The 60,211-nt window shown below is 45.1% G+C and overlaps 2 long non-coding RNA genes across 2 annotated transcripts; both read left to right on the plus strand.

Annotated features, from left to right (window-relative positions):
* Positions 1-651: 651 nt before the first annotated feature.
* LOC132657728 (uncharacterized) lies at positions 652-28,878 on the plus strand. Its single transcript, XR_009596277.1, has 3 exons — positions 652-815; positions 11,783-11,840; positions 28,706-28,878. It is a non-coding gene; the product is annotated as an uncharacterized LOC132657728 (long non-coding RNA).
* A 2,854-nt stretch (positions 28,879-31,732) lies between these two features.
* LOC132657727 (uncharacterized) lies at positions 31,733-36,803 on the plus strand. The gene is made up of 2 exons (XR_009596276.1): positions 31,733-31,947; positions 33,638-36,803. It is a non-coding gene; the product is annotated as an uncharacterized LOC132657727 (long non-coding RNA).
* Positions 36,804-60,211: the final 23,408 nt, after the last annotated feature.

Raw genomic sequence — 60,211 nt, forward strand, 5'->3', positions numbered from 1 at the left:
CAACTTCAGTAATCAAAGAGAACCTTAAGAAAACAGCATTGCAAAGGGAAGAGGGAAATCATGAATTTGAACTGAGTCCACTCAACAAAACTTTTTATTATCAAGATTTACAAACATATGGCAGCTAAAGGAATTTGCACGGTGAGCACCTGTGTCCAACTCTCAATTAACACGTGGCGGCACTCGCTCTGTGGTAGCTCTGTTCTCTTTCCACCCCTCTCCCCATCTGAGAATTAGTTTTTTAATTAGATGATTGCCAAATTGCCCTGGGGACTCTCTGTAGGGAAAGTGTAGAGCAGAGTCTGAGTGCCTCCTTTCCAAGTTCATCAGCCCTTTGTAGATAGAAGCCCTTTGTACTTGGATTTATAAGAAGAAACACATACTTGGTCTTTGCCCCATTTCTGGCTCAGAGATCCTGAGACCCTTGGGATTTCCTAAGTGATGCAAACTATAAAGATGTCTTGATAGCCAGAACAAACCACACCTGAGGTTACCTTAATGAGGTGATTTTTGGAAATCAGCCAAGGATAGGGCTGGTTGCCATGGGAAAGGCCCTGTGATTGGAGGGTTGGAAATCTCGGTCCCACCCCCTACACTTCCAGGGGGCGGGAGGGGCTGGAGGTTGACTCTGGTGCCAGGGGCCAGTGGTTTAATGAACCACGCCTCAGTAACGAAGCCGCCATAAAAACACAAAATGCAGGGGCTCAGAAGGCATCCAGGCTGGTGAAAACAGTCACATCAGGGAGAGTGGTGAGCCTGCACCTCTTTCCCCACCCTGCCCCGTGCAGCTCTTTCATCCAAATGTCATCTAGCTGGTAAGTAAAATATTTTCCTGAGTTCACTCCAGCAAATTAATCAAACCCAAAGAGAGGGTCGTGGAAACTTCTGAATTATAGCTGCTAGGGCAGGAGCACAGGTGATTGGAGCTGACACAGAGCCCTGAGCCCGAGGCGTGAGTTGCTATCTCTGAGTAGATGGTGTCAGAGGCGACTTGAACTGCAGGACCGCCAGCTGCTCTCGGGGGATTGCTGGGTGTGGAAGAACGAACCCACATGTGGGAGTGGGCTCTGAATCTTACCCCACCGCCCCTCAACCAACACATGTCTCTGTTCATGGCCCCTGAAATCTGTCCCCAACCCAACCTGCATCTCAGCCTGGTAACCTTCTATTCAACCTTTAAGACCCAATTTAACTGTTTCCTTTTAAGGGAAAAAAAAAAACATGCTAGCCTCAGTTCTCTCAAGGAGAGATCTTTTGTGATCTGCAGCGTTTAAACATGCCTTTAATATGCATCAGTGTCCTCAGACTCCTTGCCATGTGTCTGGCGCCTGGCACAAGTCCTGGCGTGTTGCAGGTATGAACTCCCTAAAATAAAGTAAGTAGCCCCACTTGTAAGTGTGCAACCCTTCTTAGAAGTGTCATGTCAGATATAAGTTCAAGCTGCCTTGTGACACCTGTCGTCACTCCCGTTAGTGGACTAGCCTAAGAGCTCACATACAGGTTGGCAAAGGTGCACACCGTGGCCCTCCTTCTATATAAGGGATAATTCTGTTGCAGCTAAAAGCATGAAACAATATACTGTCTAAGCAGGTGCTTTCTAAAGAGTGGATTAAAATAGCTGCTATTCAAAACAAACCAAAAAAAATGTTCCATGATTAAGCTGGGAAAACACTGAAGTAAGCAACGTGCACAGATTTCTCCAGTATTTTTGAAACTTTGAGAATGCTGACATCCAACGTGAATTTCCAAAATGTGACTGAGAAGAAAGGCTTCCAGAAGAGAGCCCTGGAACGGCCAGTTCCACAGGGACAAACCCTGGAAGACCCTCCTCTCTCAACTCGGTTAACCTGCTTTGCCTTGCACCCCCACATCCTGCCATTCAGGCTTAACACTGAGTTTCTCAAACTGTGCTAAACGTGGGTGTGACGGAGTTACCCTGGGCTTTGCTGTCTTTCAGTCTGGACGTAGCCCGTTGTGTAACTTAACTGCGGAATCTGGTGTAACACCACCATCCAGCTGGCGACCAAGGGGAGAGGAAGGTTCCAGGCAACCACAAAGTCACTAGGGTGTGTCTTTGTCACAGAGGAACCCAGCCCTCAAGAAGAATCTGTGTTATCAGCATACAAAGCCTTAAGGGAGTCAGCACTTGCCATGGGAATCCCGGGGGAAATGCCCAGCACCCAAAATCGGCAGAAAGATTCATTGCGTGTTTCTTCTTCTTGTCAGTTTCATTTCATAACCAGCATAGTAAAATTCGGCTACATACTACCCATCTGTTTTTGAAAGTGTGCAGTAGGTTTTACATTTTCTTGCAACCATTTAAGTAAAAATAAAATTTTAATGAAAATATCAGTTCAGTTCAGTTCAGTCGCTCAATCGTTTCCAACTCTTTCCGACCCCATGAATCGCAGCACGCCAGGCCTCCCTGTCTATCACCATCTCCCGGAGTTCACTCAGACTCACGTCCATCGAGTCCATGCTGCCATCCAGCCATCTCATCCTCTGTCGTCCCCTTCTTCTCCTGCCCCCAATCCCTCCCAGCATCAGTCTTTTCCAATGAGTCAACTCTTCGCATGAGGTGGCCAAAGTACTGGAGCTTCAGCTTTACCATCATTCCTTCCAAAGAAATCCCAGGGTTGATCTCCTTGCAGTCCAAGGGACTCTCAAGAGTCTTCTCCAACACCGCAGTTCAAAAGCATCAATTCTTTGGCACTCATCCTTCTTCACATTCCAACTCTCACATCCGTACATGACCACAGGAAAAGCCATAGCCTTGACTAGACGGACCTTAGTCGGCAAAGTAATGTCTCCGCTTTTGAATATACTATCTAGGTTGGTCATAACTTTTCTTCCAAGGAGTAAGCGTCTTTTAATTTCATGGCTGCAGTCACCATCTGCAGTGATTTTGGAGCCCAAAAAAATAAAGTCTGATACTGTTTCCACTGTTTCCCCATCTATTTCCCATGAAGTGATGGGACCGGATGCCGTGATCTTCATTTTCTGAATGAGCTTTAAGCCAACTTTTTCACTCTCCTCTTTCACTTTCATCAAGAGGCTTTTTAGCTCCTCTTCACTTTCTGCCATAAGGGTGGTGTCATCTGCATATCTGAGGTTATTGATATTTCTCCCGGCAATCTTGATTCCAGCTTGTGTTTCTTCCAGTCCAGCATTTCTCATGATATACTCTGCAGGGTGACAATATACAGCCTTGATGTACTCCTTTTCCCATTTGGAACCAGTCTGTTGTTCTATGCCCAGTTCTAACTGTTGCTTCCTGACCTGCTTACAGAGTTCTCAAGAGGCAGGTCAGGTGGTCTGTATTCCCATCTCTTTCAGAATTTTCCACAGTTTCTTGTGATCCACACAGTCAAAGGCTTTGGCATAGTCAATAAAGCAGAAATAGATGTTTTTCTGGAACTCTCTTGCTTTTTCCATGATCCAGCGGATGTTGGCAATTTGATCTCTGGTTCCTCTGCCTTTTCTAAAACCAGCTTGAACATCAGGGAGTTCACGGTTCACGTATTGCTGAAGCCTGGCTTGGAGAATTTTGAGCATTACTTTACTAGCATGTGAGATGAGTGCAATTGTGCAGTAGTTTGAGCATTCTTTTGCATTGCCTTTCTTTGGATTAGAATGAAAACTGACCTTTTCCAGTCGTGTGGCCACTGCTGAGTTTTCCAAATTTGCTGGCATACTGAGTGCAGCACTTTCACAGTATCATCTTCCAGGATTTGAAACAGCTCAACTGGTATTCCATCACCTCCACTAGCTTTGTTCATAGTGATGCTCTCTAAGGCCCACTTGACTTCACATTCCAAGATGTCTGGCTCTAGATGAGTGATCACATCATCACGATTATCTTGGTCATGAAGATCTTTTTTGTACAGTTCTTCCGTGTATTCTTGCCACCTCTTCTTAATATCTTCTGCTTCTGTTAGGTCCATACCATTTCTGTCCTTTATCGAGCCCATCTTTGCATGAAATGTTCCCTTGGTATCTCTCATTTTCTTGAAGAGATCTCTAGTCTTTCCCATTCTGTTGTTTTCCTCTATTTCTTTGCACTGATTGCTGAAGAAGGCTTTCTTATCTCTTCTTGCTATTCTTTGGAACTCTGCATTCAGATGCTTATATCTTTCCTGTTCTCCTTTGCTTTTCACCTCTCTTCTTTTCACAGCTATTTGTAAGGCCTCCCCAGACAGCCATTTTGCTTTTTTTGCGTTTCTCTTCCATGGGGATGGTCTTGATCCCTGTCTCCTGTACAGTGTCACAAACCTCATTCCATAGTTCATCAGGCACTCTATCTATCAGATCTAGGCTCTTAAATCTATTTCTCACTTTCACTGTATAATCATAAGGGATTTGATTTAGGTCATACCTGAATGGTCTAGTGGTTTTCCCTATTTTCTTCCATTTAAGTCTGAATTTGGCAATAAGGAGTTCATGATCTGAGCCACAGTCAGCTCCTGGTCTTGTTTTTGTTGACTGTATAGAGCTTCTCCATCTTTGGCTGCAAAGAATATAATCAATCTGATTTTGGTGTTGACCATCTGTTGACGTCCATGTGTAGTCTTCTCTTATGTTGTTGGAAGAAGGCGTTTGCTATGACCAGTGCATCTTCTTGGCAAAACTCTATTAGTCTTTGCCCTGCTTCATTCCGCATTCCAAGGCCAAATTTGCCTGTTACTCCAGGTGTTTCTTGACTTCCTACTTTTGCATTCCAGTCCCCTATAATGAAAAGGACATCTTTTTGGGTGTTAGTTCTAAAAGGTCTTGTAGGTCTTCATAGAACCATTCAACTTCAGTTTCTTCAGTGTTACTGGTTGGGGCATAGACTTGGATAACTGTGATATTGAATGGTTTGCCTTGGAGACGAACAGAGATCATTCTGTCATTTTTGAGATTGCATCCAAGTACTGCATTTCAGACTCTCTTGTTGACCATGATGGCTACTCCATTTCTTCTGAGGGTGGGTCATGGTGGAGAGATCTGACAGAATGTGGTCCACTGGAGAAGAGAATGGCAAGCCACTTCAATATTCTTGCCTTTAGAACCCCATGAACAGTATGAAAAGGCAAAATGAGAGGATACCGAAAGAGGAACTCCCCAGGTGCCCAATATGCTACTGGAGATCAGTGGAGAAATAACTCCAGAAAGAATGAAGGGATGGAGCCAAAGCAAAAACAATACCCAGTTGTGGATGTGACTGGTGATAGAAGCAAGATCCGATGCTGTAAAGAGCAGTATTGCATAGGAACCTGGAATGTCAGGTCCATGAATCAAGGCAAATTGGAAGTGGTCAAACAAGAGATGGCAAGGGTGAATGCCGACATTCTAGGAATCAGCAAACTAAAATGGACTGGAATGGGTGAATTTAACTCAGATGACCAGAGACATCTAGGACAATATTAAATGCCCCAACATTCGAATCATAGGAGTCCCAGAAGAAGAAGACAAAATTAAAGGGCATGAGAAAATACTTAAGATGATAGTTGACTTCCCTAAAATGGGGAAGGAAATAACCACCCAAGTCCAAGAAAACCAGAGAGTCCCAAACAGGATAAACCCAAGGCAAAACACCCAAGACATATATTAATCAAATTATCAAAGATCAAACAGAAAGAACAAATATTAAAAGCAGCAAGGGAAAAGCAACAAATAACACACAAGGGGAACCCCATAGGGATAACAGCCGATCTTTCGATAGAAACTCTTCAGGCCAGGAGTGAATGGCAGGACATACTTAAAGTGATGAAAGAGAAAAACCTACAGCCCAGATTACTGTACCCAGCAAGGATCTCATTCAAATACGAAGGAGAAATCAAAAGCTTTACAGATAAGCAAAAGTTGAGAGAATTCCGCATCACCAAACCAGCTCTTCAACAGATGCTAAAGAATCTTCTCTAGACAGGAAACACAGAAAAGGTGCATAAACTTGAACCCAAAACAACAAAGCAAACGGCAACAGGAGCATACTGATCAATAATTACCTTAAATGTAAATGGGCTGAATGCCCCAACCAAAAGACAAAGGTTGGCTGAATGGATAGAAGAACAAGACCCCTCTATATGCTGTCTACACGAGACCTGCTTCAAACCAAGGGATGCATACAGAGTGAAAGTGAAGGGCTGGAAAAAGACATGTCATGCAAATGGAGACCAAAAGAAAGCAGGAGTAGCAATACTCAGATAAAATAGACTTTGAAATAAAGGCCATGAAAAGAGACAAAGAAGGACACTACATAATGATCAAAGGATCAATCCGAGAAGAAGCTATAATATTTATAAATATATATACACCCAACATAGGAGCACCACAATAAGTAAGGCAAATGCTAACAAGTATGAAAGGGGAAATTAACAATAACACAATAATAGTGGGAGACTTTAATACCCATTCACACCTATGGATAGATCAAACAAACAGAAAATTAGTGAGGAAACACAAACTTTAGGTGATACAATGGACCAGTTAGACCTAATTGATATCTATAGGACATTTCACCCCAAAGCAATGAATTTCACCTTTTTCTCAAGTGCACTCAGAACATTCTCCAGGGTAGATCACATCCTGGGCCATAAATCCAGCCTTGGTAAATTCAAAAAACTGAAATCATTTCAAGCATCTTTTCTGATCTCAATGCAGTAAGATTAGATGTCAACTACAGGGAAAAAAAAAAACTATTAAAATACAAACATATGGAGGCTAAACAACACGCTTCTGAATAACCAACAAATCACAGAAGAAATGAAAAAAGAAATCAAAATATTCATAGAAATGAATGAAAATGAAAACACAACAACTCAAAACCTATGGGATTCAGTAAAAGCAGTTCTAAGAGGAAGGTTCATAGCAATACAAGTTTACCTCAAGAAACAAGAAAAAAATCAAATAACCTAATTTTACAGCTAAAGCAACTAGAAAAAGAAGAAATGAAGAACCCTAAGGTTAGTAGAAGGAAAGAAATCATAAAAATTAGGGCAGAAAAAATGAAAAAGAAAGGAGATTATAGCAAAAATCAACAAAACTAAAAGCTGGTTCTTTGAGAAGATAAAATAGACAAGCCATTAGCCAGACTCATCAAGAATAAAAAAAGAAGAATCAAATCAACAAAATTAGAAATGAAAGTGGAAAAATCACAACAGACTACAGCAGAATACAAAGGATCGTAAGATCCTACTATTAGTAACTGTATGACAATAAAATGGACAACTTGGAAGAAATCGACAAATTCTTAGAAAAGTATAAGCTTCCAAAACTGAACCAGCAAGAAATAGAAAATCTTAACAGACCCATCACAAGTATGGAAATCGAAACTGTAAAAAAAAATCTTCCAACAAACAAAAGCCCATGACAGATGAGTTCACAGATGAATTCTACCAAAAATTTAGAAGAGTTAACACCTATCCTACTCAAACTCTTCCAGAAAATTGCAGAGGAAGGTAAACTGCCAAACTCATTCTATGAGGCCACCATCACCCTAATACCAAAACCAGACAAAGATGCCACAAAAAATAAAATTATAGGCCAACATCACTGATGAACATAGATGCAAAAATCCACAACAAAATTCTAGCAAACAGGATCCAACAAAATATTAAAAAGATCACACATCATGACCAAGTGGGCTTTATCCTAGGGATGCAAGGATTCTTCAATACTCACAAATCAATGTGATACACCACATTAACAAATTGAAAGATAAAAACCATATGATTATCTCAATAGATGCAGAGAAAGCCTTTGACAAAATTCAACATCCATTTATGATTAAAAAAACCCTCCAGAAAGCAGGCATAGAAGGAACATACCTCAACATAATAAAAGCTATATATGACAAACCCACAGCAAACATTATCCTCAATGGTGAAAAATTGAAAGCATTTCCCCTAAAGTCAGGAACAAGACAAGGGTGCCCACTCTCACCACTACTATTCAACATACTTTTGGAAGTTTTAGCCACAGCAGAGAAGAAAAAAATAAAAGGAATCCAGATTGGAAAAGAAGAAGTAAAATTCTCACTGTTTGCAGATGACATGATCCTCTACATAGAAAACCCTAAAGACTCCACCAGAAAATTACTAGAGCTCATCAATGAATATAGTAAGGTTGCAGGATATAAAATTAACACAGAGAAATTCCTTGCATTCCTATACACTAACAATGAGAAAACAGAGAAATTAAGGAAACAATTCCATTCACCATTGCAATGAAAAGAATAAAATACTTAGGAATAAATCTACCTAAAGAAACAAAAGACCTATATATAGAAAACTATAAAACACTGATGAAAGAAATCAAAGATGACACAAATAGATAGAGAAATATACCATGTTCATGGATCAGAAGAATCAATATAGTGAAAATGAGTATACTACTCAAAGCAATCTATAAATGTAATGCAATCCCTATCAAGCTACCAATGGTATTTTTCAAAGAACTAGAACAAATAATTTCACAATTTGTATGGAAATACAAAAAACCTTGAATAGCCGAAGCAATCTTGAGAAAGAAGAATGGAACTGCAGGAATCAATCTGCCTGACTTCAAACTATACTACAAAGCTATAGTCATCAAGACAGTATGGTACTGGCACAAAGACAGAAATATAGATCAATGGAACAAAATAGAAAGCCCAGAGATAAATCCATGCACCTATGGACACCTTATCTTTGACAAAGGAAGCAAGAATATACAATGGAGAAAAAACAATCTCTTTAACAAGTAGTACTGGGAAAACTGGTCAGCCACCAGTTAGTTTGAATGGTGCTTGCAAGGATTGCAAAGCAAAAATAAACAAATGGGACCTAATTAAACTTAAAAGCTTCTGCACAATGAAGGAAACTAAACAGGGTGAAAAGACAGCCTTCAGAATGGGAGAAAATAATAGCAAATGAAGCAACTGACAAAGAATCTCAAAAATATATAAGCAGCTCATGCAGCTCAACACCAGAAAAATAAACAACCCAATCAAAAAATGGGCCAAAAAACTAAACAGACATTTCTCCAAAGAAGACATACAGATGGCTAACAAACATGTGAAAAGATGGTCAATATCACTCATCAGAGAAATGCAAATCAAAACCACAATGAGGTACCATCTCATGCAGGTCAGAATGGCTGCTATCAAAAAGTCTACAAACAATAAATGCTAGAGAGGGTGTGGAGAAGAGGGAACACTCTTACACTGTCGGTGGGAATGCAAACTAGTACAGCCACTGTGGAGAACAGTGTGGAGATTCCTTTAAAAACTGGAAATAGAACTGCCATAATTGCCGGGGTCCAGCCCCCACAGGATCCAGGGGAACCTGAAGGAAAAACGGCATCGGCGATTGGTTTAGAGAGAGAGATAAGGAAAGAATATTGTAGATAAGAAGATAGAGGAGAGAAAGAGGCTGGTATTCCTTGGTTTACATAGAAAGCCAATAAAACTTTGAGACAAGAAGTTTGCCCTGTTCACGGAGGCCACAGGTGCCTTCCCGGTCTCCCGAGGGAGTGAAGACACAGAACGTCTTCCTGTTCAGGGCTTAGAAACCCAGGCAGATAAGTGAACACAGGGAGCCTCTATGCTCCAAGGGATCAGCCTGAAAAAAAAAAAAAAAGTAAGAGAGGAAAAAAAGAGAAAAAAGAAAAACACGGGGTGACCAAGCTTCTTCAAGCAAGGCCCCATAGGTTTATTTTTAAAAGGTACTTTTATACCTTGTCTTACATAGAGGGAAATAAAAGATGCAAAGTCATACAGAGTCAGCCCAAACATTACATCTGTTTTGTCTTTATCGAGACCAGGATGTTTTTGCAAACCTTTCCCATAAACAATATTGTGTACATTATCTTCTGGCCTTGGAGGCCTGTGAACATTTTATGACCCTCTTTTGATAAAGGCTTCTCAACCAGAAAACTTATTTTCCCTTGAAATGTTTTTTCTTATATTTCTAATCAATGTCAGCCTCAAAAAGTATTAAACAGAATTATATTCTCACGAAGCAAAGGTGCAGTGAGTTACAAGAAAGAACCAATTAGCTCAAAAGTCTGATGTGGTTAATTTCAAGGCTACACTTGTTTTTCTTACTTTCCAACTATGTTAACTAATGCACTCCCAGGTGCACAGTGGATAAGAGATGTGGGAACTTAGCAACAAGCATTGGCCCAATAACGAAATCCTACATTAGCACTACTCTAATAACTTTTAACTCTTTGAAAGGCTCTATGTTTTAGGCTTTCCATGCCTCTCACAGTTGGGAGGATGTAAATAATCATATGCGTAGCTGCAAGAGTCTAGATATACCTGCCAAGCAAGCTAAAATGCTAACCGAGGGGGTTTGATTTGAAATATTTCTCTCATGTCCAGGAGACTTATTAGCTATAGCCCTAAGTTGATTTTCTCCAGAGAAAGGTGGTCAGGAATAGCCCCCTGTTAATGTCAGAGGAGTTGGTGAAAGTCATGAAATAGTAAAACAGACAGATTCTGGTTTTGGGGTAGATGCTCCAGAAAGCCTAAGGAGCCCGTTGAGTTCTGAAGCCTTGCTTAACAGTTCTCTTCCACATGACTTTTGTCATGGGTGGGATCTCTCGTGGTGGCTCCCAGCACCATAATCCCACTGCTGGGCACATACACTGAGGAAACCAGAGTGAAAGAGACGCGTGTACCCCAATGTTCATCACAGCACTGTTTACAATAGCTAGGACATGGAAGCAACTTAGATGTCCATCAGCAGATGAATGGATAAGAAAGGTGTGGTACATATACACAGTGGAATATTACTCAGCTATTAAAAAATAATGTATTTGAATCAGTTCTAATGAGGTGGATGAAACTGGAGCCTACTATACAGAATGAAGTAAGCCAGAAAGAAAAGCACCAATAGAGTATATTAACACATATATAAGGAATTTAGAAAGATGGTAACAATGACCCTATATGCAAGACAGCAAAAGAGACACAGATATAAAGAACAGTCTTTTGGACTCTGTGGGAAAGGGCAAGGGTGGGATGATTTGAGAGAATAGCATTGAAACATGTTTATTAGCATCTGTGAAATAGATCACCAATGCAGGTTTGATGCATGAGACAGGGCACTCAGGGCTGGTGCACTGGGATGACCCTGAGGGATGGGATGAGGAGGGAGGTGTGGGAGGGGGGGTTCAGGATGGGGAACACAGGTACACCCATGGCTGATTCATGTCAATGTATGGCAAAAACCACTACAATAATAACTAATAACTGTAAAGTTATTAGCCTCCAATCAAAATAAATTAATTATTTTTTTTTAAGCCCTAGAACTGGTAATGGGGAGAAGAGTTGCCTGAATAGAATCAGGTGCTATTTCACACAAAGGATGAACCAAATATTCAGTTCAGGATGATGTTCCAAATTTCCAGGTCCTTCCCACTATTTGCCCACCTTTCTCTCTGAACCATCACCTTCTCCAGCCAACCCAGGTCGCTTCCCCTATTGCTTGATAAGCCCAGAGCCCCTTTTCTGATGCAAGCATGGAGCCCAGAGTGTTTCTCTTCTTGTTCACAATTCAGTTTAAAGTTCAACTTGAGCCCTCTAGTCAGTTCATGGCTCTAAAAAAATTGGAGGACATTTAGTTAATACCCACTGAACACTAGAAACTATGCCAGGGCCTCCACCATGGACACTCCAGGCGGCCTGCTCATTAGGATCATCTGGAACGCTTTTGCACCGGGCAATGCTGGGGCCTGGCCTGCAGAATTCTGATTTTATTGCTCTGGGCAGATTGCCCAGGGCATCAGTGACCCTCCATCACTTTCCCTCCTCCAGGTGTGCACAGCAGCGTTAAGAATCCCCGCACTGAGAGATGAGACGCTTCATCCTACAGGTAAGAAGGTGTCGTCTTGGGGGGCTAAACAGGGAGTGACAGATGTGCGATTTAGAAAGAAGGCTGGGGAAGGTGACAGGGCCCTGGGTTTGGAATGAAGTCCAACTCCCCTGCAGGACTGGCCTCATAACTGGCGGGACCCAGTGCTAAATGAAATGTGGGTCCTTTGTTCAAAATCTATTAATAATTTCTAAGGGGGAGGGGGCCTCCTAAGCACAAAGCCCTGTTCAAGGTTATAGGAACTGGCCCAGGCTCATCACTGAAGACCATGGGGAAGCCACTTGACCACCTTCAAGCTCCTGACTCTCTGTGCTGTGCACATCCCAGTAAGATCATGGACGGGCAGTGCTGGGGAGTGGGGCATCATGTACCCATTTGGCAGGTGAAGGGAAGGACAGAGAATAGAGGAAGGGATGCAGGCTGAACAGCCAGTGTGAATGGAGACCCAGCTCCATTCACAAATTGAAAGATGAGCCTGGTGTCCAGCCCCCGCCTTAGAGCCGCCACAGGCACCTAGCTGTGGCCAGCAGAGGGCAGCCTTGCACAGCTAAGACCCCAGGAGTTGGGGCAAGTTCCAAAGTTGGAGAGAACGATTTGCAGAAATGTAGGGCCAGGAGCCTGCGTGGCTTAAAGCAGATAGGGCCCTAAGAAATAAGGCCTGGCAGTGACCTTCAGCATGAGACCAGGGCAATAAACAGATTAAAGGCAAACATACGTGACCCACATGCAATAAAGAGGCAGCATGAAGTAACCGCTTTCCTAGGATCTATAACCCAGTTCCCCTTGGCCTCCATCCCTGGGATGAGAACTTCAGGGTCCTGCCTGCCTGGTTTTCTCAAGACTGGAAAGAGGATGCACCTGATGGGCACTTCCTCACAGGGTGTTTCATTTGATCTTCACAGTGCCCTAGAGGCGTGTTTATATAGTCACTTGTTTCTAAGCAGAAGAGTAAATGACGCCCGGAGCTAGTTCTAGGCTGTGCTGACTTCCTTTTCACCCCAGGGCCTTTGCACGTGCTGGTTCTTTCCCTGAAATTCTGTCCCTCCGCTCCACTCTTTTCCTGACTGTTACCCACACCGACTTACATCTCAGCTCAGCATCACTCCTCAGGGAGACCTTTTCAAATCTTGCCGATCTTGCCTTGTTTATCACTTTCATCATAGTGACCCATCCTTCCTTTCAGAGCTCCTCTCATGGTGTGTAGGTATATCTGTGGTTATCTGATTAGCATCTTTCTCTCTCTAGTCTGTATGCACCAGGATTGCAGGAACTCACAGGATTTTGCTCACAACTGACTTTCCAACGTCTTGGCCGTTGCCTGGCCCAAGCCTATGAATATATGTATTCACTGGATAAGTGAATAAACTTGCCCAACATCAGATGGCTATTACGAGCCAGATTGCCTGACCCTGCAGTCAGCCCACATTCTCACTTTATCTTGTTGCTAAATATGAGAAAATATCTGTCACAAATAGGATAAAGAAAATCTTTTTTTTTTCTTTTTCTATGATAAAACTTCCCACTGCATTGTGTTTTCTTGAACCCATACAAAAAACATGAGTTTTCCCCTCAGAGACAAACCCTAGTTTCTATGCCTTTTCTGCCTCCAAAACATTAATAAATAAAATGTTATAATAAATAGATGAACCGGGCAAAACTGTTGAAAGTCGGAAGTGGGGAGGAGCAGGGGTAGTACTCCAGAGGCACAGAAGGTGCTACAGGTCGTCTGGACCCCATGACCCCTCTAAAGAGGGGGAATGGAGGCACAGTGAGGTTAAGCGACCTGCCCCAAACCACAGAGCTAGTTCTTCCATCGTGAATCTCCTGCTCCCAGATGTGTGCCTTCCCAGCTTCTGTGTTTCTGCAGCCAGATTGCAGCAGATGCCTTTTTGGTCATTTAAGAAGACGCTTGCTTTGTTAAGCCCTCCACGGCTGTGCCGCCTCCTGCTTTCCTGCCGCAGGTGGAGGACTTAATGAGCGTCTAGCATCTTAGTTGGTACTTCACCATCCCATAATAGGCAGGGGCAGAGCATCTTCTTTCCCACACTAGGACATGCAGCCAAGCACACATTTTTGCAGAAGCTTGCCACTAGTCTCCTGAAGGTTACTGCTAGCCACGAGAAGCAGTTGTCACCATTTATGATTTTAGTGGTTTTCTAGATATGAGGAGATGCAAGAATTTGGCTCATCGGACGCGACTGAAGTGACTTAGCAGCAGCAGCAACCTTCTCTCAAAAATTTCTAGCCATCTGAAGGCCTGTTCTACCGATTTTTCCCAGAGCACAGAGTGCCCCATACCCAGTCTCCACCCTGAACTCCTTTCAGGGGTTGTTGAGGGTCAGTGAGCACCGCAGCTTCTGACTTCATCTTTGTAGAGGCAGATGGGAAGTGCCCATCTATAGCTGAGAGTGTCTACCAAATACCAGGGCTTCCCTCATAGCTCAGTCGGTAAATCATCTGCCTGCAACGCAGGAGACCCAGGTTTGATTCCTGGGTCGGGAAGATTCCCTGAAGAAGGAAATGGCAACCCACCTCAGTATTCTTGTCTGGGAAATCCCATGGACAGATGAGCCTGGCAGGCTACAGTCCGTGGGATCCCAAGAGTCGAACACGACTTAGCAACTAAATCACCGCCACCAAATACCTCGTTGCACCAGATTTGTGAATGGTTGCAGTAAGCTGAGAATGTCGCTGCACTTGACAGTAAGTTGCAGCTTTTGTTTATTCACTTGCCCAAAGTTTCCAGGTGTGCGGGATGCCTGCTGAGAACTCATGGCTGGCTGATGACTGTGGCACTGATGGTGAAGTCATTTTCTAAGGAAGCCCTCAGTGGTTGACTGTCAGGCCCCTAATGCTTGGTCAGACAGATGGAGTCGGGGGTTTTCTCACATAGCAAGAAGGGAGGGGGTCAATTTCCTCTTTTGTAGGTTTGGCTGGAGACAGTCACGTCTATTCCTGAGCCAAACACTGGTGAAGCAAATGAGATGGGCTTTATTTATTTAGTGAAACGCTCTGTGCCAGGCATCATCATAAGCGTTAACTCAGTCCTCTTACGGCCCTGTGAGGAGGGTCTAATCATTACAGACGAGGAAACTCAGGTCCAGAGAAGTGAGCTTACTTGGTCAACCCTGCATAGCTTTTAAGTGGAAAAGTTGAGGTTTTAGCCCAAGCCAGCTGACTCCAGAATTTCCATCCATGCTCTCCTACCCCTCAGTGCTCTTGGGTGGTACAAACCCATCTTGGAGCCTTCGGTGGGAGCAGTTCTCCTGAGGGGTGTCTGCTTTGAGATTGGGGTAGACGTGGAACAGACTCAGCACGCCTTTGGGAAGGAAGGCTGGGACGAATGCCCAGGGGGTCCCAGCAGCGGCCTCTGCCCTCCCCGTCCACCGCTTCTTCTCTCTTTCCTGCCTCCCTCCCCGGGGCCATGCTTGCATAAAGGGGGCTGCTAAACCCAGTGATTACTCCTCTCCCGTGTCTGTGACCCTCGTCATCCTTCTGCCCTTTCCCCTCACTTTCGGCTTCTCGCTCTTTGAGTCATGTTATGAAATGACTTTCACAATGTCAGCCACAAATAGATTATGAGAAGAAAATCTTTTGTTTAAACAGAAATTCTAATTTTCCAAAAGGTGGTGAATAAACACTCTGGAATGCATTAGAGATCAGCAAATCTTGTTTGCGCAAAATCATGCTTCAATTTCCTTTTATAAGCAGAAAATAGCAGCTCTAACGACCTTGCCAGAAGCCTCTTTGAGTCAAAGGATTGGCCTCCCCATTTCAATTTGCGTTGCTCAGAAGAGGCTGAGCCTTCCCTTGAGCTGGGTGGGCTGTCAGCTTGCCCCAGGGGCACTGAGTGGCTCTCTCCTCCCTTCCTGCTGTGTGCGCCCAAGCCCTTCAAATGAACGCGCTGTCAAGGGTGAATCATGAAGCACTTTAATCAAGCAGAGACACCCACAGCCTGGGTGCAGGAGCACAGAGCCCCAGGCTTGGGAGAGCTCTGGGTGGCTGTGTAGCTGTAGTTTTTGCTGCTATCAGAAGCAGAATGTTCTTTTCGACACCTCTCACTGGTGGCGCCAGTGACTACTTACACCATAGGCCAGGGAGGGTCTTCAGCGACTCCTCAGGGTGGGTGTCACTGAAGCCATCACAGCCACATCGATAAAGCAGGGAGGCTTATTATAAGGACAGGCTGCCTTCATGGAAGCGAGGGTGGGCAGCATTCCAGTTACCGGTACTGCATGACACGTCATCCCAAAATTCGAGTGGCGAAGAACAACCCCTTTTTTAAAGCCTGAAAACTCCATGGGTCAGGAAATTGGACAGGGCACAGCAGGAAGAGCCTGTCGCTGCTCCAGGATGCCTGGGCCTTCACTGAGAGGCTGGTGGCCTCATCTCTCACGTAGCTGGTGGTTGACGCTAGCAGCTGGGAACTTGGCTGGGACTGTCAGCGAAGCACTTACATGAGGCTTCTCCCTGTGGCCCAGGCGTCCATGAGGAGGTATCCTGAAGATCTCTGACTGCAGGGAGGGGGCTGCCCGACAGTCCCACCTGCTACATTCTGAAAGCCATTGCCACATCTGTACTGAGGCCACGCCGGTCGTGGGCTGGCCCAGCCAGTGGCAGAGCGTAGCAGAGACACTAAGCCTGGTCCACTCCTGGGGAGCGCAGGACTCCATGGATGACCCTGGCTGGGGGCCTCCCTGACAGCCCTGCCAAGCCTTCCCTGAAACAACCCACTGGGGGAACAAGCCCTCACTCCTTAAGTACGGTCCGCACAGAGCAACCTTCCAAAGAGCACTGTACGGTGGGAAAACCAAACAGATCCAGGTCAGCCTCTGCAGTGATAAATCGTGTTGATGGCATGTACCCTTCCTTGAAAGGATGTGATGAGAAAGACGCTTTACCTCTGGAAGTCTTGGTCTTCAAAACTCGTCACCAAACTCAGCATGAAGATAGCATCAAACAGATTCCCAAAGGGGAACAGCTACAAAATACCCAACTGGTGTTCCTCAGAAGTGTCAAGTTCATCAAAGCAAGGCAAGTCTGAGAAACTAGGGTAAAGCTATTAAGAAAGTACACATGTGGTGGGGGGAGAAGATTTTACAGGAGCTGAAGGAGTTGGACAGGGCAAAGGAGTGAGGAAAGGTGGTCACAGAAAGTGAGCCCCAGCCCCTCCGCCCCGCCACGTGCTGGCCTCATCCTGGGGCTGGGGGCTCTATGGGGGCCCTCCTTCCAGGCGTGGCATCCAAGTACATCAGTATCCAAAGGAAAAGGTATCAACACCTCCGGTTAGTTTTGGTGTTTTTTTTTGTGTGTGTGTGTGCCACAAGAAAACTGTCCTCATGGCCCATTGGACCATCCACTGCACTGACATCAGGGCTACCCTGCTTGGCTGAGATGAACCTGAATCTCCCCATAGGTTGGAGATGGGGGTCACCTTCTCTCTAGTTCTTTGGGTCTTCTTAGCAAGGAGGGTGATGATTGCTGGATTGGTACCAAACTCCATCTGCCCCCCAGGACTGGAGAGGATGCTGGAAGAGCCTTGGGAGGCTCCACGGGCGCAGGCAGTGGTCCCGAACCAGGCAGAGCATACTTAGAGAACTGAATGAATCAGGTTATCAGAGATGCAATTTGCAATTGACAGGAGTTTCCTATGGACTGGATAGCTTGGTGCAAGAGAGAAGTTCTTTATATGGATTCAGTACCATATGATGGTTTTCTTACACTCAATTTCATAGTAATCACACCTCAAAACCACAGAACACAGTTCTGCTATGAATGTGAGCCTTCTGAGAGGGGCATAGCATGAAATTCCATAGGAACAAGGCCCTCATTCACTGGGGGTGTTTTCTATCCCCACCAATGACTTCACCAAACGTTCCATTCATGAGCACTTAGAATCAATTGAGTCCAATTTGGAATAATTTTTAAAGAAGAAAAAAAAAAAACATTGAATTCAATCCGTTCCATGTTTAATAAAATTATGCCACATAAGACTTCAGTTTGATTAAATTTAAAATATAAATATCTAGGTATAAAGCAAAACATAATGGCTTTTATTAAACCAGCCCAAGTCAGAAGCCCAGTCAGATTTCACATGGTTTCACATCTGCATTTCCTGCTGAGTCCTTCTGTTCATAAACAGCTTTTGAAATCATAAAGCCTACATTTATCAGTGTGGACATGACCATCCTTTCTTGAGGAATGACTACAAGTATAAAGTATTATCACATTTACCGTGCTCGGAAGGGAAGATGGCCTGCCGGTGTGTTATTACCCCCAGAGAAGTTCTATAATGAGTGAGCCCTAGACGAACCGTGGGTTCCTTGTTCATATATGCTCTGATTCTGATAGGAGCCGTATAAGCACTTTGAAATGGCTCTGAGCTATTACTTTGATAGCCTTCAGAGCCATACATGTTGCTATAAACCTTAAATTTCATTTGGAAGCAGTTTAACCCTCAATTTATCCACAAACTTTTAAAGAAAACGGCACAATTTCCCAAAGCAAATTCCTCCTGAAATGTGAGCTAGCATCTCATCAACTTGGCCACTATACACTTGATAAGGACTACATGAAAATTGGGGCAATTCAAATTCACACTGACTCAGCCAACATAAATCGGGATTTTAGTTGTGTTTTGTTTTGTTTCTGCTGTGGTATTGTTCGGGGGTTATTTTGATTTTTTAATTTGTTAAATGTTTTAATCATGACTTATGCCAACATGCCTTTATGCAAAAGAGTGGATACTCTCCTAATACGTTGATAAGGATATAGACTGGTACAGCTCTATTGGAAGATACTGTCGCAGTAGGTTTTAAAGTGTTTGCAATGTAACAGCTTCATTTCTAGATATTAGACTAAAGAAAAACTTGCCCCACAGCAACCCCAGCATGGGGCAGGTCACTCTGTGGTCTGTGCTCTGACGGCACCGGGTACCGTCTCTCTTCAAACCCAGCATAACCGTGATTATCCAACCATTCTGTAGGCAATTAAGTTCAACCAAGAAATGCTCCTAATCTGCAGAAAACAGTGACAGCAGACTCGTATACAGACCCCTAGACTTTCACACACGGCTCACTCATTCAGTGTCTGTCTCCCCTAGACCCTGAGAGTTACAGAATGGCCTCTTTGTGCCTCTGTGTATGGATGTTACAAACGGGGCTCATACTCTGTCATAAGGTGGTTGTGAGAATTAAATGTCTTTCCTCGGTTTTTTTATTGATGTATATATAGACGGAGAAGCCGATGGCACCCCACGCCAGTACTCTTGCCTGGAAAATCCCATGGATGGAGGAGCCTGGGAGGCTGCAGTCCATGGGGTCGCCAAGAGTCGAACACAACTGAGCGACTTCACTTTCATGCACTGGAGAAGGAAATGGCAACCCACTCCAGTGTTCTTGCCTGGAGAATCCCAGGGATGGAGGAGCCTGGTGGGCTGCCGTCTCTGGGGTCGCACAGAATCGGACGGGACTGAAGCAACTTAGCAGCAGCATCAGCAGCAGTTGATTTACAGTGTCATGTTAGCATCAGGCACATAGCACAGAGACTCAGTTATGTGTGTCTATAACTTCATATATATCTACAAGAGAATATATATACTCGTTTTCAGATTTTGTTCCCTTATAGGTTATTACAAAATATTGAGTAGAGTTCCCTGTGCTATACATAGGTCCTTTTTGATGATCTATTTTATCTATAGTGTGTGTATATATTAATCCCGAACTCCTGGTTTATCCCTCCCCATCCACCTTCCCCTTTGGTAACCATTTAAGTTTTTTTCCCTATGTCTATGGGTCTGTTCATGTTTTGTAAATAAGTTCATTGGTATCTCCTTTCTCAGATTCTACATATAAGCTGCATTAAATGATATCTGTCTTTGTCTGACTTCCTTCACTTAGTATGATCATCTCTAGGCCCATCCATGCTGCTGCAAGTGGCATTATTTCATTCTTTTCCTAGCTGAGTAGTGTTACACTGTGTGTGTGTGTGTGTGTGTGTGTGTGTGTGTGTGTGACATCTTCATTCATCTGTGATAGACGCTGAGGTTGTTTCCTTGTCGTGGCTATTATACACAGTGCTGCTGTGAACATCAGGGTGTGTGTATCTTTTCAAATTATAGTTTTCTCTGGATGCATGCCCAGAAGTGGGATTTCATGATCATACGTTAACTCTATTTTTAGTTTTTTAAGGAAGCTCTACACCATTCTCCATAGTGGCTACATCAGTTTACATTCCAGCCAGCAGTGTAGAAAGCATTCCTTTTTAAAATATGTTAAGCTGAGTTTCTGGAGAAGGGAATGGCAAGCCACTCCGGTATTCTTGCCTAGAGAATTCTACAGACAAAGGAGCCTGGCGGGCTACAGTCCGTGAGGTTGCAAAGAGTCGGACACGACTGAGTGACTAACACACACGGAAACTGAGTTTCAGTGCTAAATAATAGTGTGGCTTGTTACCCAGCACACACTGACTGCTACATTTGTCATTGTTCCTTTCATGCCTAGCAGGGGCTGGCACTAGTAAATTCCCAACAAGTATTTGTCAAATGAATGAATGAATGAGGTCATGAGCAAAAGAAAGAACTGATGAACAAATGAGAGGCAGGAGGGAAGCAACCCTTTAATTCTGTTGGACAGATTAATTCTAGGGAGTGGGAGGATCAAGTTACAACAACAATGATCTTTCTTAATTGCCTTAATTTCATAGACTGTGTGCTTAGAAAGAGAAATGTGATCAGGCATAATCTTCTAATCACATTAGAACAACTTGTCATGTCTTTTCTATGGATTGTAAAAGAACATCCAAATTTCAGATTCAGGTCCCCTGACTGCTTTAGAAAACCAAACCATCCATTAATACATTTCAGGAAATTACACTCAAACTGGTTATCTTACTTATTAGCAAGGTTGATATTTCTCCTTCCCTCAACCACAGATATAAAATGCCATCTGGGAGCACAGACAATAATTTGAACTCTATGGGATTCTTTAGTTTATCTCTATCATGTATAACTGAAATCTTAATTTTTCCAGTCGTATTAAGTTCTTCTTTCTCCTGAGGCAAAACGAGAAGGCAAAAAATCTTCAAAGCCATTGAATTGTGTTCTTGTCTTCTTGAATTTCAGCTCTAAAACAGAGTTGAGAAGACAAAACAGATTAATTAATTGAAGTGTTACAATTGTAATTATCTAATTCATTTTATTCCCCAGATTTTCAACATTTTAAATTCAGGTAGTAGTTAAGTTTTGAAGATTTATATGGCATAAATATTTGTTAATCAACTACCAGAAAACTCAGTTTCCTTTTTAAAAATGATTTCCTTGGGCTATTAGGGAGGAGAGTAGGAAGGAAAAATAAATGGACCAGTTTTGTTTTCTTTCATGCCAGAGTCAGTAAATACCATCTAGAGTTAAAACATGGAGACTTAGAAAAAGTTGATGACTTCAGCCTCTCTGGTTTTTATCATCTTTTTTTTCTTAAGTTTAAAGGGAAAGTGAACTTGTTTCTCTTAACTATGTGTGCGTCTCCAAATGGTGGCAGTTTCTTTAGTTCAACTTCAGATTTCGTTAGTATCAAACCTAAGTAAAGTCAAATGCATTCTCATTACAAATACTATATGTGGTAAAATTCCCTCCTTTTCAACAAAGCATATTATTTGTTTTTTGCATCCATAGAGCAGAGACCAAATACTGAGGATGGAGGTTATTCTAGGGTGGCAGGGAGTAGAGTATTGAGGTTGTTTTTTCTTGGGCATCATCCTTTACTCTTTTATACCTTGTTCAACTTTTAGAAAATATAACCACATTATCATTTTATACAATGATAAAGGTATTAACGTTTAAAAAAACCAAATAACTAAAATGTTTCTCCTAGCTTGCTCCAAGTTAGTCCTCCACCTCAAAACATCTGGCTTTAAAAGCCTACAGCACAGATAATGCATTTGGGAGTGATCAGCACAGAGAGGGTTCTGTGGCCACAGGAGAGGAAATGGCCCATCCAGAGAGGAAGAAGAGAAAAGAAAAGCAAGGTCTCCTTCCCCAGAAGACGAGCTGGCACTGAAGCCGGAGTGAGCTCAGAAGTGTTGAGACAAGACAGAGCCGCCTGCAGTCACAGATGCAAAGCTTCCAAGAAGAAGCACCAACAGGAGTCCCCCACCCTCAAGAGTTCTCTCTGGTTCACCCATATTTCTTTGAAGGACAGAAATTCTGGACCACTGCTTGCTAGAGACACATCACAGGGCTTCAGTTCAGTTCAGTCGCTCAGTCGTGTCCAACTCTTTGTGACCCCATGAATCGCAGCACGCCAGGCCTCCCTGTCCATCACCATCTCCCGGAGTTCACTCAGACTCATGTCCAAGAGTCAGTGATGCCATCCAGCCATCTCATCCTCTGTTGTCCCCTTCTCCTCCTGCCCCCAATCCCTCCCAGCATCAGAATCTTTTCCAATGAGTCAATTCTTCGCATGAGGTGGCCAAAGTACTGGAGCTTCAGCTTTACCATCATTCCTTCCAAAGAAATCCCAGGGCTGATCTCCTTCAGAATGGACTGGTTGGATCTCCTTGCTGTCCAAGGGACTCTCAAGAGTCTTATACAACACCACAGTTCAAAAGCATCAATTCTTCAGTGCTCAGCCTTCACATTCCAACTCTCACATCCATACATGACCACAGGGAAAACCGTAGCCTTGACTAGACGGACCTTAGTCGGCAAAGTAATGTCTCCGCTTTTGAATATACTATCTAGGTTGGTCATAACTTTTCTTCCAAGGAGTAAGCGTCTTTTAATTTCATGGCTGCAGTCACCATCTGCAGTGATTTTGGAGCCCCAAAAAATAAAGTCGGACACTGTTTCCACTGTTTCCCCATCTATTTCCCATGAAGTGATGGGACCAGATGCCATGATCTTCGTTTTCTGAATGTTGAGCTTTAAGCCAACTTTTTCACTCTCCTCTTTCACTTTCATCAAGAGGCTTTTTAGCTCCTCTTCACTTTCTGCCATAAGGGTGGTGTCATCTGCATATCTGAGGTTATTGATATTTCTCCCGGCAATCTGGAGTCCAGCTTGTGTTTCTTCCAGTCCAGCATTTCTCATGATGTACTCTGCATAGAAGTTAAATAAGCAGGGTGACAATATAGAGCCTTGACGTACTCCTTTTCCTATTTGGAACCAGTCTGTTGTTCCATGTCCAGTTCTAACTGTTGCTTCCTGACCTGCATACAGATTTCTCAAGAGGCAGATCAGGTGGTCTGGTATTCCCATCTCTTTCAGAATTTTCCACAGTTTGTGGTGATCCACACAGTCAAAGGCTTTGGCATAGTCAATAAAGCAGAAATAGATGTTTTTCTGGAACTGTCTTGCTTTTTCATTGATCCAACAGATGTTGGCAATTTGATCTCTGGTTCCTCTGCCTTTTCTAAAACCAGCTTGAACATCAGGGAGTTCACGGTTCACGTATTGCTGAAGTCTGGCTTGGAGAATTTTGAGCATTACCTTACTAGCATGTGAGATGAGTGCAATTGTGCTATAGTTTGAGCATTCTTTGGCATTGCCTTTCTTTGAGATTGGAATGAAAACTGACCTTTTCCAGTCCTGTGGCCACTGCTGAGTTTTCCAAATTTGCTGGCATATTGAGTGCAGCACTTTCACAGTGTCATCTTTCAGGATTTGAAAGAGCTCAACTGGAATTCCATCACCTCCACTAGCTTTGTTCGTAGTGATGCTCTCTAAGGCCCACTTGACTTCACATTCCAAGATGTCTGGCTCTAGATTAGTGATCACATCCCCAGTATTCTTCTGCAGCAGACACCATGTCCCCAGGAGGCACTCCAGACGGCCTCCAGCCCTGCAGCGGGGGTAGAATCTTCACTGCTGACCCTCCCGGAGCTCCACGGCCGCTGCTAAGGCCCCCCGACCCCACCCCACCCCACACAGCCCATCCCCCAGCTCTATACAAACTGAGGAAGACACCTAAGCACAAACATGGTACTTCAGGCCTTGCTGTTTTCCCTGGGACAGACTCTACGGGCTCATGGTAAATCTAAATATAACTCCCTGGTCTGTTGCCCAGAAGAAGCCCTCCATGGTCAGGTTCCTCTGTAACTTCCCAATCACATCTCCTCCAAGGGACCCGTGAGCCTGAGCGTCCCTCTGTTCCCTGTGTTTCCTCTGGAGTCATCAGCAGAGGGCTTGCCCCACGCAGCAGCCTATAGTGTCTTTGAGCCGTTTAGAAAGAAGCATCCCTTCCTCACATTACTTTTACTTCCATCTGGCAGAAAATCACTGTCATGTACTGATGTATCTAGAAAACTTTCAGGATAGATACCCAAATCCTCAGCATCTCTGCCATAAACAACAGGCACCCCTACAGGACATCCTTGTGCGTGGCACAGCCTGCCTTCCCAGGCCCTGCCATCCTGGGCTTTTTTCTCTCTACATCACGTGTGTGTTTTTCCCAGCACTACTTCCATTACTGAGCATTAGGTTTCTCATTGTCTTGGGAGGAACGCTAAGGTCAAGTGGTCATAATCAGCATCTTGCTAGAAAGATCACTTACCCACCTGGCCTGGCCTGTCCTCTCTGGAGGTGATAACTTCCTGTTCAGTCTTAGAAGCTGGACTGTTTCAAAGAGAACCTGTTAAAGGCTATCAAGCCTCCACATTTGCTGGAGACTGGACTCATCTGAATTCTCACTGGCATGTGAATCCACTCTATCCTGCATTTTACAGGTAATAGAAATCGAGGCTTCCCAAGACTAAGCAGCTCCTCCAGGGTTCACTGGAGATGCTATACCGCATGGTCTTCCCACCCTCAAAGCCCCTAACTCAGCAGGTTGAAACAAGAGACCAGAGAAGACGAGGGACGTGTCCACGAGGATGGGCTGGCTGAGTACCTTGCTGTGTGAGCCTAGATGTCCCTTTTCACTTAGGGAAAATTTTTACACTGCAGTCAAAAGCCATTTAAGAAATAAACTCTGGGAAGACAGTAATGGAAGTGCTGGTAACCTTTAATGACAGTGGCGCTCGCAAAACGTACAGTTCACGAAGGGCTAACACTTGATCCAAAAAGCTCTTGTTAAAATCCAATCATCGTGAGCAATGAGCATTAGCAGGAGATGCTGGCGCTGAACAAAAACTGGAAAGGTTAATGGCCTTCTTTGCTAAAAACAATCTGAGGCTTTATCTCACATTCCAGCTCAGCCTCAGATCTGTGCATATGCTGAAGATTATTTTGGTTTCTCTTGTTTTTTTTTTTTTTTTTTTTGCATTTTAGTAATCAGGAGAAAAATTGATTACCAAAATTATAATTAAGAGCTGGGAAAATATGCAACAATTTGGCTGCTTCATTTAGCACATATTTCAGGTTAATTGCGTGATTTTTACTAATGAAGATATTTGCATGAATATTTTCAGGGGCTACATTCACTTTATCGTGTAATGAACACTCTGCTGAGCAGAAGACTTCGCTTTTTGTGGGAATCAGGATGAGACAAAAGCTGAAACTCTCGATGAGTTCTTAGCCTCACGTGTCAGGAGCTTAATTCAGTTCAGTTCAGTCACTCAGTCATGTCCGACTCTTTGCGACTCCATGGACTGAAGCATGCCAGGCCTCCCTGTCCATCACCAACTCCTGGAGCTTATTCAAACTCATGTCCATTTAGTCAGTGATGCCATCCAACCATCTCATCCCCTTCTCCTCCCACCTTCAATCTTTCCCAGCATCAGGGTCTTTTCAAATGAGTCACTTCTTTGCATCAGGTGGCCAAAGTATTGGAGTTTCAGCTTCAACATCAGTCCTTCCAATGATTTCTTTTAGGATGGACTGGTTGGCTTTCCTGTCCAAAGGACTCTCAAGAGTCTTCTCCAACACCACAGTTCAAAAGCATCAATTCTTCAGCGCTCAGCTTTCAGTGCTCAGTGCTCAGTTATAGTCCAACTCTCACATCCATACATGACCACTGGAAAAACCATAGCTTTGATAAATTGATCTTTGTTGGCAGAGTAATGTCTCTGCTTTATAATAAGCCATCTAGGTTGGTCATAACTTTTCTTTCAAGGAGCAAGTGTCTTTTAATTTCATGGCTGCAGTCACCATCTGGAGTGATTTTGGAGCCCCAAAAAATAAAGTCTCTCACTGTTTCCACTGTTTCCCTATCTATTTGCCATGAAGTGACAGGACCAGATGCCATGATCTTCGTTTTCTGAATGTTGAGTTTTAGGCCAACTTTTCACTCTCCTCTTTCACTTTCATCAAGAGGCTCTTTAGTTCTTCTTCGCTTTCTTCCATAAAGGTGGTGTCATCTGCATATCTGAGGTTATTGATATTTCTCCCAGCAATCTTGATTCCAGCTCGTGCTTCATCCAGCCCAGCATTTCTCGTGCATATAAGTTAAATAAGCAGGGTGACATATACAGCCTTGGTGTACTCCTTTTCCTATTTGGAACCAGTCTGTTGTTCCATGTCCAGTTCTAACTGTTGCTTCCTGACCTGCATACAGATTTCTCAAAAGGCAGGTCAGGTGGTCTGGTATTCCCATCTCTTTCAGAATTTTCCACAGTTTGTGGTGATCCACACAGTCAAAGGCTTTGGCATAGTCAATAAAGCAGAAATAGATGTTTTTCTGGAACTGTCTTGCTTTTTCATTGATCCAACAGATGTTGGCAATTTGATCTCTCGTTCCTCTGCCTTTTCTAAAACCAGCTTGAACATCAAGAAGTTCACAGTTCGCATATTGCTGAAGCCTGGCTTGGAGAATTTTGAGCATTACTTTACTAGCATGTGAGATGAGTGCAATTGTGCAGTAGTTTGAGCATTCTTTGGCATTGCCTTTCTTTGGGATTGGAATGAAAACTGACCTTTTCCAGTCCTGTGGCCGCTGTTGAGTTTTCCAAATTTGCTGGCATACTGAGTGCAGCACTATCACAGCGTCATCTTCCAGGATTTGAAAGAGCTCAACTGGAATTCTATCACCTCCACTAGCTTTGTTCGTAGTGATGCTTTCTAAGGCCCACTTGACTTCACATTCCAGGATGTCTGGCTCTAGGTGAGTGATCACACCATCGTGATTATCTTGGTCATGAAGATCTTTTTGTACAGTTCTTCTGTGTATTCTTGCCACCTCTTCTTAATATCTTCTGCTTCTGTTAGGTCCAGACCATTTCTGTCCTTTATTGAGCTCATCTTTGCATGAAATGTTCCCTTGGTATCTCTAATTTTCTTGAAGAGATCTCTAGTCTTTCCCATTCTATTGTTTTTCTCTATTTCTTTGCATTGATCACTGGGGAAGCCTTTCTTATCTCTCCTTGCTGTTCTTTGGAACTCTCCATTCAAATGGGTATATCTTTCTTTTTCTCCTTTGCCTTTTGCTTCTCTTCTTTTCATAGCTGTTTGTAAGGCCTCCTCAGACAACCATTTTGCCTTTTTGCAATTGTTTTTCTTGGGAATGATCTTGATCACTGCTTCCTGTACAATGTCATGAACCTCTGTCCATAGTTGCTCAGGCTCTCTATCAGATCTAATCCCTTGAATCTATTTGTCACTTCCACTGTACAATTGTAAGGGATTTGATTTAGGTCATACCTCAATGGTCTAGTGGTTTCCCCTTCTTTCTTCAATTTAAGTCTGAATTTGGCAATAAGGAGTTCATGATCTGAGTCACAGTCAGCTCCCAGTCCTGTTTTTGCTGACTGTATAGAGCTTCTCTGTCTTTGGCTGCAAAGAATATAATCAATCTGATTTGGGTATTGATCATCTGGTGATGTCCATGTGTAGAGTCTTTTCTTGTGTTGTTGGAAGAGGCTGTTTGCTATGACCAGTGCATTCTCTTGGCCAAACTCTATTAGCCTTTGCCCTGCTTTATTCTGTACTCCAGCCAAATCTGTCCATTACTCCAGGTGTTTCTTGACTTCCTACTTTTGCATTCCAGTCCCCTATAATGAAAAGGACATCTTTTTTGGGGTGTTAGGTCTAGAAGGCCTTGTAGGTCTTCATAGACCCGTTCAGCTTCAGCTTCTTCTGCATTACTGGTCGGAGCAAAGACTTGGATAACCGTGATATTGAATGGTTTGCCTTGGAAACAAACACAGATCATTCTGTCGTTTTTGAGATTGCATCCAAGTACTGCATTTTGGACTCTCTTGTTGACCATGATGGCTACTCCATTTCTTCTAAGGGATTCCTGCCCACAGTAGTAGATATAATGGTCATCTGAGTTAAATTCACCCATTCCAGTCCATTTTAGTTCTCTGATTCCTAAAATGTCGACGTTCACTCTTGCCATCTCCTGTTTGACCACTTTCAGTTTACCTTGATCATGAACCTAACATTCTAAGTTTCTATGCAATATTGCTCTTTACAGCATCGGACTTTACTTCCATCACCAGTCACATCCACAACAAGGTGTTGTTTTTGCTTTGGCTCCATCCTTTCATTCTTTCTGGAGTTATTTCTCCACTGATCTCCAGTAGCATATTGGGCACCTATTGACCTGGAGAGTTCATCTTTCAGTGTCCCATCATTTTGCCTTTTCATACTGTTCATGGGGTTCTCAAGGCAAGAATGCTGAAGTGGTTTGCCATTCCCTTCTCCAGTGGGCCACATTTTGTCAGAACTCTTCACCATGACCCATCCGTCTTGGGTGGCCTTACATGGCACGGCTCATAGTTTCATTGAGTTAGCCAAGCCTGCGGTCCATTTGATCAGATTGGCTAGTTTCCTGTGATTGTGGTTTTCATTCTGTCTGCCCTCTGATGGAAAAGGTTAAAAGCCTTATGGAAGCTTCCTGATGGGAGAGACTGACTGAGGGGGAAACTGGGTCTTGTTCTGATGGGTGAGGCCATGCTCAGTAAATATTTAATCCAATTTTCTGTTGAAGGGCGGGGTTGTGTTCCTTCCCTGCTATTTGATATGAGGCCAAACTATGATGGAGGTAATGAAGATAATGGCCACCTCCTTCCAGAGATCCCATGGACACACTGCTACACAGCGCCCCCAACCCTGCAGCAGGCCACTGCCGACACTCGCCTCTGCTGGAGACTCCGGGACACCCACAGGCAAGTCCGGGACAGTCTCTTGTAGGGTCACTGCTCCTTCCTCCTGGGTCCTGGTGCACAGGGTTCTGTTTGTGCCCTCCCAGAGTCCATTCCCCAGTGCTGTGTAAGTTCTGGTGGCTCTATGGTGGGTTAATGGCGACCTCCTCCAAGAGGGCTTATGCCATACCCAGGTCTGCTGCGCCCAGAGCCCCTGCCCCGCAGCAGCCCACTGCTGACCCGTGGCTCCTCAGGAGACACCCAGACACAGTCCTGTCTCAGTCTCTGCAGGGTCCCTTGGTCCTGGTGCACACAAAGTATGTTTGAGCCCTCTGAGCCCTCTGACAGGCATAGAGTTTGATTCTAAATGTGATTTTGCCCCTCCTACCATCTTGCTGGGGCTTCTTTGCTCTTGGATGTGGAGATCTCCTCACAGTTGTTCCAGCACCACACAGCCACGGCTGCAAGTTAGGTTTTACTTGGGGCAAAATGAGGACTGCAGGATGGAGACAGCACCTCAGAGAGCTTTACCAGTAATCAGTTAAACTCCCCTGGTGGAATTTACACTGCCTGCTGGTACAACTTGGATCCTTCTGTAATTTCTAAGAAGACTAGAAGGTTCAAAATTTTTAAAGTTGAGAAAGCCCTTTATTACCATTTTTTGAAAAAGTATATCAAAAAGAAATATTTGGGGACCTCCTTAGCCATCCAGTGGCTGTCCAGAGGATAAGACTCTGCCTTCCAATGCAGGGGGTGCAGGTTCAACCCCTGGTCTGGGAACTAAGATCCCACATGGCTCAGGGCCAAAAAAAACAAGACATAAATCAGAAGCAATGTTGTAACAGATTCAATAAAGACTTTAAAAATGGTCCACGTCAAAAAAATCTTTTAGAAAAAAGAGAAGTATTTCAGCCATGCCAACCCAGTGCTAATTTCTACTAGTCATCATAACTTACTTTCATTTAAGAAAAAATAAATGTGATGCCTATAAAATTACAAAGAAGTTAGAAAATATTTTTTTAAGTCAAAAGAAAATAAAAATTATCCCTATTTCTACTCCTCGAAGAGAACCAGTGTTAAAAATGGCGGATGGGGGGGTGCCGTAGTGTAAGATTCTAAATATTTTTCCTTTCTAAAAATGTACTTTTCATTTTTTACCAAAATGTATTTACTGTAGATAGTTTTTTATTTAAGCTGTTTTTTCACCCAACAATGAATTGTGAGGATGTTCTATATCAGTAAACATTTTTCTGCTGCTGCTGCTAAATCATTGAGTTGTGTCCAACTGTGTGCAACCCCATGGATGGCAGCCCACCAGGCTCCTCCATCCCTGGGATTCTCTAGACAAGAACACTGGAGTGGGTTGCCATTTCTTTCTCCAATGTGTGAAAGTGAAGTCGCTCGGTCGTGTCCGACTCTTGGCGACCCCATGGACCGCAGCTTACCAGACTCTTCCATCCATGGGATTCTCTAGGCAGGAGTACTGGAGTGGAGTGCCATTGCCTTCTCCAAACATTTTTCTACTGCTGTGTAAATATATGAAGTTTTTCGTGGTGTGAACATGTCATAATTTATGTAAATGACCCCCTTTTGTTGTGTTAGGTTGAATCCAGTTCACTGTACAAGCAGCAAGCAGTGAACATTCTCAAAGCTTCTTGAGCACATTTATCGTTATTTCCTTAAGACAAATTCACAGACACTCAATGCTTAGAAAGCCTTGATGAAAGTGAAAGTCGCTCAGTTGTGTCCGAGTCTTTGCAACCCCATGGACTACATAGTCCGTGGAATTTTCCAGGCCAGAATACTGGAGTGGGTAGCCTTTCCCTTCTCCGGGGGATCATCCCAACCCAGGGATCGAACCCAGGTCTCCCGCATTGCAGGCGGATTCTTTATCAGCTGAGTCACAAGGGAATAGATGCTGCCAATTTTACCCTAGAAAAACAGAAACTTTACATCGCACCAGCAGTGTGGTATAAAGCAGCATTTTCCTACAATCTCACCAACACTGGGGCCTGATGCTATCATCTGAAAATGAAAGCTAGAAGATGTCTCTCTGTTGATTTAATTTACATTTCTTCAGTTGCTGGTGGAGCCCGTGGTTATTTATGGGCCATTTATGGCTCTCTGTGAGTTGCCAGCACAAGCGCTTTGTCCATTTGTGAAAACTGGACTGTTAATTTCTTTTTCTGTTTCATAGGATCTTTCTATGTTGTAAGAATATGATCATTAATCTGTATATATGGTCCAAATGGGTTTCCATTGGTTTTAATATTTTTTTATGGATGCAAAAAATAAAATGATTACATCTTGTTTACCACATTCATTCCATGGGAGAGTTCCAGGCCTGTGGGGTGGAGCCACCCCTGGTGGGCCGGTGGGTGCACCAATGCCAGTTGCTAGGGGGGGTGCACTCTTGCCAGCCCAGACACTGCCCCCACCCTCGCTCACTGAGTTCTCATATTATCACCTGCATCTGACGATGAGGGAAAGGAGGTTCCAAGGGCTTCAGGACTTGACCCAGGTCACTCAAGAACAGCATCAAGACCTGAACCCAAGCAGTCTGTCTCATGGGCCAGAATCTGCCTGCAAAGTGTTGCTAGTAGTGACAGATGATGGAGCAAGCATCCGGTGCTGTGAACTCCAGGCTCCAGCCAGCTGTTCCTGTAGGAACTTGTATCTGTTAGGAATGCTTGGCAGGTGGAACAGAAGCTCCAGCTCCAGTGGATTGAACAAATAGGGCTTTTCATCCAGAGATGTTTAATTACTGCTGCGTGTGATGTGCCAGTGGTGAATTGTGTGTGACAGCGTCTGTTGGACCTCGAAGCATCTCTAACAGTATCTATGACTCCGTGTGTTTTTATAGGTATTCGCACTGCGGCTTGAGAAAGAAGGCAGCAGCTGAGTGCATTGTCAGAGGCCTGGTTGATAGTGGAAGCTGGTTCAGGGCACAGTGGATGCTGTGCACTTGTTCCCAAGGCTCTTGCTCTTGGTATCTGTTCCAGTGGGCCTGCAGAACATGGCGCTGGAAGTGATGCAAGCAGCTACACAGGGTTTAAGAGCATCAGTACCCAGATCTGCCCACCCTAAGGTACGTATTCCTCCAGCTCAGCAACCCTGCTCAGGAGCAAATGCCTGAAAACCCTGGTGGGACCAGAGCCCTCATTATAAGGGAGCTTGGCCTCTCGGTGGCTTCACTCTCCCACCAAGTGAAAGAGCCAGGCGACACCTTTCCTGGTTCACCATTAGCATTCTGGGGGGGTGGGGTGAGGGGGCAGACCTAAGAGGGTTAGACTGAGAGAAATCCCAGGCTCCGAACCTCCCACACTGGGGCCAGCTGAGGCTGGGAGGGGGCAGCTTCTCTTTCCAAGCTGAGGCTCCCCAAGAGTTAAATCTGGAAAATGTCAGGAAACTTCAAAAAAGCACAAATAATGTTCTTTTGAAAAGCTATTTAACATGATTCTTCAATGCAAGGAATGAACCTAGTTGGATCCTGGATGGGGCAGGAGGGAGTTGCCACCCAGCATAGGACCCGATAATGAAATAATGACTATTATTGAATAATAGTATCCAAGCATATTCAGCTCTTCCAGAACTTGATCTTTGGACCTGATTATGGAAGGGGGCTCCTTGTTCCTAGGGGACACATGTGACCTCTCGAAGAATAAAGGGCCGTGACCCCGCCGCCTATCCCCAGGGGTCGAGGGAGGCTTCCTAGGATGATGCTGACAGAGTACAATGTTAACAGCTAAGGATCTGGGTGAGGGGCTTTGGGGGGGCGGGGATGAGGGAGGTGGGCATCATTGTTCTGTTCTTGCAACTTCTCTGCAGGTTTGAATTTTTTGCAAATTAAACATTTTTTAAAGCGTTATTTAAAATTCTGGGTGTGATCACTATAGGTGCTAAGGAATTGTTGAGAACTCAGCCCAGATTCCTCAGTCCTTCATGAATTTGCCCCAGTGACCTGCGGTGACAGGTGACCTGTCAGGCCACCCAGACTCCCTCAATGGGAACGTGTCCCAGCTCCAGGCTCAGCAGTCACCCCTCAGGGTCAGCCACACCCACGGTCAGGCCAGCAACCCAGGCTCTGTGACCCACTGACCCAGCTGCGTAAAGGCCTGGCCATCTCAAGCCAGCTGGGGACAGGTCTGGGGGGCCACCTCAGCTCCATATCTCCTGGGGTGAGGGGGTGGTGCGGGGAACCTGAGCTGCTCCCTCCTCCCACACTGCTGATGCAAGCCCTCCTTCAACAGACACCCATGCGTCAGTTCCTTCCAGGGCTGGGTTCCTGAGGGTCCAGCCTGCCATAGGCCCCGCAGCCACATCCCCCCCACCTCCGCTCACACACCTGCATCCATCCTCCACTATCATATCTGTCCTGCCCCATGCACATCACACACCACGCACATTTCTTCCTTTAAAGCAGTTTGATCTGAAATATTTCCAACACACACACGGAACGGGGTGATGAATACCTGACGCCCTATACAGCTTTATCAGATCTCAGCCGAAGGTCACATTTGCTCAACTCTCTGTTTTAAGGAACGAAGCCTCACCGACTCAGCTGAGGCCTCCCACTTACCCGCTCCAGGCCCTTCCCTCACACGTCTCCTGAGGGTCTCCCATCATCAGTTTGGCGTTTCTCCCTCATTCGTATGTCCTCACACTTTACATACAGCTTTCTTCACCCATAAACAATAGCCGGTGCTGTGTTTTAGGGTTTTAATCTTTATGTAAATAATGTCATTCAGATTACATCATTCCATGACTTGCTTTTTCAGCCCCAGGTTGCTTGTGAAATGCCTCCAAGTGGATGTCTGTAGTCTGGCCCATTCGATCTGCTTCTGTACACCCCATGGATTTCAGCCCAGCTCCCGTGGGTGGACGTCTGCGTCGTCCTCTGGACAAGCAGAGCTGCAAGCACCGTCCCCACCCACGGCTGCATGAACATCCAAGACAATGGCCCGCAGGTATGGTTACCCATCAGGGAGATTATTCTGGGGGGAACAGGAGCCACCATCTGAATCCTAGACAAAGCTCCTGGCTCAAGTTCGGGCCCCATGAGACAGAACCCCCACCCACCCCCACCCTGCACTCCATCCCTGCCGCCTGCTCCTGATACAGTCAGGTTTTGCTGCAGTAATGCTGTGTAATAAGCAGCCCCAAGCTCCAGGCATAACAGGCATTTCTTTCTTACTCACGCATCAACAGGGGAGTCAGGCTCAGCGCTGTTCCAGCCATGGCTGGGTTTCCATTCACTTTGTGGGCCTTTTACTCCTAAAGGGCTAATGGCTTTCTGGGACATGCCTTCCTCAAGGCCAGAACTGGAGCACAAGAGGCAGGCAAACCACAAAAGTGGACGAAAAGACTCTGGTCACACGCGGGATGTGTTTCGTCCACTTATGGCCCACTGGCCAAAGCAGGTCACAAGGCTAAGCCCTGAGTCAGCGCCAGGAGCTGACTCCACCCACAGCGACATGTCCGCGAGAGCAGGAGGGCTGAAAGAACTGTGTGCAGGTCAAGCCATCCACCACGGGTATGACCTTCCCTTGCCACCTAAAACATCGTAGGTCAACTGCAGTTCAGTCTAAAAAAAGAAAGTGATTTTTAGGATTTTTCCAGAGAAACAAGACCAGAGCAGACAAAGCCCCTGGATCAGAGTTTGGGTCCCATGAGACAGTCATGTATCTAAGCGTACATATAAAATGCAAACATGTTTTTATAAAGTGTGCGCAATGAAGGACTGGCCCGTGCAATGAGCAGTGACGGAGACTCAGTGATCCCTTGAGCTCCCGGCTAGAAGCTGGAGCCCATGGAAAGCAGGTGGTATAATTCAGTCCAAGTCCAAAGGTCTAAGAACCCAGGGAGCTGATGGTGAAGATCTGGGCATGAAGGCAGGCGGTGAGATGAGAGTCCCAGCTCAAGCAGAAGGCACGGAAAAGGGGGGCAGCTTCCTCCTTCCCCTGCCTTTTGTTCCACTCAAGCCATCGGGTTAGATGAGACACACAGCGCCCGCCCCCCCACCCTGGGGAGGGCATCTGCTTTACTGAGTCTACAAGTTCAAGTGCGGATCAGCCAGGAGCACTGTCACTATCACAGACACGCCCACAGTAACAGTGCCTCTGGGCACCCGCGGCCAGTCAACTTGACCCGGAGAATTAACCGTCACACATTCCTCTGCCTGAGTCTGTGGAGCGGGGGTATTTGCTAAAGATTTGCGTGGACTTGATCTTACATGTAAAGTGGGACATGGGCTATCAATTCCACTTTGAAATATCAAGAGCCCACAGGCCCCAACGCACACAGCCTACGACAGGTGTGTGATGGTTCGTGTGACAAGCCATTCAGCTTGTTAACAAGTAAGAGTGTGGGTCAGCAGCACATACTCGGGGACTGTGGTTTGTTTAATTAAACAATAAGAAGATGGTATAGAAATCAATACTCAATTCCATTCTTAACGCCAGAGACACCCAGCTTCTGTGCAGGTCATCGGAGCTGTGCATTAACATGCTCCCATATAACGAGGCAAGTAGCCATCACTCAGCACGTCGTGGCCCGTTCATTCCATCCTGGCTGGGAAAGCAGGCCCATTAGCTGCATTATTCAGGGTTAGGAAATCAATAACACACCGATTATTGATAGACACGCACTGCTAGCAGACGGAAAAAAATTACACGAGGGCTTTACAAGAGTGATTGCTCTGTTCTTTAGAGCGATAGCCATACAATTTCAGCTTTCAATTCCCTGTAACATACTCACCCAGATTTATGGGGCTTTTGTAATGTCTAATTGGGATTGGTGATATGACCCTCACTTTCACTTTGTGGAATGTTTTAAGCATCCATCAAATCTCTATGAAAAGGGAAGAAGCAAAAGAATCACATCCAATCTTAGAAATTACAGGGAAGGGACCTCGGGGTAATTGAAGGCCTACCTTAGAGACTCTGTAGACACTGTTTCCCTTAGTCTTCACATACTGTTCTCTCCACCTCACAAGTGGTGGAATTGGGACCAAGGAAGGGGAACTAACTGGACCAGTGTCGCTCAGCTCAGCAGTGGGGACCTGAGATTCGAAAGGACAGCTGGTCAGGAAGCCCACTCCCCTTCCACTGGGCTCTATCTGGGGTTCTCTCAAAGCCCCAATATTTTAGTGATGTCCCAAAGATGCTCATAGCATAAGGAGGACAATGACAATAGGGAACAGGGGACGGTAATTGTAATAGTACCAGTGTGATTAGCAAGTCAAGAACAAATTCCTTTCCAGTGGGACTGTCCACTCCCTGCATTTGGACCTAATACCTTTTTTAATATAGCCATTGGGTTGCATTTACGTTGTGGCCACCACTTCCCATTCCTGGTCTGAAAGTACTTAAGCCTCCTGGGAATTCTTCATATGAACCTCTCTTAAGTTAGGTCTGCTCTGTCCTATACTTGTGGGGTTGGAGGTATTTAAGATGAATTCTTGGCATTCACCCTCATTTGATTTATCTAACTGTTCTAGCATCCAACCTTTTAAGATTTTTTCAAACCTTTTTTTTTAATATTTATTTTATTTATTTATTTAGCTGCACTGGGTCTTAATTGTGGTGTGCTCGATCTTTAGTCGCAGCATGTAGGACCTCGTTCCCTGACCGGGGTTGGTTAGCCGCTGGACCACCAGGGAAGCCCCCATTGATTTTTAAGTCAGAAGAAACTATGAAGACCAGTCTGTCCCTTGGGGGAGGGGTGGCAGTCAAGGTTCCTGGGTCCCCGTCCATAACCTATTGCTTCTTTAGTTTCATGGATCATTTCCTTTCTTGGGGCCTGTTTCCCCTTCCATAAAACACAGATGTCAGGTCAGCTGATTGGAAAGGCCCTTCCTGCATGGCAAATAGGACCTCAGAGCCCAGAATTCCCTGGTACATGCCAACCTGGGCCCTGAATAAGAGTGAACACAATTTTAATGACACTGGTTTTAACAGAAATTAGATGACATGAGACACAGCACTCCGTTTTGAAACAGAACCCACCGTTTGAGAGGTAGAGTCAGGGAGACAGGTCATAACCACCTGCCAAGGCTGCTCTGCTCATGCTTAGCTCTGCGGCTTCAGCCTCTATTTCTTACTCCCTTTGAGGAACCTGAGAGAATTTTTCAGACTCAAAGAATCACCAGGGGACCAGGAAAATGTTCCCAGAGGGGTTCTTCCTGCCATTCCACCCGCCAAGCTTTCAAACGATGGCATTATAGACCCAATCATAAAACAGTGCCTTTCTGGAAATCACTGCATTAATTACCATCATTGGAGAGACATTATCTATATTTACATAATAGCTTCCCAGGTTTTGCTGGTTCTGAGTCAAGCTAACAAATTTGTAGCTATTAAGGAACACAAATTGCTCTGCTATGTATTAAATTCCGCAAATGGAAAACTTTGCCTGTGTAGAGAGGTGACTGGAACCCAGGGCAATTAGTGTCTAATAATTCGTTAATGCTGAAGATGCGTGAAGATACGATTCAAAATGTCTGCCGTAATGTCTTAAGTGAAAAGAGAAAGGCATTTGGAGAAACCATAATAGGGTTAGGCGTATTAATATAGCAGCATATTTTTACAGAATGTAAAAGGCCCTTGTCCTGTCTTTAAGAGGGATAGCTAAAGCCGCGTCTTTATTTTTACCGCTAATTGCCCTGTCCTGGATACTAATGACGGACTGATTACGGTTTAAGGTTTAAACACCGAGAGACAAGAGACGGAGGTGGGAAGACCGGCCAGATCGGGAGGGAAGGGGCGAGGCTGGAAAGACACCTGGCTGGGAACGCAAGTGGGGAAGGAAGGCCGGTCATCAGGCTCCACGCTGCACCGGTCCCGGGGACGTCATCATGCCCCAAGGTCCCTGCCCCTGCAGGCTCCCGGGCGCGTTTACTAAAACGTGGTGAGAACTCACGCAGACCCGGTTCAGAGAGGCTGGTGGGTGACCGATGACAGTTCACTGTTTTCTGCCCAGAACCCTAGAGGAAGACCTCCAGAAATAGCAGCTCTCGTTCCCCTTGGGTGTGGTTCTCACACCTGAGCGTTCACCAGCACGTGCAGACTCGTTAAATCAGATTCTAATGCAGAGAACCTTGGCCGCCGGGAGTTCCTGGTAGGTCCTGGTCGATACCGCTGCCCCAGGTCACACGTGGAGGCCCAGGGATGTGAGGGGATTCCTTCCCTGTGACCCAAGATGGGCTTTCCCGTGGACTGTTCTCTGGTCTCAGTAGAAGACACTCCCACCCCCACTTCGTGGAAATATGTGAGTCTGGGAACTGGGCCCAGCTGATGGGCAGAGCAGAGAAAGAGCCAGGCAGGGCGGAGGGGTGGATGGGGAGGTGATGGCTTCCTGGTTCCAGTCTCCGAGGCCCGTCGCTTTCCAAGGTTTGACGTCAGCCAGTGAGCTGCCCTTCCCTTCACCAGTTTCTGTTGGATTTCCCTCACTGTCACCCAGAAAGTTCTGACCACTACAGGAGTGCTAACTAAAATGTACAAGCATGTCACTGATGTGACAGTCTGTGCAGCGTGGTCTCTTCCTGTAAGAGGGGACCAGACGGATGCCGGAAGAGCAGGAGTTTGGGATAGGGTTGCCAGATAAAATTCAGGATGGACAGCTAAATTTTAATCTCAGATGCCCAATGACTTTTTAAGACACGTATGCCACAAATAGGGTTTCCTTGGTGGCTCAGTGGTAAAGAATCCTCCTGCCAATGCAGGACATGCAGGAAGATCCCCTGGAGAAACAGCAACCCGCTCCAGTATTCTTGCCTGGGAAATCCCTTGGGCAGAGGAGACTGGTGCGCTACAGTCCATGGGATCACAAAGAGTCAGACACAACAACAACAAATGCCACAAATATTGCATGAGATATACTTCCCCTGTAAAATCATTCTTTGTTTATCTGAAATTCAGATGCATCTGTATTTTTACTTGCTGAATCTGACAACCTGCGCTCAGGAGCAAGGCAGTCCAGGGTTTGCCTCTCAGCTCTGTTCCTGGTTGTGATGTTGTCAGTACTTCTGAGGGCTGTGTTCCAGACTCCATGCAGGCTGGTCTGGTCTGGGCAGTGATCAGAGCGCAGGAGGAAGGGAGAAGGCAGTGTTTCTGGACCATCTTTGCCAGTGGCCGCCTTTCCCCCAGGGTCCCAGCCTCTGCTAGACAGCCTGCTGTGGATCTGGAGTTGTACAGGCGTGTGTCCTGTTTTTTCACCCTAGATTGTCTGTCTGTCTAAGACTCTGTATAACCAAAACACTGTGAGCTCTGGGGGCCTGCCCCCTTCCATTCAGCGTAATGTTTTTGAGATTCATCCGTGTTGTTGTTTGTATGAGGAATTCACTCCGTTATCTTTTTTCCTGCTTTATTGAGATGTAATTGGCATTGTTTAAGGTGTACAACAGATTGATTTGATGCGTTTCCGAGTGATTACCACCATGAGTAACACCTGTCACGTCACATAATTGCCCTTTCTTTTTTGTGGTTGAGAACACTGGTCTACTCTTTCTAGTATGATACAGAATTATCAACTGTGCTCACCACTCTGTACATTTGATCCCTAGAACTTACTCATCTAATATCTGGAAATTTGTTCCCTTAGACCAACATCACCCTTATTCCCCATCTCCCAGCCTCTGGCAACCAACATTCCAGTCTCTTTCTGTGAGTTCAGCTCTTTTTAGATTCCACATGTAAGTGAGGTTGTGCAGTACTTGTTTTTCCCTATTCAGCTTATTTCATGTAGCATAATGCCGTCAAGGTCCATCCAGGTTGCTGCAGGTGGCAAGACTTCTTTTTCTCATGGCTGAATAATATTCTGTTGTGTGTACATAGCCACCATATAGCCTTCTTTACCTGGAGATGAACACTTGACTCGCTTTTCATGTCTTGGCTGTTGTGAATAATGCTACACTGGACGTGAGAATGCACATCTTCAAGATCTGATTCTCACTACCTTTGGATATATACCCAGAAAAGCTGGATTGCAGGATTGTATGGCGGTTCTCTTCTCATTTTGGTTTTGTTTTTTTAAGGAAACTCCATACCATTTTCCATAATGGCTGCACCAACTTACGTTTCTACCAGCGACGTACAAGGATTCCCTTTTCTGCACATCCTCACCAGCACTTCCCTCTCATCTTTCTGAGGAGCGCCATTCTATGTGTGATGTGATCGCTTCTTGCAGGTTAGATCTGCATTTCTCTTCCCTGATCATTAGTGATGCTGAGCACCTTTTCTGTACCTGCTGGCCATTCATATGTCTACTTTAGAAAAATGTCTTTTCCATTCCTCTGCCCATTTCTTTATTGGATTGTTTGTTGAGTTGTCTATTTCTTTTCATTGCTGAGTGGTAATCAATTGCCTGAATATATCACTTTAAAAAAAAAAAAAAACTCTTTGTCCTGCTGACATTTGCAAGCATTTGGATTGTTTCCAGTTTGGGACTATTATGAATAGAGCTAGGGAGAGTGTTAGTATGCGTGTCTTTGTGTAGCACTTTTTTTTTTTTCTCTTACCTAAAAATCTAGGGATAGAATGTTTGGTTGGAGAGGAAGTGAACGTTTAATTTTAAAATAAACTTCCAGACCTCTTTCTATAGAGTTTTGTCGTGTAGCTGTATACACACATTGAATTTCTATTAGGATGATACGGTTTCTGATCATGAGGCTACAAATCAGAATCTCCGAGATCGTTTCAAGACTTGGGTTCTGTGCTTCTCTTGTAACGCTTGTGTCATTGTCTTCCCAGCGCAAAATTCTCTGGGCAATTAGGTACACAGAAGGTTGCTGAGTTAGCAAGCCCTCCCTTTTCTCAGAACATCTGCAAAGATCAGAAATAACAGGCAAGTTACTCAGATTGCAGCAGTACATTTTTTTTTTTCAGCTTTACTGAGATGTAACTGACAGGTAGAAATTGTATGTATTAAAAGTGTATACCTTGATGTTTTGATAGAAGTATACATTGTGAAATGATCATCACAATCAAGGTAAGTAATGTGTGTATGACCTCACATAGTTAGCATTTTCTGTGTGTGTGTGTGTGATGGGAACATGTAAGATCGACCCTCTTAGGAAATCTCAGGTGTACAATACCTGTGTTGTTGCTGACTGTGAACATATTGAACAGAATGTGGACGTGAAGCTGGTGACTGCCTGGTGCATGTCATCGGCTCGGGCTTGGAGAGTGACCTGTGAGCAGAGCCTCTCTGACAGCTCCCTGGGAAGCCTTCTGGTCATAGGTAACCCACGAGCCAGCCTCAGCTGGCACAGTCACTATGCCCTGTGCCTTGACCAGAGGCCCCTGTAAACAGAAAACAGCCCTGAAGACAAAGAACAGGGTGCAGTCATTCCTCTGATGCTCTATAATTTGCAAATGACCATAAACGACCCACGTAGCCATACACAAAAAATGAGGCCATTTTTGGTCCACTTCCCAGGGGGCAGCCAAGGCCGAAGAAGGAACTCAGACCACACCATCAGGCTCCCTGTGTTTAGGCAGACTCTTCCCAGGTAGATAGGTCTAGGCTTCCATCCTCAGGTACCACAGCCACAGAGGACAGGCAGCTTCCCTCTCCAGATACTCCAACCAAACCCTAAAATTGAGTCTCCCTGGCCTGGCCTGGGTCACATGCCCACCCATGAGCCAATCAGGACCAAATGGATGGAACAAGCTTATTGGCTGGGCCTGACTCACGTGCCCACCTCTGAGAGGGCTGGCATCAGTTGCACAAAAACTCCCTTGAGAGTAAAAGGGGGTGCTGACTTGAATCAAGGTGGGCGTGCTGAGAAGGAGGAATGGACTTTGGGTCAACAAAGCAGCCTTTCTCAGCCTGCCTGATGCTATGTTGGTAGATATTAGCTCATGAGAGTCGAGGCATCATGACCTTGAAAAACTGAGCTTTGGAAACATGAAGACAAACCCACACAATTTTTTCCAGCAGTATGCAAAACCAGACAATGCTCCGTGCTTTGTAAAGCTGTGCTGAGCAGATAATTATGAATATACAAAAGTCTCTCTTGAGAATTTCATAGCAATGGGCGAGAGAGACACATACCATTGGGGAAGTGCCTGTTCTTCCTGCTGCGGTAAAAATGGGTAAAATAGTAAAAAGAAAAAAAAAGGCAAAAAGTCAAATCCATCTCTTTGTCAGCATTGCCTTTGAAAATGGCATAGAAAACACTGAGGATGTGAACAACCTAGAATTAGAAGAAGTAAGCTGTGTGGGAGGTTTTCTGTACAACTGGTTGAGAGTATAGATTTTTAAAAAAAAAACATGTGGTAGTTAATGGTATTTGTTAGATTTTGTTTCAGTATAAAAATACATAAAGACCACCTTTTGTGAGTCATTAAATGAAAGATGTACCTGGGAATATATATATATATGTGTGTGTGTGTGTGTGTGTATGTGTGTGTATGTGTATTCTCAGTAGTATATTACTCTTTAATAACAGTAACATTTTATGGAAAAGCTGTGTAAGTAAAACCGATGTGAAATAGGATAGCTCAGACGTGTGTGTGTGTGTGTGTGTGTGTGTGTGTGTGATGTGTGTGTGTGTAAGAATTTAATATGCAATAAAAGTAGCACCACAAATTAGTGACTAAAAGGTAGATTGCTAGGGACTTCCCTGGTGGTCCAGGAGTTTAGACTCTGTGCTCTCAATGCAGGGGGCATGGGTTTGATCCCTGCTTGGGGAACTTAGGATCCCACATGACACATAGCACAATGAAAAATAATAATAATAATAAGATAGATTGCTTCATAGATGGTATAAGGAGAACTAACTGGCCAAGACAAGATCCCTATGTAATACCTTATATAAAAGTAGACTCTGATGAATTAAAGAGGTAAAGGTGAAAGCTGAAACTATAAAGCTGCTAGAAAAAATTTAGGAAAATATTTGTGGGCCAGGATAGAGGAACAAATTTTCAAAACATGGTTAAAAGTATAAGCCAGAAAGCAACAAAATCAGTGAATTTGACTACATCAATATGAAGGCCTTTCACTAAAAAAAAAAAAGACACCATGAATAAAATTTCCCCCTTTTTATAAAAAACCAGGGCTTCCCTGGTGGCTCGGTGGTAAAGAATCTGCCTGCCAATGGAGGAGACACTGGTCCGATCCCTGGTCCGGGAAGATTCCGCACGCTGCAGAGCAGCTAATCCCCAGGCACCACAACCCCTGAGCCTGTGATCTAGAACCCGGGAGCCATACCTACTGAGCCCACGGGCCCTAGAGCCTGTGCTCTGCAACAAGAAAATCCTCTGCAATGAGAAACCTGTACACTCCAACTAGAGAAAGCCCGTGCAGCAACAGAGACCCAGCACAGCCGAAAATAAATAATAGAATTTTGTTAATAAATAAAATAAAAATTCAAAGCATTTACAAAGTCAAAAGTGGGCAAGGACTTAATATCTAACCCAGCACCTTTCACTAGAAATATAATTTGAGCCACTTAGGTAATTTAAACTATTCTTATAGCCACATTTAAAAGCATAAAAATAAATGAAATTAATTTTGATAATATATTTAACCTGATATGCTCAGAATATGACCATTTCAACATAAAATCAATGTAAAAAATATTAATGAGACTCTTGCTTCCTCTTCTTCATCCTGAGTCTTTCAGTCTCTAAGTGTATTTCATACTATCCCAGCATGTCTTACTTTGAAACAGCCACATTTCAAGTGTTCAAAAGCCACATGCGTTTAGTAGCCCCCATATTGGGGACACAATTACAGACTATTCACAGAACTCCTGAAAATCAGAAAGAACAGAGAGTAATCCCAGTAGGGAAAAGAACAAAAGACATCACCAGGCAACTTGTAAAAGAGGAAATCCCCAAAGCTCACAGCATCTGAAAAGATGCTACAGTTCACTAGTCATCATGAAAGTGGAAACAGTGAGATGGCATTTTATGCGTGTTAGACTGATGATTAAAAAGCTGAATCATGCCAGCTGTTGGTAAAGGATGTGAGTACCTAGGACCCTTGTGTGTGATGGTCAGGAAAACAGGGTGACATAGTCTTCTGGGGAGGGAAAAATCAGCTCTCAGTCCAGTAGAAACAGCACAAGTGCCCTGTAGCCCAGCAGGGCTGCTCTCGGGCCTGTAATTCAAAGAAGGGCTCACACGGTTTTACAAAGGGTCGGGGTACAAGGATGTCTAGGGTGTTCATTTTTTTCGTGTCGGCAGGGAGTCAGAGGCATGCTGACTATCCATTCCAGAGAGGGAAAGAAGGAAAATACAGGGCTTCATATGGTGGCAGACACTTAGAGGGAAAGGTTTAGAGGCACACACAGCAGAATGATGGATTCTAAAGCAGGTGCTCGGTGGGGAAAGTAAGGAGATAAAATAACCATTTGCATACAGTGAAAAATGCATCACGCAGAACAACAATACATATTTTGCAAGAATGTATACCCGGGACCCCCTCCCCTCAAAAAGAAAAACCTCATGAGTACATGAGAAGCCTTGCTTGGCGGACTTGAGAATCCAGGGTGACCTGTGAGGATATTGGAAAGAAAGGTTTCACTCTCACGAGGGACCTTGGCCTGACCGGTGATGACAGTGTTATGTAACCCCTCCGTCTCTACCCGAGCTCCAAAAAGGAGGAAGGGAGGAGGATGAAGAAGAGGGGGCAGGGAAAGGAAGAAGCCGCTGCTGAGGTCAGAAGAACACCGCTGTCGATGGCACTGGGTGTCACCGGGGCAGTTAACTCTGGGCCTCCCACAGCTCACAGCGAGATAGGCAGAAGCCTCCAGACACCTGAGTACCTTGTGGCAGAAGCCTAGAAGAGTGTTGGGACTTAAAGAAGAAACACTTTTTTAAAACAAGATGACAAGTGTTTCAAATTTGCTGATGTGTTCTGCCATGATAAGTAGCTCCAAGGAATTAATAACCCAGCAAATAATTTCAAAAGTATAATCAATCTGTCACATAAAGATTCCACTCTTAATACAAATGAGAAAGAAACTGCCTTTCTAGAGGAACTCCTGCTATGGAGAGAGTGTTGGACGGAAGCTGTTCATTATCGTGTCCCTTTCCCACCCCAGAAACTCACTTTTAAAAGTATCAGCTAGAAGAGTGCCCATAAGGGTGTGCCTAAAATCTTGGAAGCAAACCATTCTAACTACCTACAGAATTTTCTCAAAAAGTTTTAGTAGGAGTTTAGTAGGGAAAGTTTTAGTGGGTTTTGAACCCACTTGTTAAAAATACAAAAAGAGATACCTTCCGGTTAGTTTTCAAGAGCAACATCAAGGTCAGGAAACAGGGAAATTTACTAGCCAAGTGTCAACAGAAAGTGCATCATTGGCGGTTGGGATTGGAAAATGATCATCACTAGCATCTTATACAGAGAGCCACACATCTTTGTGGGACATATTTTTCAGTTATGAGAAGTCTTCCAAACCATGTATTAAAATCTACTGAACCTCCAAATCAGGTCCTCAAATTTTGGTATCCAAAAAAAAGTGTTAATAAGGTTTAAAATGTAATGAAGCATATTCAATCCTTCACTGTATTATCTATTTTAATACAGATAATTGCGATGATAACCAAAAGGGCTTTTGTACTGTTAATACATCTAAACTTAAAAATGCATTTTGAAATATCTCTTCTGTCCTCTTGTCCTTTTTCATTTCTGTTTTTGTTTGCTTTATAGTGTACACGATACACCTGTGCAGTGTCAGCTGGTTTTTTGTTTTTACTGATAGGTATGGACCATCAAAAATGTTTGGAAACTGTTTCTGTTTCCTGTGACTTCTGTAACAAGTTACCATAACTAGGTTCAGATGACACAAAGTTCCTGACTTGTCATTCTGGAGAGGGCTGACCTCACTGGGCTGACTTTCTTCTGGAGGCTTTGGGGAGAACCACCTCCTTGCCTTCCCCAGTTTCTAGAGGTGCCTGGAATCCTTTGGCTCCTGACCCTGCTTTTGTCTCCTTCTCAGACGGACCCCCTGCCCCTCTTTCACGAGGACTTCGTGATGACACTGCGTCCACCCAGATAATCCTGGCTCATCTCCCCTGGCTCAAAGTTACTGCTGCAACCACCTCTGCGAAGGCCCCTTTTCCACTTAAGGAAACACATTCAGAGGTTCTGGAAATTGGGCTGTGCGCATGTTTAGGGGGACCATCAGACAGCCTGCCACAAACACCTTGGAAGAAAGAAACTGTGACGGCCAGTTTGGTATGAAAGTCCCACTCTGGGGCAATTCCCACAAGGTCACTCTCCAGCCTGCACTTTGAGGGGCAGCCGGACCTCATCTGGAGCTCAGGCACGTAGTGTCTATTTTGTTACATTTCTGTCCTTTTGACTACAAGTAATAAACCTCCTCTTGTTTAGGTAACAGGAGGTTGGGATGATTCTTTTGTTTTCTGCTGAGTCAGCTAGACCACGTTACAAATCTTGATTCAGGCTCTCACCCCTGTATGATCTGGATCAGTTCCCCAAGGTCTCTGATCCTGAGTTACCCTCTCTTTGAAACAGAGAAACTGAGATTTCCCTGGTGGTCCGAGGGTTAAGAATCCATTTTGCAGTGCAGGAGACACAGGTTCGATCCCTGGTCCAGGAACTGAGATCCCGCGTGCCTCGCGGCAGCTAAGCCCAGGCACCACAGCTAGAGAGTCTGTGCGCCGACGAAAGATCCTGTGTCATACATCTAAGACCCGACACGGCCAAACAAATTTAAAAGAGAGAGAAACTAACCCAGACTTTGCGCGACGGCCCAGAGACTAGGGACTACAACGTATAAACTGCTCTGGCACAAGGATCTGCTGAAGAAATGTCTGCTTCTCCCACTCTTCCAGTAAGAATTTCCATCTCTGCAAAGCCTCATCCATAAAGATGCAGAAACATGAGAGCAAATGGAGTCCAAGAGTGAACGCCACTTTGCAGCGATTGCTTGTTTCATCCAGGGATTAAGAAATATACAGCTTCAGTCACAGCTTCTTCAAAGGAGCGCCAAGCGCTTCAGTGAGAGTCGGAAAACTGAGAATGAAACTCACACTTGACAGGGTGATGGGTATCAGAATCCTTTCCCTAAAAACCCCTTAAAAACAAAGGTCTTCCTAATTGGACAGCATTACGCTTTAACAATCTCCCAGATCCTCAGAACATGAACAAAGTCAGGCAGTATTCATTCAACAGAGTGCCGTGGCTCCCTTCTGAGACCTCTAATGGGGAAAGGAAGGCACCTTTCCACAGCTGGGCATCCTTTCCAAGGAAACATCTTCGTTTTCCTGCTCTGTGAAGTGGGGCTTGTCCAAACCCATGTTCCTGCCAAAGGCTTTTTCTTTCATGCAGTAACATCCCCCTCTGCTGGAACTTGGAGGTTTTGCTACAGTATTTATTGCATGCATGCTAAGTTGCTCAGTCGCATCTGACTCTGCATCATCATGAGCTGTAGCCCACCCGGATCCCCTGTCCATGGGATTTCCCAGGCAAGAATAGTGGAGTAGGCTGCCATTCCCTTCTCCAGAGGATCTTCTTGACCCAGGGATCAAACCCACATCTCTTTACATCTCCCACATTGGCAGGCAGGTTCTTTACCGCTCGCACCATCTGGGAAGCCCCTACGGTATTTATTAAGAACAGATAAAAATGGAACATGGGATGCCTTTTGCAGCCAAAGGAGTGGTTCCTAAACTTTCTGTGTCAGAAGCTTCCCCGGTGCTGGGAATTTTTTATGGAGATTTATTTGTACCCTCATGCCCATCTCCTAAGATTTTTGCTGTTGTTGTTGGCTGCATCAGTCTTAGCTGTGGCATGCAGGATCTTTCATTGTGTTGCTGGGGCTTCTCTCTGGTTGTGGCCCTCAGGTTCCACGGCAAGTGGGATCTGCATATGGGATCTTCATTCCCCGACCAAGAATCAAACCCGTGTCCCCTGCATTGGAGGCGGATTGTCAACCACTGGACCACCAGAAAGGTCCCCCGCCTAAGACTGAGAATCCACATGTAAACCCGCCCGCCTCCAGTCCCAGTGAGCTCGACACACGTGGACTTCTCAGGAGGAGTTCTGATGAATTTCTGATGAAAGAGGATAGATGGATGGATATAGGGTTTTCAGAAAATGGGGAGTTTCTCAAGCTCAAGAAACCTGAATTTTCTCATTTCAGCTTTATTGGGCTATATTGATATATTGAAAACTGCACATATTTAATGCACACATTTTGATGAATTTCGACGCATACATGCACCTGTGAAACGATCAGTGCAATCAGAGTAATAAGCCTATCTATCACTTCCAAATGTTTCCTTGTAACCTGTTTCTTTTTATTTTTATTTTTCATGGTGATGTTGGTGAAACTCGGCCTCTGTTCACTGGTGCTGAACAGAAATGCAGAGAGTTTTGGGTGAAGTGGAAAAGAATGGCTTTGTGGCTTTGCCAGGCAGAGGGGCAGGATAATGCCCTCAAGACTGTGTGTCTCCCCTGGAGGGGGCAGTGAGGAGTCTATGAAATTCAAAGAACAGGGTGTGGTCAACTTGTGGACACTTCTGATTGGTTGGTGGTGAGGTAATCAGGAGTCAGCATCATCAACATTTTGCTGGGGTCTACATGCTTGTGGGCAGCATGCAGGCAACTTCTCCCACCTGGTGAGGGTTTCAGTATCTGCAAAGCAGTTCAAAGGACATGGCTCAGAATATTTATCTCTAGTCCTTGAGGAAGAGCTAAAGGTCCTTGACTTTGTTTAATGGCTAAAGTATTGTTCTTTTGTCTTGCCTGACTGTTTTCCTTTCTGCATTTTCTCACTTCTCCAGTTACATGACTCTCTGACTAAAGTTTTTCTACAGACTAAAGGCAGGTGGAGGACATAGTGGGCGTCTGTTCTGGGAAGGCCTCGTGGGGTCCTGCTGGGTCACAGTAAGAACACTTAGCATGAGACCTACCCTGCTTAAATGCACAGTACAGCCTTGCTAACTGTAGGCACTGCGTCCTGCAAGAGGTCTCTAGAACTTTCTCATCTTGCGTAACTGAGACTTTAAATCAACTGAAACTTCCATTTTCCAGGAACTACCCATTTCCTTCATCCCTCAGTCCCTGGAAACCATCAGTCTATTTCCTGTTTCTGTGAGTTTGATTGTTTTAGATGCCTCATATAAACGGAATCATGAAGAATCTATCCTTCTGTGTCTGGCTTGTTTAACGTGGCATGATGTCCTCCCTGGTGGCTCTGTTGGTAAAGAGTGAGCCTGCAATGCAGAAGACCCAGGTTCAATCCTTGGGTCGGGAGGATCCCCTGGAGAAGGGAATGGCTACCCACTCCAGTATTCTTGCCTGGAGAATTCCATGGACAGAGGAGCCTGGTGGGCTACAGTCCACGGGGTCGCAAAGAGTCAGACAGGACTGAGCGACTAACGTATATAACCTCCTCCAGGTCCATCCACATTGTTCCAAGTGGCAGGATTTCCTTCCTTTTTTAAGGTGGAATCTATTCCGTTGCACGTGTACACCCCAGTTTCTTTATCCATTCGTCTGTCAGCAGCCATTGGGGTTGTCTCCATAGCGTGGCTTTTACAAATAACGCCGCAGTGGACATGGGAGCACAGATGTCTCTTCCGGACCCTGATTTCAGTTATTTCTTTTTTAATTTTGTTGGAGCATAGTTGATTTACAATGTTGTATTAGTTTCACGCATACAGCAAAGTAAGTCAGTTACACGTATACATGTATCCACTCCTTTTTTTTTTGAAGATTCTCCTCCCAGATAGCTCATTCGAGTATTGAGCAGAGTTCCCTGTGCTACGCAGCAGCTCCTGATTAGGTCGCTGTGTCTTATATATAGCGCTGTTCTATATACACGTCACTGCCAATCTCCCAGTTTATCCCTGATAACCGTAAGTTGGCTTGCTATATCTGTGATTCTACTTCTGTTTTGTAGATAAGTTCATACGTACCCTTTATTTTCAGATTCCACATAGAAACAATGTCATGTGACATTTGTCCTTCTGTGTCTGACTTACTTCACTGGGACAATCTCTAGGTCTATCTGTGTTGTTGTGAATGGCGTTATCTTATTCCTCTTTATGGCTGAGTAATAGTCCATTGTATATATGTACCATGTCTTCTTTATCCATTCCTCTGTTGATTATGTCAGTTATTTTGGAAAAATACCCAGAAGTAAGCTTGCCGGATTGCATGGTGATCCTATTTTTACCTTTGTAAGGGACTTCTGTGCTATTTTCCACAGCAGCAGCATTCCCACTGACAGTCAAACGGGCTCTAGTTTCCCCTCCTCCTCACCAGTGCTTGGCGTCCCTTGTCTTCTAGACGACAGCCCTCGCGGGGAGTGTGAGGTGGTGTCTCACTGTGGCTCTGATTTGCATTTCCCTGATGATCAGTGATGCTGAGTGCCTTTCCATACGTCTGTTGGCCATGTGTATGTCTTCTTTGGAGTAAATGTCTCTTCAGGTCCTTTGATCATTTTTTTAAAGTCTTTGTTGATTTTGTTACAATATTGCTTCTGTCTTATATTTTGCCCCTTTGGCCACAAGGCAAGTGGAATCCTGGCTCTCTCTGATCAGAGCTCTCTGTCCAGCTCTCGAACTTACACTCCCTGCATTAGAAGACTAAGTCTTCACCCCTGGGCCACCAGGGAAGTCCCCTTTGACCATGTCTTAATCGTGTTATTTCTTTATACTGACTTTTAGGCATCTCTTATCATTTTTCTATATTAACCCCTTTTTTGGGTATTTGGTTTTGCAGACAGATATCCTCTCCCGCCCCGTAAGGTGGCTTTTCACTCTGTTGCTGCTTTTGCTGGGCAGAAGCCTTGCAGCTTGATGTAGTCCCCCTTGTCTATATTTGCTTTGGTCGCCTGTCCTTTCAGTGTCATACCTAAGGAATCAAGAAGATTTCCATACATAAAAACGCAAAATGGATCAAAGACTTGAATGTAACACCTGAAACTGTAATAATCCTATATGAAAACACGAGGGAAAAGCTTCTTGACATTGGTCTCCTTGAAGGAAGACCAAAAAAAATGGAAAAGAGGACATACGAAAAATAATAATAATAATTGTAGCAGTTTCCTAAGGCTTCTGTAACTAATTACCACAGACTTGTGTGCGTTAGTCACTCAGTCGTGTCCGACTCTTGGTGACCCCCTTGGACTTTAGCCCGCCAGGCTCCCCTGTCCATGGAATTCTCCAGGCAAGAATAATGGAGTAGGTTGACAGTCCCTTCTCCAAGGGATCTTCCCAACCCAGGGATCAAACCCAGGTCTCCTGCATTGCAGGTGGATTCTTTACCATCTAAGCCAGCAGGGAAGCTGTGGTTTTAAACAACAGAAATGTATTCCCCTATGGTTCTGGAAATCACAAACCTCAGGGAGTGTTTGGGGAGCTGGAGGTGATGGCGTTGCGGGGCTGGGAAGTGGCTGGGCCACAGAGGGCTTTCTCTAGGTCAGGGGTTCCAGATGTTCAGCAGTAGGGTGGGCAGCATCCCCACAGGCAGTGCAGCCTGGGCAGGCACCCCGCATCCCAGACTTTCTCTGACCGCATCACCCCTTCTCCTCATCCCCCGCAAAAGTGTCTCAGAATACAACCGAGAGTGATGTGATGGTTAATATGAGGGTCAGTGCAATCCTACTGTTTCTACAGGGCTACAAAGCTCCAAGCTTAAACCTACAATCTATAGTTTTCCACACACGCCTGTGTAATCCATTCCAATAAAAATACAGAGCTTTCCTGACATCTGAGAAGACTCCCATCCCAGGGAATACAGACACACACACCCCACCGTCACTGCTATGACCCCTGTTTTGACTTCTGTTGCCATCGATTAGATCTTCCTGATCTTTCATTTATTTCATTGATATAAATGGAATATTCATCACACAGTCATTGTGTCTGGGTTTTTTTATCCATTGATTTGTAACTTTTAAAATTTTATTTATTTTTGAAATTATTCTTGGCTGTTCTGGGTCTCCATTGCCACGCAGGCTTTCTCTAGTTGCTGCGCGTGAGCTTCTCATTGTGGCGGCCTCTCTTGTTGTGGAGCGCAGGCTCGAGGGATTTCAGGCCGCAGTAGTTGCGGCCCCCAGGCTCCAGAGAGGCTCAATAGTTATGGCCCACGGGCTTAGTTGCCCCAAGGCATGTGGGATCTTCCTGGAGCAGGAATCGAACCCGTGTCTCCTACATTGGCAGGTGGATTCTTTCCCACCGGGCTACGAGGGAGGCCCCTGTAACATGTTTTTTGGTTTTTTTTTTTAGTGCTGAGTAGTGTCCCATTGTATGAATAGATTGCAGCTTATCACTCCCATGCTGATGAATATTTGGGCTATTTACAGTTTGTGCTATTATAAACACTTATATATATGTATATAATTTTATTTATATATTTTTAGCTGCACTGGGTCTTTGTTGCTGCACAGACTTTCTCTAGCCCTGGCAAGCAGGGCCTGCTCTTTAGTTGTGGTGTGGGGGCTTCTCACGGCAGGGGCTTCTCTCGCTGTGGGGCATGGGCTCTAGGGCGTGCAGGCTTCAGCAGCTGTGGCTTGCGGGCTCAGTAGTTGCGGCTCCCGGGCTTTAGAGCACTGGCTCAGCAGTTGTGGCACATGGGCTTAGTGGCTCTGTAGTACATGGAATCTTCCTGGATCAGGGATCCAACCCTTGTCTCCTGCATTGACAGGCAGATTCTTTACCACTGAGCTACCCGGGAAGCCCTGTAAACATTCTTATATAGACCTTTCAGAAATTTCTAATTAAAAAAAATGTTTTTAAGTCATACGAAAACAGCCATGTTTTAACATTTCATGGTAACATGTGATTTGGAATATGACTTGCAACTGCTCCAAACTGCAAATACCGTAACTCTGAACCAGTGCTGAAAAATCTGTTTTGTGTGACTGAGAGTGTTGACAGGCTCTGAGCAGGAGAGCAATGAAGTCATTTAGAACTTCAGAACGATCCTTCTGGTGGCTGCACACCAGCATTTCTGTGACTGAATCAATGCCCTGGGTTAGGGCAGCCCTGTGCTTGGCAGCTGAAAACACAGAGTGTGATATTGAGAAAAGAGAATGCCCACTATCGTTCATTCGCTTGCTTTGCTTTTCACTCCTGTCATTTCTCATCCCGTTTTGGCAAAGCCTACAGCTGGAATGAAACTTTCAGCTCAAGGACCAGATTTGTTTCTCTTTGCCCTGCATCCATCAGGAAGGATATTGACTCAGAAAACTTATGTCCCGTCCCATGGTGACAGCGCTCCCCTTTCATGCACTCAGCCAGGTGCTGGGGAGAGCGTGGAGCAGAGTCTTTGCTGCCGGCAGCCTGAGCTGGGTACCAGCCACCTGTCACTGCCTCCTGGCAGGAGAAGACACATGGAGCAATGCCGGTTTGGCCCAAGACACCCAATCTGAAAAGGGAGGCAAGGGGTTGGCTCAGGCTCAGAGGATGAAGAACATGTCATGGGAGGTTTAAGGGAGATGTCCTTGGAGCCATTTCTATATCTCCTTCCACTGCTTTCGGAAAGCAGTGCTTTGCGGCCCAGCTCGTCTGGCCGTGGCTGATGGGATGAGGGCTGCTCCCAGGCTTCAGCCTCCGGAAATGGCTCAGAGATGCCGCTCAGCCTCTGCTGGTGTCTCTCTCATGGGACACATGAACTGGAAGAGGACTGCATGTTGCCAACAAATGCCACAGGCCAGGCAGAAAGCCAAGACACATGTGGTCCCTGCTTTGTGGAGCTGACGTCCAAGTAGGGGAGAGAGACAAAAGTCAAACTGAAAATAAATCAATCACATAACTGCGCATTTGTGATAGGTGTGCTATAGTGGAAACGAACGGCTTCAAGAAGATGGTTTCGATAAGGATGGGCCTCTGGGAGATGAAAGGCTGTGATGGAGCCAGCCGTCTGACAAGTGGGGAGGCATGGTCCAGGCAGGGGAGGAGACACATCGCCTGGAGTGTGCTTCATGCCCGTGACCTCAGCCCTGTAGCCAGTATCCAGGCCGAGAAACAACATGACCCGCCGCCCCGCCCCCACCAAAGCCCCAGGCACATCTCATCCCAGTCGTCCGTCTTCCTTCATCCCCGGGTGACTGCCATCCTGGCTTCTGACAGTAGTGGTTGGTTTTGACAGTTATTGAACTTTATACAACACAATCTAAACCACACAACTCAGATGGGACCTGAGCCCACAGTCTTTTAGCTGAGATCACACCTGATCTCAAGGCCTACTGAAGCTCATGTTCCTGATGTCTCGTCGTAGAGAGAATTCAGCGAGAGACAAAGTGAGAGATAAGAAATAGACTTGTTTAGAGACAAACACTCCACAGACAGAGTATGGGCCTTCTTGGAGAGTGAGAGGCCCTGAAATATGGGGTAGCTAGTTTTTGTGGGTTGAATAATTTCATAAGCTAATGAGTGGGAGGATTATTCCAACTATTTGAGGGGAAGGGGTGGCGATTTCCAGGAATTTGGGCTACCACCTACTTTTTGGCCCTTTATGGTCAGGCCTTGGAACTGTCCCGATGCCTGTGAGTATGTCATTTAGCTGATGTGTTACAGTGAGCATACAGTGAGGCTCAAAGTCCCCTGGAAAGCGAATCTTCCACCATCCTGTGCCTAGTCAGTTCTAATCAGTTTTATGTCATATGCTCAATGACGCTATGCCCCTTCCTTCCTGTTTCATCGTCACTCATTGGTGTCTGGCTTCTTTCACTCCATACTGTATTTGGATATTTCTCCATATTGTTGCATGAGGCCGAATCTGCTCATTCTCATCGCTGTGGAGTATCCCACTGTGTGACATTTCACGCTTCATGTATCCATTCTGCTGTTGATAGGAGTGATGGACAGACTCTAACCCCCTCCCCTTAATAGTGGGCAGGGTGTCTGACTCAATTGTTGTTGTTGTTTAGCCGCCCAGTCATGTCCAGTTCTTTGTGACCCCATGGATTGCAGCACACCAGGCCTCCCTGTCCCTCACCATCTCCTGAGTTTACCCAAGTTCATGTCCATTGCATCAGTGATGCCACACAACCATCTCCTCCTCTGACATGCCCTTCTCCTCCTGCCCTCAATCTTTCCCAGCATCAGAGACTTTTCCAATGAGTTGACTGTTCACATCAGATGACCAAAATACTGGAGCTTCAGCTTCAGCATCAATCCTTCCAACAGGTATTTGGGGTTGATTTCCCTTGAGATTGACTGGTTTGATCTCCTTGCTGTCCAAGGGACTTTCAGGAGTCTTCTCCAGCACCGCAGTTGGAAGGCATCAATTCTCTGACTCAGTTGTAGCCAATAGAATACAACAAGACTTCCCTCACATCTGTAGGTTATGTAGGATGGCGCCTGCCATCTTGCAAGGAGACTCTGTCTCTTGCTGGCTCTGCAGAGGCCTGTGTGACAAGGACCTGAGGACACCCTCCACCTAACAGCCCATGAGAAATGGAAGCCTCAGGGTTACGGCCACAAAGATCTAAACTCTGGCAATGACCACGTTGGAAGCACTTGAGCTCAGAGGTAAACCCTTCCCCAGATGAACCTTGGAATGAGACCATGCCCAGCAGATACCTGACTGAGCTTGCTGAGGTTCTGAAGCAAAGCCCAAATTCCTGACTCAGAAGCTGTAGATCAATAATGTGTTGTTTTGAGCCACTAATTTTGTGGCCATTCATTATGCAGCAGGAGAAAGCAACTACAGTGTATGTTTGGGTCGCATCCAGGTCTGGGCTTTTAAACTGCCAGGCTGCGGTACACATTCTAGGATGTGCCTTTTGGTGAACACGCTGAGCACGTCTGTTTGGTACATACCAGGCAGGGAATTTCCAGGTCATATGCATACATTCAGCTCTAGTAGATTCTGCCAACAGGTTTACCAACAACGTTACATTTACATCAGTGAAGATGGCATTCAAACCCAGGCGTGCCCAGCTCAAAAACCTTCATGTTTTCCTACAGTCTCTGTTTGCTAAGCTCCCTGACAAGTGATCCTTACAACAGGAAGACAAACATCTCCTCTTAGTTTTAAGTGAGCAAAACTTCCATGTGTAAAGTACTTTACAGGCAACATATCTCTTCACATGCAAATCTCATTAAATTCCCACAACTTTCCATTAAAGGAGGTATTGATGTTTTTATTCCCCACTTACAGATGGGGAAACTGAACCCAGTAAAGGTTAAGAATTTCCCTGAAACCAGACAAATCACAAGTGTCTAAAGCCATGTGTTCTGCGCCCAGAACTTTCCACTACATCATACCTATTTCTTTCTTCTCTCTTCCCTTCTTTTTGTCCCTTCCTTTTTAAAGATATCACAGCCTATGTCAGGATTTGGGATGGGCCATACCCAAGAGCTTCCCTGGTGGTTCAGAGGTCAAAGTGTTTGCCTGCAATGTGGGAGACCTGGGTTCAATCCCTGGGTTGGGAAGATCCCCTGGAGAAGGAAATGGCAACCCACTCCAGTACTCTTGCCATGGACGGAGGAGCCTGGTGGGCTACAGTCCATGGGGTTGCAAAGAGTCGGACACGACTGAGCGACTTCACTCGTACCCAAGAAAATCTTTTGTTTCCTTATTTCAATTGCATTCATCTGCATAGAGACATTGGTCAGGTTCTGCTTGTTTGACATTAGAAATTTCATAATTCTGAGTCTCAGTCTCATCATTTAATCCCAATTCTCTGAAGCATCTTCTGTTTCTCTAATTAACAAATGTTTGGAGGGTGTCTTAGAATGGATCCTCATCACAATTTAATTAGGAAGTGTTTTCAAAGCTACACATGTATTTCTAGGCAGCTTGGATCTAGTCCATATTTATAGTCTTATTGAACATGCAAAGCAGTAGCAGATGTGTGCTGGACACCTACAGTGTGCCAAGCTGCCAGCAGCAAAGGTGCTTAAGTATTCTGGAAAGTGACAGGCCTCAGCCTCACACACCTCTGTCCACGGAGTGCTCGTACCAGTTATCTACCGCTGCATAACAAATGAGTCAAAACTTTGTGGCTTGAAACCACCAATGACAATTTGCCTCTCGCTGTCTGAGTGGGTCAGGAACTGGGGAAGGGCTTGTCTGAGCAGGTGGCTCTTGTGTGGCTTTAATCTAGTGATGGCTAGAACTAGAACAGCAGGTGTGCCAAGTCGCTTCAGTCGTGTCTGACTCTTTGCGACCCTATGGATGATAGCCCGCCAGGCTCCTCTGTCTGTGGGATTTCCCAGGCAAGAATACTGGAGTGGATTGCCATTTCCTCCTCCAAGAACAGGAGATTGGAGTAAATGGTGGCTGGCCAAGCACATCAATCTCTCTGTTTCCCGCTCCTCCCTTCCCCTTCCCCTCCCTCTCTACTCCTCTCCCTTCCTCTCTCCCTCCCTCTTTCCCACCCCTCTCATGCTATCTCAGCGCTTCTCCATGTGGTCTCTCCACATGGGCTGGCTTGGGCTTCCTCACAATATGGCGGCCTCGTGGCCCCTTAAGGCTCCACGAGCGAGTGTTCCAGTGAACAATGAGGAGGCTGCCTGGCCTTTTGTGCCCCCATCTTGGAAGTCATGCAGCAGCACTTCCACCGCATTCTTCTGACAGCACTACCCTGTCAGATGAGTCCTCTGGCAAGCGGCCACTGGGATGGAGCTTAGAGTCCAAGAGGTCTGCTGTGGGTGGCTTCTGAGCGAGAACAGGGGAGGAGGCAGAATGGGGCAGCAAAAGCCTTCAGACCACAGTGCAGATCTGATGCCTTTGAGGGCAAGAGGGTGGGAGTGTGCAGGATGGGGCAGGAAGAGCCACTGAGGGTGGTGCACTTGAGACAGTGTGGCCAACCCCCCCTGCCCCGACTCAGGACCGAAGGTTGTCTGCTGGGAGACGCCCGTGTTGGGCAACACCAAGCCCTGGACCTCTGCCCTGCTGAGTCGTAGGCAGGGCCACCCAGGAAGAGTATGGCCTTGGTTTGAAAGCTGAAGTGTGCGGTGCAGGCACTAACAGTTTCAGGCATCAGCCACGGTCCTCCTTGCAGCTGAACACTGAGTTCTTATCTGAGCAGTGAACTGCATGGCTACTACACACGCCCACTCAGATTCAAGGGGAGGAGAGTTAGAGTTCAGTTCAGTTCAGTTCAGTCGCTCAGTCACGTCCGACTCTTTGCGACCCCATGAGAGTTAGAGTTAGGAGGATAGGAATTATCTCCACTGTCTTTGGAACATACAACTTGCTGTAATCCATGGGGTTATATACTGCATGTAGGAAATGATATTGGGAGAGATGGGAATACCTTATGCCTTGGAATTGGACAGAAATGGGGTGATTGGCACTTCACTAACTAGCTGTGTGACTTTGGAGACATTACCTAACCTGCCTGAGCCTCAGTTTTCTCATCTGTGAAACGGGAAAGTAATAAAGCCCCTACTTCAGGGTTATCTGAGAGTTAGATGAGACGAAACATGCGAAAGACTTTGCACTTTTCCTAGCGTGTAGTCAGTGCTCTGAAACATGAATGTCATCACCGTCAGTACCAACCAGCAAGAAGTGGTGACCGTCTCTGACCACTCAGTCTAAGGAGTGAGTGGCCCCATATGTTGCAGAAGCCTCAGGAGCGTGATGTCCGGAGACAGGAACTGAGACCACACCAAGTATTTCACACCAGCATGGGTCTTGATGAGAACACTGAGTTCCCAAGAAGAGATTGAACTGAGTTTAATACAGTTACTAATATTAAAGCAGGAAATGTGAGACGTTCAGGAACATGGGAAGTGATGGCTGAGGCAGCCTGAGCTGTCTGTATGCAGTGGCTGAGCTTTATTCATCCTTGTAACAAAGGCGGGGGACCAAGGGCTGGCACAGAGCCAACACCTCCAAGTGTTCACCCTGTCAAATCACACTGAATAAAGGGTAACATGTAGCTTCCTGGTAGATGCACAAGTTATGAAGCGAGATAAATATAGGTTCTTTTTTCCCATCCAGAATGGAAATGAAGAAACTGGGCTTTTTATTACTATTAAAACTCATGCATGCTCACTGTAATTTTTAAGTCCGGCAACTCAAAAATAGAGTTTTAAAAAATATTTTAAAGTTTTTTTTTTTTTTACAGCCATCACCCAGAAATAACTTAGCGTTAACATTTTGATGAACTTTTTTTCAGAACGCTTTGTTTTTTAAAATAAAAATATATTCACGATATAATAGTGTTTTGAAACGAGATCTTTTTCACATGGGCAACATGTGATCCTCATGAGGGAGGCCGCCCTGGGTGCCCACAGAATGTCATCCTCCATATATGCCCATGTCCTGACCCCCGGAACCTGTGAATATGATACATTACATATGGCAAAAGGGAGCTAAGGAGGCAGATGGAATTCTGGTTGCTAATCAACTCGGTGTATGTATATGTACATCTTCTTTGTCCATTCCCCTGTCAATGGACACTTAGGTTGCTTCCATGCCTTGTCTGTTGTGCATACTGCTGCTATGAACACAAGGGTGCGTGTACTTTTTTGAATTATAGTTTTGTTCAGATGTAAGGAATGGAATATTGCTAAAGCTTCCCCCATATGATCCTGAAGTGCAGCCGTTTGAGAACCATTAGTCTAGAGCAGTGGTCCTGCACAGTGGGAAGGCAGCTGGTTCCCCCAGGGGACATCTGGTAATGACCAGAGACATTTTTGCTTGCTGCCACTGGAGCTGCTATTGGTATCTAATGCGTAGAGGCCAGCATGCACGGGACGGCTCCGCGTCACACAAACACAATATGTCTGTCGTGTCAAGGGTGAGAGGCTCTCCAGGGACACATGTGCCCCAGGACCTGGAGACGTGTCTGAGGGTGTTCATGGTAGCACTGCAACAGCAAAAACAAACCCACGTGTGTGCGTGCGTGCTCAGTCATGTCCGACTCTTTGTGGCCCCATGGACTGTAGCCCACCAGGCTCCTCTGTCCATGGGATTCTCCAGGCAAGAATACTGGAGTGGGGTGCCATGTCCTCCTCCAGGGGGTCTTCCCGACCCAGGGATCGAACCCATATCTCCTGCATCTCCTGAAGTGCAGGCTGATTCTTTACTGCTGAGCCAAACGCACCGGGATGCAAATCAAATCACAGGAGAAACCCACATTCGCATATTCACGGCACAGACAACTCAGAGAACAGCTAGTAGGGAGAGAGCATGAACACGCCAGCAGTGAGCGGGCAGAGCCTTCCCTGGGGGAGGCGGGGTCTCCAGGAGTTGTGTCTGTCTGCCCTGGGAGCCCTGGAGAGTTTACAAGTCTCTCTCTATTCTAGGTTTCTTGGTTAGTTTGACAATTCATGGGAAATTTTATCCTATTTGGTCGTTTTTAAGTAATTTGGGCAACTCTAGTAAAGAAAAAAATCAGTATGCATGAAAATATTTCCTGCAGCAGGATCTATATATTAGCAGACAAAAAAAAATTAGAAGCT

The sequence above is a fragment of the Ovis aries genome, chromosome 14 (assembly GCF_016772045.2).
Source record: "Ovis aries strain OAR_USU_Benz2616 breed Rambouillet chromosome 14, ARS-UI_Ramb_v3.0, whole genome shotgun sequence".
NCBI classification, from domain to species: domain Eukaryota; kingdom Metazoa; phylum Chordata; class Mammalia; order Artiodactyla; family Bovidae; genus Ovis; species Ovis aries.